General features: G+C 36.6%; 1 protein-coding gene and 1 long non-coding RNA gene across 2 annotated transcripts; both read right to left on the bottom strand.

Moving 5' to 3' along the window:
• Positions 1-3,477: 3,477 nt before the first annotated feature.
• Positions 3,478-10,624, bottom strand: LOC117078974. Its single transcript, XR_004435226.1, has 4 exons — positions 10,259-10,624; positions 9,022-9,296; positions 8,469-8,550; positions 3,478-4,254 (listed from the first exon to the last, which is right to left on the bottom strand). It is a non-coding gene; the product is annotated as an uncharacterized LOC117078974 (long non-coding RNA).
• Positions 10,625-37,959: 27,335 nt separating this feature from the next.
• Positions 37,960-40,128, bottom strand: LOC117079278 (tubulin beta-8 chain-like). The gene is made up of 5 exons (XM_033203010.1): positions 40,072-40,128; positions 39,671-39,779; positions 39,486-39,594; positions 38,915-39,008; positions 37,960-38,308 (listed from the first exon to the last, which is right to left on the bottom strand). Exons 1-5 carry the CDS (start codon positions 40,126-40,128, stop codon positions 38,009-38,011), a joined length of 669 nt encoding a protein of 222 aa, XP_033058901.1. The 3' UTR covers positions 37,960-38,008.
• Positions 40,129-72,089: the final 31,961 nt, after the last annotated feature.

Below are 72,089 nucleotides of genomic sequence, written 5' to 3'. Positions count from 1 at the left end.
GTTTCACTTCATGTCCTCCAGCCTTTAGGACACATTAAGGAAAGACATGATTCCAGGATTCCCATTAGAAAGGCTGCCCTGAGGCACCTGATGGGGCAGCCAAATTGCAGTTGTTGATGCTGCCCCCAAGCTGCTGGATGAAGCAGAAGATTCCGGAGGTCTCTCTCTTCTGCGCCCACCCAGGAGAGAAGGTAGGGGGAGAAAGGTGAGAGAAGACAGGAAGAAGGAGGGGGGAGGGAGGGAGAGAGGAGGGGGGAGGGAGGGAGAGAGGAGGGGGAGGGAGGGAGAGAGGAGGGAGAGGGAGGGAGAGAGGAGGGGAGGAGAGGGGAGAGAGAGAGGAAGGGGGGAGGGAGGAGGGGCATGTTCCATCCACCAAGGCAGCTGCACTGCAGAGAGAATGGGGGTGTGTTGCCTCTCGGACAGCAAGTTCAAGGTGTTTATAATTGTTAGTGTAACAGTGACCAGTTGAGGACAGGGTGTAACTGGAGTTGACAACATTTTATTTTCATAGTTGATATTGGGGACCTGGACCTAAAGCACCGTGCCTTGCCCTTTCACCAGATGGGCCAATGCCTCTCTATACTTGAGTCTATTTGACTAAATACCCGATACTGACTAGGGATTATGACATGTAGGATACCCCTTACCACAGTAACGTCAAACTCACGTTCTCAATGCAATTTGCTCAGGGACTGGCTTCTGACTCTGGATGGGAATGTTAAGCTCAGTCCAGTTCAATTCAATAAGCATTTATCATGAAATTCCTAGACCAAGAGCTGTGTTAGACACTGGCTATGGGGTGATGGGGATACAAAGATGTGGAATTAGAACTTGACAAACTCAAATGCTCTCATTTAATTCCCTAATGCAATTACCTAGCTTCAACCTGATGGCTGTAATGTCTAAATTCACTTTTTCTTCATTCCAGTTCTGCATAACAAAGCATCAATAATCACAGAGGAATGATTCCGTGTTGGACTATTCAGTGGACAGAGAAGAGCATTCTGACCGGCGTGAGACACTGTCTCCATTCCCAGGGAGCCCGTGAGGTGGCTGCACGGAGCACACGCGTGAAGATTCAGGAGCAGGAGTGTCAGGTGACAGGAGGGACATGGAGGCAGCACCAGGCAGATGCCTGCTGAGGGGCCGCTGCAGCCGGGCTGGCCGGGAAGGTCACAGGAGTGGGCGCACTTGGTTTTCATGAGGACGCCTGCAGGGAAGAGGATGACACCGAAATGCTCTGGCACTGAGGGGAGGAGTTGGCCACCACCACCCCTTGCATCCCTGCCCCTATGAACGCTGCCACAATCCGCCCAATGGGGAGAAGTGAGGTGGGTGAAACAGGTGGACAGACTTGACTTCCATGGAATTCACAGATTCCAGTCATTAAAATTCCCTTCTGAGTTTTCATCGGGAAAACTTTGCAAATGTATTTAGGGACAAGAGGCAGAAGATGAAGCCAACGCAGTTGGCTCAAACCGCCGCCTTCTTCTTCTCTCTGCACCAGCACCCGCCCTGAGCCCCTGAGTGCGAGGACCTGGAGTGCCCAGCTCAAGGGCGTGGCCCTGACCAGAGGAGGCCAAAGTAGGATGTTGTTACTGAGGAAAAAGGAAAAAGCTGGCATCTTCTTGGCAACCCCATGCCATCCAGACACTGGTTCTCACCACCCCAGAGATGTCCACCCAGGGCAGACAGTGTCCAACCAAGCACCACTGACCCAGAAGTGTAGCAATTAGTACACTTTCACCACAGTCACCCACTCCTTCACCTTTACACCCAAGAAAAACATGTTTGCCAGGCAAATTAGATGTCCAGGAGGTGTCAGGAAACCCCAAGGCTGCTTTAAGCCTCAGACTTTTGAGACCATTGAGGGCCGTGCACACAAGAGCAAGGCTGCACCCGAAAGCTCTGCTCCTGCCGGACGTCATGGACAGACCGCACGGCTCAGCCACATGGACACTTCCAGGACTTCACGAGAGGGACCCCCATGGTACACGCAATGACGTACACTTCGTTCAGCCTCGAACAGACCACGCCCTCGTTCCAGGGTCGGTGATCCACCTCCTGCCATCAGCTCCCCCCACCTCACCGAGGGTCTGCATCTGCATCTGTAATAACTTTGCTGTTTTACCCGGGTACTAAAATGCAGCATCGGAATGTTTAAAGGTCTTTAAATATCAACCCTCCGGGTGCAGTTCTTGGCACTTTAATGTGGTCACTCGATGCAGGCCTCACTCACAACTCTGAGGTAGCTCATACCTTTCCTACCTAACCAAGGAAGAAACAGAGGCATGAAAGGTGCAGCTCTTAAGGAGCAGATTAGGATTCAAACCAGTGATCTTCGTCACATGCTGAGCTACCTCTCAGGCTGAGATAACGTTCAAAATTAACCAGGTAGAATAGCGTTCCATAAATCAGCCAGAAATGGTCCTTGTGGATGGGCCTGTGGTTATTCCCTGAAGAACAAGACCATTCGCCCAAAAATCCACCTGTGTCACACTCAAATGTTTACATATCCAATTATTTTTAAAATAACCCAATCAAGCATGTTCACAGCCATTTAGAGCCATATAGATTGTCTGCTTTGCTGACAATCAACCCAAGACCTCTGTCGACAAAGGGTACAGTGCCAGGCCCAGAGAAGGTGGGACAGAGACACAAACAGGAACCACTCCATCCCTGGGAGCCTCGCTCTGATGGGCCGGCGAAGACATGGCGCAGACGGCGGGGCACAGGCAGACGGCAGGCCAGGAGAAGGGGCTGCGCTGCCAGGAGGTAGTGCTTTGATCTCTAATGGATGGAACACTGCTAACCAGTGAAGGTGGAGAGAGGGCACCCGTCTGAGAGGATGAAGAGGCAGCAAAGCACAGCTGGCCTCGGGGAACCGGAAGCCACAGGGACATCAGGCTGGGTGCTGCTGTCTGCTGGCCACCGGCAGGGGGACTGTACTGGGCCTGGAGGGACATCCCTGACACTCCCCACTGGATGCCAGGGGCACCCCCAGCCCCAGGTGAGAACCACGGATCCCATGGCGAATGAGGACAGCCTGTGGGAAGTGGGGCTGGGACAGCTCTGCACAGCTTAATAGGAAAGTTGGGTTCTATTTTGTGGGGTTTTGGTCACGCCAATGGCTGGTCAGGGCTGTCCGTCAGGAAGTGATTTGAGGACAGACTAGAGAAGGGGCTGCCAAGGCCAGCGGGGCATTCGCTGCCTGGGTCCAAGGAAAAGGAAATAAAGGCTGGCGATATGACAGTTGGGGGGAGCACAGAGGGAAGGAACTGGTGGAGACACAGGACTGGCTCTGCACAGGGCCACAAGCAGCTGCCGGGGGTCATCCTGTTAATTCTCACACTGGGGCCTGTCTGGGGCTGGGGGGCTGGGGGAGGAATAGCATTAGGAGAAACACCTAATGTAGATGACGGGTTGATGGGTGCAGCAAACCACCATGGCATGTCTATATCTAGGTAACAAACCTGCACACCCTGCCCCTGTATCCCAGAACTTAAAGTATAATAAAAATTTAAATAAATGCATAAAGTCTAGTATAACTAATATATTATAATGAAATGTCAACTATAATCCCAGCTCGAAGAGAATACCATAAAATTATGAAGTGCTTTCCACAAATCTCTAAATTTATGTCCTAAGATTACATTTGTATTTCTTCTTGAATAATTTCCTTATTTTAGCTATGATTTACTGATAGTAAGATGGTAGTTATGAGGAGAAAATTCTCCTAACACTCCACTGAGAAAATTCTGCCTCATTTCACCACACACCTGAGTCTTAAGCAGTCACTTCTAATGCAGCTGAATAACAGATCCTCATCCAGCTGAGTCTATGAATTGAATCCACGTATGTGAGATAAGGCCCCCAAGGAGTGGTAATAAGCTGGGAATGCCATCAGCTCATCTTCCTTCAGGCCTATATTTGTCATTGTCACTTGTAGAAACAGGACAGCCCTGGCATTGGGATTGTTAGAAACAGACAGTTATCAAAGGGAAAACTGAACTTCCCTAATTTTTGGAAAACAGCAGATTGGAAACAAATGGGCTCCAACCTTTTCCATGTGTGAGGTCATTGTCCCAGGTAGCCTTGCTCAGGACAACTTTCTTGTCAGCAAAACAGAAGTTAAACGATATTTCTACCTTCCAAGAGAAGAGAACATAATGTCAGATTTTCTCATGGTTTCCCACAAGATCGAGAAAGTTTCATGGCCTTCATTTATTTCTTCTTCAGTGGTCTCAGGGTCACCTAGAAATATAAGCTACTTTGTTGGAATTTGGAAGATACCTCATGCTCCAAAATTACTTAAAAGATGTGCTTTTTCTCCCTGGGAAAAGAGCCCCAAGTCAAGGCATCTGGCGTGGGAAGCAGAATGCAGGCTGCTTTTCACCTCTCACATAGTAGGCCTGGTATATTTATCAAGGGCAGAAAAAAACACCTCCATTGCAGGCAGTACTGATGACTGAGATGCACACTGTCCTTCTTTATATACCTTATTTTGACATAAATTTCCAGGAACCTGTGTTTGCCATCCCATCCTTTTTCTCCTCTACTGTCACTAGTCATGGGATATTTTATTTCACAAACTAGAACACCTACTTCTTGGCAACAGACACACTGTTTGCTTTGTGACACCCACCAACCAAACCTGAATTATAACTTAAACGTTAACCTTAATCCTGATTATAACTGCCACGTTTATGATACTTTTAATTTAAAAAAAACTTGATGTTATAATGGTAGCTTTTCTTCCCACAAACCTATGTATCTTAGCACACAGCACCAGCTCAGCCTGTTTGGGTTTGGTGTGGTGTGTTCGCATGCATTGTCTTTGATTCTATAACAGACAAGTCTTCCAGTTGGTCTCCTTTAGGACATCCTCACCCTCAGACTTCTACTCTCTGCAAATACAATTCTGCCTGAACTTTCTGACTAGATCCATTCTATCATTAGCTGCCATAAGTACAACCTCAATACTCAATCTTTGTTGTTTCTCAGCTCTTTTTTTGTTCATTTAATTGCCTTATTTGAAGTTTCTCTCTTCATTCTTTTTAAACTTTCCTTGGTCAGTGCTCACAGAAAGAAAGAAAAAAAAAACTGTCAACTAAGAATCCTACACTTAGCAAAGCTATGTATCAAAAATTGAGGATTGCTTGAGTTCAGAAGTTCAAGACAGACCTGGGCTACATACTGAGACCTCATCTCTGCTAAAAATAAAAAATATATATTAGCCAGGTGTGGTGGTGTGCACCTATAGTCTCTCAGCTACTTGGGAGGCTGAGGTGAGAGAATTGCTTGAGCTCAGGAGATCTAGGCTACAATGAATTATGACTGCGCTCCTGAACTCCAGCCTGAGTGAGAGTGAGGTCCTGTCTGAAAGAAACCACCACCAGCACCACCACCACCAATACAGAACCTTAGGAAATATAACAAAAATGTAGTTTTGGTCAATTGCTCCTATTTTAAATTTCTAATTTTTCTTTACATTCTAATGTAAAAAGAAATGACAGCACTGGTGAGACCTAGGCTGGAGGGGCCTGCCCTAGGCTCACATGTTACCTCTGGACGATCCCTATAAAATCTCCAGAGACATCTGGGGTGAGGAATAAGCCAACGTCAGCATCTCAGAAAAGGGTTGCACTTTAGACCTTCCTGAAGCAAGAGCCTGAGAGAGTTGGGATCTAGCAGGAGCACACTGTGCCCTCTTAAGCATTTCCCACCAAGTGACCTAGATACAGGGCTGTCTCTAGGACGTGGGTGCTTGGGTACCAGAGTTCTAAGTTCTGTTGGGCTCTGTCACCAAGGAAGTAAGATCAATTTTTCAAAGTTTCATCCTCTCGGCCCCTTGCTTTCTTCCATAAAACCCACCCAAAGGCCCTGCTGGGCTACTGACTGCTTATTATCCCTGCATGTCAATTCTACCTGTCTCTCTCTCGATTTCTCTCATCTCTTTTACTTCCTCTGTCCAGTGTTTTCTCCCTCATTTTCTACCTATGTCTTCCTTTTTCTCTGTCAATACGTATTTCTCTCCCTGTCTTTCTACTGCATTCCTCAACTTCAGAAAGCAAGCTTCAGTGTTATGAGCTGCTCTATGTGGTGGCCTACACAACAGAGAATGAGGGAGTGCCCAGGCCCCGGGAGACACTCAGGTTCTCATCTGCACTGAATCCGGCCAGTACCACATGATTGTGCTTGGAAGCCAATCCTCCCACAGCCCAGCTTCAGCTGAGAACACAGTCTCGGCCTCATGGAGCCCCAGGTGCAGGCAGCCAGTGAAGCTGTGTCCAGATTCAGATCCACATAAACCATGGGATAGTAGGGATTTGTTGTTAAAGGTGCTGAGTTTGGGGACAATGTTGTCAGAGAGAAGCAGATCACTATCTTCTTCTTCCAGGCCCCAGAGTCCTCCTTCCCTCTGCTTTTCCCCAGGCTCCCTCTAGATCCACCAGTCTCTTTCTCACATCCTCTGCCAAAGTCACTTCTGCCTGCATGTCTCCACCAGGAGTGGCATCTCCCCAACACATTGTTCCCAGACTTGTGCAGGGCTGGCCCTCTGTTGTCATCCTGGTCATGGCATGTCACCTTAGTGAGGCATTTGGGTCCCTCGAATGCTATGGTCCCCCACCCTCCCTCCCAACATCCTACTTTATTTTAATTATAGCATTTACTCTTCTTTTACATGCACTTGCTTTAGTGTTTTTTTAGTCCATATATCCTCAGACTGTGGGTTCCTTGAGTGGGAGAAAGGGCCACTCCATCACTTCTCAGCACCACATGCTGGGCCCACCAGGGCCCTTGGCACAGGTTTAGTTCTGTGGCAGCATTGCTGAGTGAATAGATGAGAAAATGTCTAACATCCTGTCTGCTTCTGATCACCTCATAATGACATATTTATTTCCTTTAAGAAACACAATTATAGTTGATAATAAAACATAAATGGCAAAATAATTATAATTTCTGAAGTTTCCTGTTGAGTATTTGTGATAGCTTTTATAATGATCCCTATTAAGATTTTAAGTTTTATAACTTTTACATTTGATTTTAAATGAAAATTTGTTTTATTTAACTCTGAGTTGTGACAATACATTTTATAGTCTATCTCCAAATTGTTCTATAGTTTAATAGTTTTATTATTTTTATGAATGATTTTGACCCTGATATTTTGGAAAGAGGAATTCTACAAGTTTTCTATGAGGTCAGGCCAATCACATTTGTCAGCCAGGATTTAGCATCTGATGTTCCAATTAACAGGTGTACAAGTTGATATGTCAAGTAACCCTGGGCCACATGTGCCTTAAATAATTCTAAATTATTTGATGAATATTTGACTCTCTTTAGTTTTCAGAAATTGCTAATTATAACTTGTTAGTTCATGTACAACTCTGAATTCATGCACTAGATTTAAATTCTGCAATTGCTTACACATCTGACTCATGGTAAAGGTGGATCTTTGGATGAAACAATTTGGGAATTTATGACAGTTGGGAAAATAATTTCAGAACAAGAAGCAAGAAGGAGAAGTCAATGGTGGGGCAAAAGAAGAGAGGTCAGAATCATAAGGCGCAGGAGGGAGAGCTGCATGCCAGGAGGCAACGGAAGGACAAGGAGGGGAAGGATTTACTAAAACATATGTCTAGTTTTTGTTGCTTTTTATTGTAATTTTTTTCATCTTTAGCCATCTTTAGCCACAGAATATTTTAGTGGAGCAATGTTTTATTTAGAATTACATGTAGAGTCTTCTTCCTACCAACTAAAAATACTGCCCATTGGACCTGAGGAATCCTTGTTTATCTAAAGTGCCTCTCAAAGGAACCATGTTTCTCTAGTCAACATTAATGAATGTGGCCATTAAAGGTTCAAATAATCCTTGATGAAGTAATGCCATTCAGAGAAATAACTGTAAGAATTGTAACTAAATTATATATACCAATAGTTTTATCCTAAAATGAAGAGTATTTAGAGTACAGTTTGTGTGTAATCCTGTGTACCTAATATCTCAGCCCTAATGCAATGGTTGGCCACATCTTAAAGCAGAAAAAAGCCTATGACCCTACTGGATATAAAACCAGAGAAAACATGCTCTATGGATTAAAGATGTTTTCTAAAGATAAAAAAAAGTGGAAGGAGAATGTAACCAGCTTCACAGTTACTGTCAGCAACACTTATCCAAATTGATGCTGATCGACGGAAAACCACTAACTGTCCTCTCTGTGAGGCTGGCTCAAACAATAGGCACAAAGGTCCTATGCCTATGGTCTACCCTCATACTGTTCTTATAAAAAAATCTTTAGGCATTATAACACATAACAGTAACACAAGGATAGCACAATGGGATGAAGATGGCCTGATTCTACCAGGAATGTCAACAAAATTTTGGTACAAAATCTGGGTACCAAACTCAGAATAAATAGCTACAGAACTCGATAGAAAGAGAACAGAGTTCAGCTCTTGTGTTGACTGACCACATCATCATGCACTTGACAAGTCAGGAAAAGCAAGGCAAAGGCGACCTTCATGGGCGGTGCACATGGTCAAGGCTGCCACCTATGGCAGGGAATAGTGCGGAATATATTTCAGTGGAATCTTCATGTCACCATGAAAATGAGCAGACCCCAAGGTAAATGCCCTATTCAAGTGTACCATTTTAAAATCTTTTATACCATATTTTTACTGTACCTTTTCTGTTTATATACACAAATGCTGACCATTGTGCTACAATTGCCTACAGCATTCAGCATGGTAACACGCTGTACAGGTTTGTAGTTTAGGAGCAATAGGTTATACCATATAGTCTAGGTCTGAGATAGGCTATACCACCTAGGTTTGTGTAAGTACATCCTATGAAGTTCATACAACAATCATATTACACAATGGTGCATTTCTCAAGATAAATCCCCACCATCAAAAATGCATGATTATATAAAAAATAAAATGGATATTGAGTGAAATTGCTATCTATTGTTTCATAACATGTAACCCCAAAACTTTGTGGCATAAAATCACAATATTTATTACCTAATTGAGTTTCTGTAAATGAGAAATTCAAAAACAATTTATCATGGTGGTTGTGCCTCGGGACATCTCATGTGGTTACAGTCAGATTTCAACCGGGGCTGTCATCCAAGGCTTGACCGAAACTAGAAGATCCACTTTCAAGTTTGCTGACATTCATGGCCTGCAAGTTGGTGGGGTTTGTAATTGAAGCCTTAGGTTCTCTCCACATGGATATTTTTGTAGGACTGCTTGATTGTTCTCACCAAATAGCTGCTGGTTTCTTCCAGAGTGAGTGGCTTAGGAAAAAACAAAGCATAAGTGGCAAAATCTTTTATGACCTAGACTCAGAAGTCACACATGGTCACTTCCGTCACCTTCCATTCACCAGAAAGGACTTTTCAGCTTGACATACCTTCAAAAAATGAAAGTAAAACACAAAAATAAAATATATAAACTTTATTTCTCAACATAAGCTTCATCAAGTACAAGACACTTTTATAAGCAATAATACCAGCCTTTAGTCTATCCCTACAAAAAGTAATGTCCTAAGAATTTAGCCATGTCAAGACAGCCCTTTTTACATTATTAACTGAAGAAAAATGGGTCTCCTTTAAAGTTTTTTTTAAAATCAAAAAAGAAAAAGAAGTTAGCGGGAGCCAAATCAGGGATAAAAGGTGGATGCCTAATAATTTTCCGTGGAAACTCTGGCAAAATTGTCTTTTTTTTTTCTTTTTTTGGGAGATGGAGTCTCACTCTGTCGCCCAGGCTGAAGTGTAGTGGCCGGATCTCGGCTCACTGCAAGCTCCGCCTCCCGGGTTCACGCCATTCTACTGCCTCAGCCTCCCAAGTAGCTGGGACTACAGGCGCCCGCCACCTCGCCCGGCTAGTTTTTTGTATTTTTTAGTACAGACGGGGTTTCACCATGTTAGCCAGGATGGTCTCGATCTCCTGACCTCGTGATCCGCCCGTCTCGGCCTCCCAAAGTGCTGGGATTACAGGCTTGAGCCACCGCGCCCAGCCAAAATTGTCTTTTTTTAACGCGGGGAATGAGGAGGAACATCGTTGTACTGGAAAAGAATTCTCTGGTGAAATTTTCTGGAAATTTTTCTTCTAAAGCTTTGGCTAACTGTCCCCAAATACTCTCATAATAGCGTGTGTTATTGGGTTTTTTGTTTTTGGCCCTCTAGAAAGTCAATAAGCAAAATGCCTTGAGCATCCTAAGACACTATTGCTATGAGCCTTGTTCCAGACCAGTCACCTTTTGCTGAGACTGGACCACTTTCACCTCTTGGTGGCCATTGCTTTAATTGTGTTTTGTCTTGAAAATTTCATTGGAACAGCTGTGTTTGACTTCCTCACACAATTATTTGAAGAAATGCTCAGGATCTTGATTACACTTACATACAATTTCAGCTGAAAGCTCTGCCCTTGTCTGCTGCTGATCTAGGAACAAGAGTTTTTGAATCTACTGAATGGAAAATTTTTTCAAAATTGTGTAAATTTAACCAATTGAGATGGCTATGGTGTTGACTGTTGTTTATACTGTTGTCATTCCTAAAGCAGGGCATGAAAAAGATTAATGTCTTTTCTGGTGAATTAATGTGAATAGTCTGCCACTGCAGGCTTTATCTTCAACATCTTATCGTCGTTTCTTAAAATGTTATTCATCTGCAAACTTGTGAATGTTGGGGGGCATTGTCCTCATAAATTGTTATAAAGAATCAGTGATTTCACTATTCTTTCACCCAAAATTGCCATAAATTTGATGTTTATTCTTGCTTTAATTTTAGCAGGATTCATGTTGCTCTAATAGGATCTCTGTTCAAATTGCTGTCTTAGTTTCCTTATTATAATTCCTCAAAATAGATCCTGTTCAGACATGTTATAACAAGTTAGTACAAGTTTATTTAGGTGCAAAATATTTAGTTTTTTCCATGTGCATTTTCCATGACTTTTTGAAGATCCTTCATACTTTTTAAAGAGTTTCAAATACTTTTTGAACGTATTTTTAAACTATTACAAGAAAATTATCTATAGAACCGAATTTCAGATTTACCAAGTTTTTGATAGGTATAAGAACCAATGGAAATACCAGATGGGCAGCTTAGCTATTGAAATAGAATTGGAGTTAAATTATTATAGAGGTATTCAGTAAAGACCTGCAGGCACTGAAAAGCATTAAAAAATTTAGAAATAAAATAACAGGATTATATGTGCCATTTAAAAGGAGAGATATCAGAAAAAAATAAGAACACGGAGAAGGACTAATAATAGCAAATGTTATGTAAAATGTAAGGATAGTGAAGCCACTGCTGTTCTCCACAGGAGCACTGACATTTCTTTGTCAATAGTATCCCTGAAACTCCTGCTTCTATTTCCAAAATCCTGTCTTTGTGAAGCAGGGTTTTTTTTTTTTTTGCAGTGACAGCAATCAAAACAAGATTACGAAGTAGACTGGACACAAGCACCACATTTTGAGTGACACTGTCTCCCATCATCCCCTGATGGAACTGTCTAGTTGCAGGAAAACAAGCTCAGGGCTCTGACTGATTCTATATTATGGTGAGTTATGTAATTATTTCATTATATATTACAATACAATATAATAAAGTCTGAAATAAATGTAAAGTACTTTAATCATCCTGAAATCATCCTCCTGCCCAGCCCATGGATAAGTTGTCTTCCATGAAATTAGTCCCTGGTGTTAAAAAGACTGGGGACTGCTGCAATATAGAAAGAAAAATATAAAGAGAAAAAAATACAAAATTGATAACATCTTTAATAATATATGCACTGATGCTGTGCAGAATATACTAATTACATTCATTCATTTAAGTATCAACCAATACCTGCAAACCACATACAAATGCCTGGAACTGCTTTAGGAGAACAGTGAATGAAAGAGCAAGACAGAAAGATAGCAAAATAAAAATATACATGTATGATTATCAAAGTGAGACCCCATCTCTATAAAAAAATTTACGCATGCACATCAAGTCATAATGAGTACTAAGAACAACAATGAAGAATGAGAGAAGAAAGAGACAGATAAGTTAATTCATGTAGAATGATCAAGGAAGTTTTTCTGCAATTACAGTGGTTACCATTGCGGGTTTTAGAATCGGACAGATGCCAGTATTAATCCTGGCTCTGCATTTCATAACTGAGTGTCCCATGGACAATTTATTCCATTTTTAAATCTCAGTTTTCTAATTTCTAATTTCTAAACGTTATTATTAGGAATAAAAGCTCATAAAAAAACAAACATAAAGAATCAAGCACAGAAAAATGATGAGACTGTGTAATGAAATGGCTATAAAAATGGAGACACTAAAACTGCCAAACTTATTAGACAATTCTGAAGATTAGAAGATAAATATAAATAAAGAATTTAGCATGTCATGTGGCATATAGTTAGCCCATGGTAACTACAATTATTATCTGCATCTTACTAAAGGAAAATATGTATCATACTTGAGCATTTAAAAAGCTGTGAGACATAGTTTTTCAAATTACGCAAACACATAATTAAAGATTCAATTTTATATTAAATAATTCTACCTTTAACATTTTTAAAAGAGATTCCTTGAAAGCATGTGTCAAAAATCTCACATAATGCTTTCTGCTTCTTAACCAAAGTTTAGAGGAACTTAACAATCAAACTCCTAAAATGTAGTTATATTAAATAAACTATTTAAAGCAAGAATAAGCATAGCAGCTTTAACTTCTTAAAAATTTCTTAAGCATCTCAACTAAAAAAATCTTTTGTCTTTCAAATACACAGGAATCTGTTTAGAAAAATTTTAACTAGAAAAAGTTGGAATTCTAAAGTAAATCGTGCATAAGGCCAAAAAATTTTTCACAGCTTTCAATTTGATGTCAACTGGGGGGAAAAAATATTCTCTGAAGTTTGCTTTTATACCATTAAACACTTACTTTTTATTACCATCAATACAGAGCAACTCATTCAGGTTGAATCTTGAAGGTAAACTTTAACTTAATATTAAGTTTTGGCTAATTTTTAAGCATTTCTCAATCACCTACCATTATTTCATCTCAAAAACCAAAATCTCAATTTCATTTAGACATTTGGAATATTAAAACAGAAGGTTAAGTGCTTCAAAATAATTTTCATGTAGAGACTTACATATGCGGATCAGGAATCTCCAAGTATTACAAAATTTATGAGAACATAACAAATGTTGATACACACATTTAATTCTGAAATAAGTCTTACAACAAATAAAATCGTAACAAATCAAGAAAATTCTGTAGGTTACACATTTTATGTCTAAAAATACAGGTATTGAACACTCAAGGATGGATAAAAGAAATCACAAGAGAAAACAGAATATTTAGAGACAAATTAAAAATATGAAATACCAAAAGTTCAGAGAGATGTCAAAAACAGTACCATAAGAAATATTTATAGCTACAAATGGTTATAAAAAATAAGACATCAAATCAACAACTTAACTTTATACCTAATGAACTAAAAACAGAGGGTAAAAGACGGAACAAAGAAAAGCTAGCAAAATAAAAAATGATAAAGATAGCAGTGGAAATAAGTGAAACAGAGAATAGAAAAACAATATCAAAAATCAACAAAACCGAGTTTGTTCTCTGAAAAAGTTCAACAAAACTGAAAAACCTTTAACTAGACTGACTAAGAAAAAAAAAGAGAGCATTCAAATTACAAACTCAAAATAAAATGGGTTCATTACCACCAAATTTTTGGAGTAAATAAAGGATGTAAGAGAGTACCATAAGGAATTGTACATTAAAAAATTGAATAACCTAAATAAAATGAACAAATTCCTAGAAACAAAAATCCTACCAAGACTGAATCAGAAAAGTTGAATAAACCTATTCGGCAAGGAGATTCACCAAGAAGATGGCATCAGTAATCAAAAACTCAGCAACAAAGAAAAGCCTAGACCAGATGGCTTCACTGTTGAATTCTACCCAATGTTTAAAGCAAAATTAATGCCAGTTTTTCTCAAACTTTTTCAAAATGTTGAAGAGGAGGTAACATTTTCTAACTTATTCTATGAGGCTAGTATTACCCTGACACCAAACTAGACAAAGGCACCATAAGAAAACTACAAACATCCCTTACAAATGCTGATGCAAAAATCCTCAACAAAATACCAGCAATTCAAATTTAGCAGTACATTAAAAGGATTATACATTATGAATGAGTGTAATTGACTCCTGAAATAAAAGTATGTTCCAACATGTGAAAATCAGTGTAATATCACATTAACATAAAGAAGGTAAAAACCCTCATGTGATCATCTTAAAGAAGAAAAGGCATTTGTCAAAATTTAACCCACATTCATAATAAAATATACTTAGTAAACTATAAAAAGGAATAAAACACCTTAACATAATGTTATATTAAAAAAAAAACACCCAGCTAACACAGCTAACATTATAATGAAAGACTGAAAGCTTTTACCCTAAGAGCAAACACAAGGATGCCTGCTTTTACTACTTTTACTTAATATAGTACTGAAGGTTCTGGTTAGCTAAAACAATAAGGCAAGTAAAATAATAAAAGATATTCTGATTTTAAAAAAGTAAAATTTTCTGTTTGCAGATGACATAATCTAACATATTAAAAATCTTTTAGTTTCTGTGAGATAAACTATCAGATGCAATAAATAACATTCAGCAAAACTACAGGATACAAAATCAATACACAAAAATCAGTTGTGTGTCTACAATAACATACTATCTGAAGAAGACATCAAGACAACAGTATCATTTATGATGGCGTCAAAAAAAAAATACTTAGAAACCAGCTTAACCAAGGAAATGAAAAACCTGCATAGCAAAAACTATAAACATTGCAGAAAAGTATTAAAGATGACACAAATAAATGAAAAGACATCAAGTGTTTATGGATTGGAAGACAAAACCTTGTCAAGATGCCATTGTTATCTATAGTCACCTACAGATTCAATAAAATCACTATAAAAATTCCAATATTTGAAAAAATAGAAAATCCTATTCTAAAATTCAGATGAAATCTCAAAAAACCCCAAGTAGCCAAATTAATCTTAAAAACTAACAAAGTTAGAGAACTAACACCTCCTGGTTTCAAACTTACTGTAATGCTTCAGTACCCAAAACGATGTTGTACCAGCACAGAGACAGACATAAAGACCAATGCAATAGAAAAAAGAACCAAAAAATATGGTCATGATTTTTAACAAGGGAGTCAAAGCTATTCAATGGGGAAAGGATAGTATATTTTTAAATGGTGTTAAAAATGAATATTTACATGGAAACCAATAAAGCTGGATCCTTATTTTACACCATATAAAAAACTTAATTTAAAATGGACCAAACATCTAATTGTAAGAGCTAAAACTATAAAACCCTTAGAAGAAAACACAGGAAAAAAGTTTCATAACATAGAATCTGGCAATAATTTCTTGGATATGACAGTGAAAGCACAGACCACAACAACAAAAATACATAAAAAGAACTTCAAAGTGAAAAGCTTTTACGTATCTGAAGACACAATAGATTGAAAATAAATTCACAGAGGGAAAGAAAATATTCACACATTATATATTTGATAAGTAATTAATATCCAGGCTATATAAAGACCTCAGAAACAACAACAACAAAACAATCAAATTTAAACACGAGCAAAGGTTTTAAAATACACTTTTTTTTAAAGAAGAAATACAAATGACTAGTAAGCACAGTATAAGGTGCTCAGCATCACTAATCATGAGAAAAATGTAAATCCAAACCACAATGCAATACCAACTGACACATAGAAGTGTAGCTGCCATCAAAAAAACCACCACCAGCAAACCGGAACAACAAAGCCCCAGAAAACAGCAAATGCTGGATGTGGAGAAGTCAGGACTCCTGCACACTGCTGGGGGAAAGTAAGATGGCACAGCCACTGTGGAAAACAGTAATCACCATATGACCCAGTAATTCCACATCTGGGTATATACACCAAGAAACCAAAAGTGGGAATTTGCACACCCATGTTTATAGCAGCATTCACAAGAGCCAAAGGGTAGAAAAAGCCCAAATGTCCATCTACAGATGAATGGATGAGCAAATATGATCAATACACACAATGATATATTATTCAGCCTTAAAAAGGAAAGGCATTCTAATACATGCTACAACATAAACCTTGAAAAGATTAACACCGAAAAATGCAAATACTCTATGCTTTCCACTTTTATAGCGTACCTAGAGCAGTTAAATTCATAGACACAGAGAGTAGGATGTGGTTTCCAGGGGATGGGGGGAAGGGAAAGGGGAGCTATTGTTCCGTGGATACAGAGTTTCACTTTGGGGTGATGACAGGTTTGGAATGGATAGTGGTGATAGTTGCACAACAACGTATTTGTACTTAATGTACTTAAATTTTCTGTTATATATATTTTACCACAGTAAAAAAATTAGCATATATTTAAAAATATACATGTTTCTTTGAACTGTTTCTTTACATCACTTGTCCATTTTTCAATTTGGTTGTTGGTCTTTTAATAATTTAGGAGATATATATATAATATATACATACATATATACATATTTATATATGTATAAATATAGACAGGTATAGATATAAATATATAAAGACATATGTAAATATAGACAAGTATAGATATAAATATATAAGGACATATGTATAAATATAGACGAGTATAGATATAAATATATAAGGACGTATGTATAAATACAGACAAGTATAGATATAAATATATAAGGACGTATGTATAAATATAGACAAGTATAGATATAAATATATAAGGACGTAGGTATAAATATAGACAAGTATAGATATAAAATATAAGGACGTAGGTATACAGACAAGTATAGATAAAAACATAAAAGGACGTAGGTATAAATACAGACAAGTACAGATATAAACATATAAGGACGTAGGTATAAATACAGACAAGTATAGATATAAACATATAAGGACGTAGGTGTAACTACAGACAAGTATAGATATAAACATATAAGGACGTAGGTATAACTACAGACAAGTATAGATATAAACATATAAGGACGTCGGTATAACTACACACAAGTATAGATACAAACATATAAGGACGTAGGTATAACTACAGACAAGTATAGATATAAACATATAAGGACGTAGGTAAATACAGACAAGTATAGCTATAAACATATAAGGAGTAGGTATAACTACAGACAAGTATAGTTATAAACATATAAGGACGTAGGTACAAATACAGACAAGTATAGATATAAACATATAAGGACGTAGGCATAACTACAGACAAGTATAGATATAAACATATAAGGACGTAGGTATAACTACAGACAAGTATAGATATAAACATATAAGGACGTAGGTATAACTACAGACAAGTACAGATATAAACATATAAAGACGTAGGTATAACTACAGACATATTCATATAAAGACGTAGGTATAACTACAGACATATTCATATAAGACGTAGGTATAACTACAGACATATTCATATAAACACGTAGGTATAACTACAGACATATTGATATAAACACGTAGGTATAACTACAGACATATTCACATAAAGACGTAGGTATAACTACAGACATATTCACATAAACACATAGGTATAACTACAGACATATTCACATAAACACGTAGGTATAACTACAGACATATTCACATAAACACGTAGGTATAACTACAGACATATTCATGTAAAGACGTAGGTATAACTACAGACATATTCATGTAAAGACGTAGGTATAACTACAGACATATTCATGTAAACACGTAGGTATAACTACAGACATATTCACGTAAACACATAGGTATAACGACAGACATATTCACATAAACACGTAGGTATAACTACAGACATATTCACATAAACACGTAGGTATAACTACAGACATATTCACGTAAAGACGTAGGTATAACTACAGACATATTCATGTAAAGACGTAGGTATAACTACAGACATATTCATGTAAACACGTAGGTATAACTACAGACATATTCATGCAAACACGTAGGTATAACTAGAGACATATTCATGCAAACACGTAGGTATAACTACAGACATATATATGTAAAGACGTAGGTATAACTACAGACATATTCATGTAAAGACGTAGGTATAACTACAGACATATTCATGTAAAGACGTAGGTATAACTACAGACATATCATGTAAAGACGTAGGTATAACTACAGACACATTCATGTAAAGACGTAGGTATAACTACAGACACATTCATGTAAAGACGTAGGTATAACTACAGACACATTCATGTAAAGACGTAGGTATAACTACAGACACATTCATGTAAAGACGTAGATATAACTACAGACACATTCGTGTAAAGACGTAGGTATAACTACAGACACATTCGTGTAAAGACGTAGGTATAACTACAGACACATTCGTGTAAAGACGTAGGTATAACTATAGACACATTTGTATAAAGACGTAGGTATAACTATAGACACATTCGTATAACGACGTAGGTGTAACTATAGACACATTCGTATAAAGACGTAGGTAACTATAGACACATTCGTATAAAGACGTAGGTGTAACTATAGACACATTCGTATAAAGACGTAGGTGTAAGTATAGACACACTGATATAAAGACGTAGGTGTAAGTATAGACACACTCATATAAAGACATAGGTATAACTATAGACACATTCATATAAAGACGTAGGTATAACTATAGACACAGTCATATAAAGACGTAGGTGTAACTATAGACACATTCATATAAAGACGTAGGTGTAACTATAGACACATTCATATAAAGACGTAGGTGTAAGTATAGATACATTCATATAAAGACGTAGGTGTAAGTATAGACACATTCGTATAAAGACGTAGGTGTAAGCATAGACACATTTTAATAAAGACATAGGTGTAAGCAAAGACATAATAATATACAGACGTAGGTATAACCATACACATATTCATATAAGACGTAGGTATAAGCATACACATATTCATATAAAGACGGAGGTGTAAGCATAGACATATTCATATAAACACGGAGGTGTAAGCATAGACATATTCATATAAAGACGTAGGTATAAATATAAACATATTTATATAAAGACGTAGGTAAAAATATAGACATATTATATAAAGACGTAGGTAAAAATATAGACATATTTATATAAAGACGAAGGTATATAGTTAATTATAGATATATTTAGATAAAGAAATATGTATAAATATACATATATGTATATAAAGACATGTATAAATATAGATATATTTATATAAAGACATGTATAAATATAAATATAGATATATTATATAAAGACATATGTATAAATATAAATATAGATATTTATATAAAGACATATATATATAGATATAGATATATTTATAAAAAGACATATGTATAAATATAAATATATTTATATAAAAACATATGTATAAATATAGATAAATATAGATATATTTATAAAAAGACATATGTATAAATATAGACAAATATACTTATTTTATATAAAGACATGTATGAATATATTTATATAAAGACATGTAGAAATATATGCATATTTATATAAAGACATGTATAAATATAGATACAGATATATTTATATAAAGACATATGTATAAATATAGATATATTTATATACAGACAAACGTATAAATATAGATAAATATAGCTATATTTCTATAAAAACATATGTATAAATATAGACATATTTATATACAGACATATGTATAAATATAGATAAATATAGATATATTTATATAAGACATATGTATAAATATAGATAAATTTATATAAAGACACATGTATATAAATATACATATATTTATATAAAGACATATGTATACATATGTATAAATATAGATATATTTATATAAAGACATATGTATAAATATACATGAATATACTTATGTAAAGAAATATGTATAAAGATAGATACAGATATATTTATATAGACATATGTATAAAGATATATTTATATAAAGACATATGTATATAGATAATTATACATATATTATATAAAGACATATGTATAAAATAGATATATTCTATAAAGACAAGTGTATAAAGATAGATATATTTACATAAAAACATATGTATAAAGATAGATACATTTATATAAAGAAATATGTATAAAGATATATTTATATAAAGACATATGTATAAAGATAGATAAATATAGATATATTTATTTAAAGACATATGTATAAAGATACATAAATATAGATATATTTATTTAAACACATATGAATAAAGATAGATAAATATACATATATTTACATAAAGACATATGATAAAGATAAACAAATATATTTATATAAAGACATATATATAGATATAGATATATTTATATACAGACATATGTATAAAGATAGATAAATATAGATATATTTATCTAAAGACATATGTATAAATACAGATACATATAGATATATTTATATAAAGACATATGTATAAAGATAGATATATTTATATGAAGACATATGTATATAGATATATTTCTATAAAGACATATGTATAAACATGGATATATTTAGAGAAATTTGTATAAACTAGACATATTTAAAGACATATGTATAAAGACAGATATATTTATATAAAGACATATGTATAATGGTAGATAAATATAGATACAATTATATAAAGACGCATGTATAAAGATAGATATAAATATATTATATAAAGACATGTATAAAGATAGATATAGATATATATATAAAGACATACGTATAAAGATAGATAAATATAGATATATTTATATAAAGACATGTATAAAGATAGATAAATATAGATATATTTATATAAGACATATGTATAAAGACAAATAAATATAGATATATCTATATAAGGACATATGTATAAAGATAGACATATTTATATAAAGACATGTATTGAGATACATATATTATATAAAGACATGTATAAAGATAGATATATTTGTATAAAGACATATGTATAAAGATAGATATATTTACATAAAGACATACGCATAAAGATAAATATATTTATATAAAGACATACGGATAAAGATAGATATATTTGTATAAAGACATACAAAGATAGATATATTTATATAAAGACATATGGATAAAGACAGATATATTTATATAAAGACATACATATAAAGATAGATATATTTATATAAGGACATAGGTATAAAGATAGATATATTTACATGAAGACATATGTATAAAGACAGATATATTTATAAAAGACATGTATAAGGGTAGATATATTTATATAAAGACATGTATAAGGGTAGATATATTATATAAACACACATATAAAGAGATATTTATATAAACACATATGTATAAAGATAGACATATTTATATAAAGACATATGTATAAAGATATCTTTATATAAAGACATACGTATAAAGACAGATATATTATATAAAGACATACGTATATAGATATATTTATATAAAGACATATGGATAAAGATATACGTACATAAAGATACATGGATAGAGATAGATATATTTACATAAAGACATACGGATAAAGACAGATATATTATATAAACACATATGTATAAAGATAGACATATTTATATAAAGACATATGTATAAAGATATCTTTATATAAAGACATACGTATAAAGACAGATATATTTATAAAGACATATGTATAAAGATAGATATTTATATAAAGACATATGGATAAAGATATACGTACATAAAGATACATGGATAGAGATAGATATATTTACATAAAGACATACGGATAAAGACAGATATATTTATATAAACACATACGGATAAAGAGAGATATATTATATAAAGACATGGATAAAGATACATATATTTATATAAAAACATACAGATACAGATAGACATATTTATATAAAGACATATATGTAAAGATATATTTATATAAACATATATAAAGACAGATATATTTATATAAAACATATATGTAAATATAGATATATTTATGTGAAGAAATATGTATAAAGATAGATATATTTATATAAAGACATATGTATAGACAGATATATTTATATAAACACATATGTATAAAGATAGATATATTTATATAAAAACATATTTATAAAGATAAATATAGATATATTTAAATAAAGACATATATATAAATATAGATATATTATATGAACACGTCTAAATATAGATTAATATAGATATATTATATGAAGACACATGTATAAATATAAATATATTTATATAAAGACATATGTATAAATATTGATATATATTTATATGAAGACATATATATAAATATAGATATACTTATATAAAGACATATGTATAAATATACATAGATACAGATATATTTATATAAAGACATATGTATAAATATAGATATTTTATATAAAGACATATGGATAAAGATATACGTACATAAAGATACATGGATAGAGATAGATATATTTACATAAAGACATACGGATAAAGACAGATATATTTATATAAACACATACGGATAAAGAGAGATATATTTATATAAAGACATGGATAAAGATACATATATTATATAAAAACATACAGATACAGATAGACATATTTATATAAAGACATATATGTAAAGATATATTTTATAAACATATATAAAGACAGATATATTTATATAAAACATATATGTAAATATAGATATATTTATGTGAAGAAATATGTATAAAGATAGATATATTTATATAAGACATATGTATAGACAGATATATTTATATAAACACATATGTATAAAGATAGATATATTTATAAAAAACATATTTATAAAGATAAATATAGATATATTTAAATAAAGACATATATATAAATATAGATATATTTATATGAACACGTCTAAATATAGATTAATATAGATATATTTATATGAAGACACATGTATAAATATAATATATTTATATAAAGACATATGTATAAATATTGATATATATTTATATGAAGACATATATATAAATATAGATATACTTATATAAAGACATATGTATAAATATACATAGATACAGATATATTTATATAAAGACATATGTATAAATATAGATATATTTATATAAAGACATATGTATATAGATAAATATAGATATATTTATATAAAGACATGTATAAATATAGATAAATATAGATATTTATATAAAGACACATGTATAAATACTTATGTATAAATATAGATATATTCATATAAAGACATATGTATAATATAGATAAATATACATATATTTATGTAAAGACATATGGATAAAGACAGATAAATATATATATATTATATAAAGACATATGTATAAAGATAGATAAATATATATATTTATATAAAGACATATGTCAATATATAGTTAAAGACATATGTAACAATATAGATGAATATAGATGTATTTATAAAAAACATATGTATCAATATAGATAAATATAGATATATTATATAAAGACATATGTATCCATATACATTATGTAGATATATTTATTTAAAGACATATGTATAAATACTAATGTATAAATACAGATATATTAATATAACAACATATATAGATAGATAAATATGCATATATTTATGTAAAGACATATGTATAAGATAGATATAGATATATTTATATAAAGACATGAATAAACATAGATAAATATAGATATATTTATATAAAAACATATGTATAAATATAGATAAACAGATATACTTACATAAAGTCGTATGTAAAATATAGATAAATATAGATATATGTATATAAAGACATATGTATAAATATAGGTATATTTATATAAAGACATATGTATAAAGATAGATATAGATATATCTATATAAAGACATACGTATAAATATGTATATATTTATATACAGACATATGTATAAGTATAGATAAATATAAATATATTTATATAAGACATGTGTAAAAATATATATAAATATATATTTATATAAAGACATATGTATATAGATATTTTTATACACATATATATAAAATAGATATATTTATACAAAGACATACATATATAGATATATTAATATAAAGACATATGTATAAACATAGATATATTTATATAAAGACATATGTATGAATATAGGTATATGTAATTAAAGACATATGTATAAATATAGATATATTTATATAAAGACATATGTATAAAGATAGGTATATTTATATAAAGACATGTATAAGGATAGATATATTTATATAAAGACATGTATAAAGAGATACATTTATATAAAGACATATGTATAAATATGGATATATTTATATAAAGACATATGTATAAATATAGATATATTTATATATAGACATATGTATATATATACATATATCGATATACAGACATATGTATATAGATATAGATATATTTCTACAAAGACATATGTATAAATATAGATATATTTCTATAAAGACATATGTATAGATATATTTATATAAAGACATGTGTAAAAATATATATAAATATAGATATATTTATGTAAATACATATGTACAAAGATAAATATAGCTATATTTATATAAATACATATGTATAAAGATAGATAAATATAGATATATTTATATAATGATGTATATAAAATACAGATATAGATATATTTATATAAAGACATATATGTATATAGATATATTATATAAAGACATATCTATAAATATCGATATACATAAAGACCTATCTATAAATATAAATATAGATATATTTATATAAAGACACATGTATAAATGTGGATAAATATACATATAATTATATAATGACGTATGTATAAATATAGATATATTTATATAAGGACATATGTATAAAGATAGATATATTCATATAAAGACATATGTATAAAGATAAATTTAGATATATTTATATAAAGACATAAGTATAAATACAGATAAATATAGATAAGTTTATATAAAGACATATGTATAACGAAAGATATATTTATATAAGACATATGTATAAAGATAGATATATTTATGTAAAGACATATATAAATATAGATATATTTATATAAAGACATGTATAAATATAGATATATTTATATACAGACATATGTATCAGTATAAAGATGGATATATTTCTATCAAGGTATATATGTAAATATAGATATATTATATAAAGACATATGTATATAGATAAATATAGATATATTTATATGAAGGCATATGTATAAATCTTTATGTATAAATATAGATATATTAATATAAGACATATGTGTAAATATAGAAAAATATACATATACTTATGTAAAGACATGTATATAGATAAATATAGATATATTTACATAAAGACATGTATAAACATAGATAAATATAGATATATTTACATAAAGACATATGTATAAATATAGATAAACAGATACATTTATATAAAGATGTATGAAAAATATAAATATAGATATTTATATAAAGACATATGTATAAATATAGATATATTTATATAAAGACATATGCATAGATATAGATATGTTTATATAAAAACATATGTAAAAATAGATTCATATAAATATATTTATATAAAGACATATGTAAAAATGTAGATAAATATAGATATATTTATATAAAGACATATGTATATAGATATCTTTATATAGACATATGCATAATATATAGAAATATAGATATATTTAAATAAAGATGTGTGTGAAATATAGATAAATACAGATATATTTATATAAAGACATATGTATAAATATAGATATATTGATATAAAGACATAGGTATAAATATAGAGATGTATATAAAGACATATGTATCAATATAAATATAGATATATTTATATAAAGTCATATGTAGAAATATAGATAAATATAGATATATCTACATAAAGAGGTATGTAAAAATGTAGACATATTTATATAAAGACACATGTATATATATAAATATACATATATTTATATAAAGACATATGTATAGATATAGATATATTGATATAAAGTCATATGTATACATATAAACATAAATATATTATGTGGAGACATATCTATAAAGATAGATGTATTTATATTAAGACATGTAGAAGGATAGATATATTGATATAAAGACATGTATAAAGATAGATATATTAATAAAAAGACATATGTATTAAGAGATATATTGATATAAAGACGTATGTATAAATATAGATATATTTAAAGACATATGTATAAAGATAGATATATTCTCTAAAGATATATGTATAAAGATAGATTATATAAAGAAATATGTATACAGATAGATATATTATATAAAGACACAAATATAAAACAGATATATTTATATAAAGACATATGTATAAACATAGACGAATATACATATATTTATATAGAGACATGTAGAAAGAGAGATAAATATAGATAGGTTTATATAAAGACATATGTATAAAGACAGATATATTTATATAAAGATATATGAATAAAGATAGATATATTATATTAAGATATATGTATAGATATATTTATATAGACAAATGTGGAAATATAAATATATTTACATAAAGACATTTGTATCAATATGGATAACTGTAGATATATTTATATAAAGACCTATGTATAAATATACATATATTTACATAAAGACATATGTATAAATATAGAGATATATTTAAATAAAGCCATATGTATAAATATAGATATAAAGACATATGTACAAATATAGAAAAATATAGATATATTTATATACAGACATAAGTATATAAATATCGATATATTTATATAAAGACATATGTATAAATATAGATGAATAGAAATATATTTATAGAAATACATATGTAAAATATAGATAAATATAGATATATTATATAAAGACATATGAATATAGATATATTTATATAAAGACATGTATAAATACATATATAGATATATTTATATAAACACATATGTAAAGTATAGGTCAATATAGATATATTTAAATTAAGACATAGGTATAATATAGATATAGATATATTTATATAAAGACATATGTATAAATATAGATATATTTATATAAAGACATATGTATATAGATATATTATATAAAGACATGTGTAAATATACTTAAATACAGATATATTTATATAAAGATATATGTATAGTTATAGATATATTATATAAAGACATATATAGAGATATCAATGCAGTCATATTTATATAAAGGCATATGTATAAATATAGACTATATATACAGACATATCTATAAATATATATAAACATAGACATATTTATATAAAAACATATGTATAAAGATAGATAAATATAGATATATTTATATAAAGACATATGTATAAAGATAGAAAAATGTAGATATATTTGTATACAGACATATGTATAAAGATAGATATATATAAAGACATATTTATAAAGATAAATATAGATCTATTTATATAAAGACATATGTATAAATATAGATATATATACAAAGACATAGGTATAAATATAGATATATTTATATAGAGACATATGTTTAAATATAGATATATTTATATAAAGACATGTACAAATATAGTTAATTATAGATATATTTATATAAAGACATATGTATAGATATAGATATATTGATATCAGACATCTGTATAAATATAGATATATTTACAGAAAGAGATATGTATAAATACAGATATATTTGTATAAAGACGTGCATGATAGATACAGAAATATTTATATAAAGACATATGTATAAATATAGATACATTTATATAAAGACATGTATAATATAGATAAATATAGATATATTTATATAAATACATATGTATCAATATAGATATATTTATATACAGACATATGTATAAATATAGATATTTTATATACAGACAAATGTGGAAATATAGGTAATTTTAGATATATTTATATAAAGACATATGTATCAATATAGATATTTTATATACAGACATATGTATAACTATAGATAAATATAGATATATTTGTATAAAGATATGTGTATAAATATAGATATATTTCTATAAAGACATGTATACAGATAAATATAGATATATTTATATAAAGACATATGTATATAGATAAATATAGATATATTTATATAAAGACACATGTATAAATATAAATACAAATATATTCATAAAAAGACATATATAAATATAGATAATATAGATGTATTTATATAAAGGCATATGTATAAATATAGATATATTTATCTAAAGACATATGTATATAGATAAATATAGATATATTTATAAAAAGACATATGTATATATACATATGTATAAATATAGATATATTTATAAAAACATATGTATATAGATATATTTACATGAAGACATATGTATAAAGACAGATATATTATATAAAGACATGTATAAATACATATATAGATATATTTATATTAAGACATATGTATAAAGACAGATATATTTATATAAGATATATGTATAGATATTTATATAAAGACATGGGTATAAAATACATATATTTATATAAAGACACATATATAAATATAGATATATTTAAGGACATATGTATAACTATATACAGATATTTCTACAAAGACATATGTATAAACATAGATGTATTTATATAAAGACATATGTATAAATATAGGTAAATATAGACATATTTATATAAAGACATATGTATATATACATATGTATAAATATAGATACATTTATATAAAGACAGGTGTATACAGATAAACATACATATATTTCTGTAAAGACATATGTATAAAGATATATAAATATCGATATATTTATAAAAACATATGTACAAATATATATTCATATAAAAACATGTGTATAACTATATATAGACATATGTATATAGATATATTATATAAAATCATAAGTATAAATATAGATATATTTATATGAAGACATATGTATAAATATAGATATATGTATATAAAGACATATGTATATAGATAGATATAGCTATAATTAAAGACATGTATAAATATAGATATATTTATATAAAGACATATGTATAATATAGGTAAATATAGACATATTTATATAAAGACATATGTATAAATATAGATATTTATATAAAGACATATGTATAAGTATAGATAAATATAGATATATTTATATGAAAGCATATGTATAAAGATAGATATATTATATAAAGACATGTATAAGGATAGATATATTTATATAAAGACAGGTATAAAGACAGATATATTTATATAAAGACATTGGTATAAAATACATATATTTATATGAAGACATATGTATAAATATAGATATATTTATATACAGACATAACTATAGATAAATATAGATATATTTCTATAAAGACATATGTATAAACATAGATATATTTATATAAAGAGATATGTATAAATATAGATATAAATATATTTATATAAAGACATATGTATAAATACATATGTATAAATATAGATACATTTATATAAAGATATGTGTATGTAGATAAGTATACACATATTTATGTAAAGGCTTATGTATAAAGATAGATAAATATAGATATATTTATATAAAGACATGTATATAGATATATTATATAAAGACATATGTATAAATGTAGATATATATAAAGACATGTATAAATATAGATAAATATAAATATATTTATATAAACACATAAGTATAAATACAGATAAACAGATATATTTATATGAAGACATTAGTAAAAATGTAGATATATTATATAAAGACATATGTATAAATATGTATAGATATAGATATATTATATAAAGACATATGTATAAATATAGAGAATATATATTTTATAAAGACATATGTATAAATATACATAAATATAGATATATTATAAAAATACGTATAAATATAGATATATTTCTATACAGACATATGTATAAATATAGAAAAATATCGATATATTTCTATAAAGACATATGTATAATATAAATATATTTATATAGAAACATATGTATAATATAAATATATTTATATAAACATATGTATAAATATAGAGAATATATATTTTTATAAAGACATGTATAGAGATAAATATATATTTATATAAAGACATATGTATAATATAGATAAATATAGATATATTTCTATAAGACATATGTATAAATATAAATATATTTATATAGACATATGTATAAATATAGATACATATAGATATATTTATATAAGACATATGTGTAAATATAGATATATTTATATTAAAACGTAAATATAAATATAGATATAGATATATTTATATGAAGACACATGTTTAAAGATAGATATATTTATATAAAGACATGTATAAAGATATTTATATTTATATAAAGACATGTATAAAGATAGATATATTATATAAAGACATATGTATAAAATACATATATTTATATAAAGACATATGTATAAGTATCGATATATTTATATACAGACATATGTATAACTATAAATATAGATATATTTCTATAAAGACATATGTATAAACATATGTATATTTAAATAAAGACCTACGTATATAGAGAAATATAGATATATTTATATAGACATATGCATAAACATATATGTATAAATATATGTGTAAATACGTGTGTATATAGATAAATATACATATATGTAAAGATGTATATATAAAGATAAATATAAATATGTTTATATAAAGACATATGTATAAAGATAGATAAATATTTATATAAAGACATACGTATAAAGATAGATAAATGTAGATATATTTAAAGACATATGTATATAGATAAATTTCTATAAAAACATATGTATAAAATAGATAAATATAGATATATTTATATAAAGACATATGTATAAAGATAAATATATTTTCATAAAGATATATGTATAAAGATAGATATACTTATATAAAGAAATATGTATATAGATATATTTATATAAAGACATATGTATAAAAATAGATGAATATACATATATTTATATAAAGACATAGGTATAGAGATAAATATAGATACATTTATATAAAGTCATATATATAAAGATAGATATAGATATATTTATATAAAGACATGTATAAATATACTTAAATACAGATATATTTATATAAAGACATATGTGTAGATATAGATATATTTATATAAAGACATATGTATAAATATCAATACAGTCATATTTATATAGAGACATATATATAGATATATTTATATAAAGACATATGTATAAAATAGATAAATATAGATATATTTATGTAAAGACATATGTATAAATATAGATATAGATATATTTATATAATAACATATTTATAAAGATAGATAAATGTAGATATATTTGTATAAAGACATGTGTAAAGATAGATATATTTAAAGACATATGTATAAAGATAGATAAATGTAGATATATTTACATAAAGACATGTATAAATATAGATAGAGATATATTTATATAATGACATATGTAAAATATAGATAAATATAGATATATTCATATAAAGACATATGTATAAATATAGAGATATTTATATAAAGACATATGTATAAATATTGAGATATTCATATAAAGACATATGTATAAATATATAGTTATATAAAGAAATATGTATAAATATAGATATATTTATATGACATATGTATAATATAGATATATTTATATAAAGACATATGTTTAAAAATAGATATATTTATATAAAGACATATGTATAAAATAGATATATTTATATAAATACATATGTATAAATATAGATATATTTATATAAAGACATGTATATAGATATTTATATAAAGACTGTATAAATATAGATATATAAGAACGTATGTATCAATATAGATATATTTATATAAAGACATATGTATAAAGATAAATATAGATATATTTATATAAAGACATCTGTATAAATATGGATATATTATATAAAGACATATGTATCAATATATATTTATATAAAGACATATATGTCAATATAGATATATTATATAAAGACATATGTATCAATATAGATAAAATAGATGTATTTATATAAAACATGTGTATCGATATAAATAAATATAGATATATTTATATAAACACATAAGTTTCAATATAGATAAATGTAGATATATATAAAGACATATGTATCAATATGGATAAATGTAGATATAATTATATAAAGACATATGTATCAATATAGATAAATGTAGATATATTATATAAAGACATATGTATCAATATAGATAATGTAGATATATTATATAAAGGCATGTGTATCATATAGATAAATATAGAAATATTTATATAAGACATATGTATCAATATAGATAAATGTAGATATATTTATATAAAGACATATGTATCAATATAGATAAGTGTAGATATATTTATATAGATACACATGTATCAATATTGACAAATGTCGATATTTATATAAAGACATGTATCAATGTAGATAAATGTAGATATATTTATATAAAGACATATGTATCAATATACATATATTTATATAAAGACATATTTATAAATATAGATATATTTATATAAAGACATATGTATAAATATAGATATATTTATATAAAGACATATATATAGATATATTTATATAATGACATATGTATATAGATATACTTATATAAAGACATATGTATAAATATAGATATATTTATATAAAGACATGTATAAATATTGACATATTTATATAAAGACTATATATAAATATAGATAGATACAGATATATTTATATAAAGATATATGTATATATATTAAAGACATGTATAAATATCGATAAATATATATATTTATATAGACATCTGTATAAATATAGATATATTTATATAGAGACATATGTATCAATATAGATATATTTATATTAAGTCATATATGTCAATATAGATATATTTATATAAAGACATATGTATCAATACAGATAAATATAGATGTATTTATATAAAACATATGTATCAATATAGATATACATATATTTATATAAAGACATATGTTTCAATATCGATAAATGTAGATATATTTATATAAAGACATATGTATCAATATCGATAAATGTAGATATATTTATATAAAGACATGTATCAATGTAGATATATGTGATATATTTATATAAAGACATATGTGTCAATATAGATAAATGTAGATATATTATATAAGGCTTATGTATCAATATAGATAATGTAGATATATTTATATAAAGACATATGTGTCAATATAGATAATGTAGATATATTATATAAAGACATATGTATCTATATTGGTAAATGTATATATATTTATATAAAGACATGTATCAATATAGATAAATGTAGATATATTTATATAAAGACATATGTATAAATATAGATATATTTATATAGACATGTATATAAATATATTTATATAGAGACATATGTATAAATATAAATATAGATGTGTTTATATAGAGACATATGTATATAGATAAATATAGATATATTTTTATGAAGACATATGTATAAATATAGATAATATAGATATATTTATATAACGTCATATGTATAAATATAGATAATATATAACCCAAAATAGCTTTTGGTATGTCATGTATGTTCCAGATCTATTTCCCAGTCTGCTGACTTTTGACTTTGAGACATTTTCCTCGCCTATAAAGTTTTAATTTTTATCGAGTCAAATTCATCAGTCTTCTAGTCAAAGACTTATTCATGGGTATGGTGTTTCAGTTTAGGATGATAAAGAAGTTGGAATCACATGGAGGAAGGCGTGCATGCAGGCTGAGCTGGAGGTCAGTGTGAGACCTCCCACCCCCTGTTCTGGAATCAGATGGAGAAAGGCATGCATGCAGGCTGAGCTGGAGGTCAGTGTGAGACCTCCCACCCCCTGTTCTGGAATCAGATGGAGGAAGGCATGCATGCAGGCTGAGCTGGAGAGATGAGCTGGGTGGCAGAACAGTCCTCCCATGACCCTAGACCTTAAGTGCTCCCACATGCTCTCAGGCATGTATCAAACCAAGAAAGCAGGCTAGGAGGGTAACACAGCAAGTGTATACAGGGAGCTATGAAATACTTGAGCTGAGCAAATGACACACAAGCAGACAGAAGCAGTATGACCTTTACACAGTGACCTGGCTGAAATCATTTCAGGCTCTCATTAACCAGGAGAGCTCCGCTTTCTCTCTGAGGTAGGTAAACTTGAGGGGTAAAGTGGGAGTTGGGGAAAACAGAAAGGAAAGCCTGGTAGTATTTCTTCTAACTCTGTTATAAATGAAAAGTAAAACATAAATGCCCTGTCTCAGGGCCCAAATGCTATGTGAAAAAATGTTTGTCATCTCAGTCACGTGACATGGACTTTAGCAGAGCAGTACACACATGGTCATTATTCCTTTCCTTCTGCATGTTGTGTGCTTTCTCAGTTTTATAATGTACCTGATCCACTTGTCTCATCATACTAGCTGCAAACAAGGCCACTGAATATCACACCAGGTGGCCAGCATGTCTGTGAAGGGCAGAAACTGGGGCAGCCAAACAGCTGGCAGAGGCCAGTTAGTAAGTCCCCGATGTCCACTCCATAGAGGATTCCACACTTAAAAGACAAGATAAGTGAGTGTCAGGCTGCCTCACTAGTTTTCCCCCCAAATAAAAAAATAAAAGTAACCCCTCCAGGGAACGTGTGTGTGTACACACAAAAGTACGTGCACACAGCTACATGCAAAGGGGAAAGGCTGGGAAGGAACCAAATCCACCTCTGAATACCAGTTACTTGTGGGTAAAGGGCAGGTGAAGCCACCTGTCAGCATTACTCACCTTTTCAACTGATGAGCTTGCATCAATTTTGGCAATTTCTCATAAAAAGGCAATTTTCACTCCTTGGGTGATCACCCAGGTCCTGCAAAACTGAGCCACCAAGAACCACCTGCACCACTTCCCATGAGGCCAAATAATGGCTTCCCTCAAAGCTCAGCCCTCCCACCCACCTCCTAGTCCTGTCCCATGCAGGGGGCTACCGGCCTCCTGGGGTACAGGAGTCCAGGCCAAACCCAAGCCACAGACGGCTGGTGAAACCAGCATGTATCCAAGGGCCTTCCCCCAACCTGGGCCATGTGCCCACTGCATAGATATGCCTGTGCTCACTCCCCTAGGACAGAGACTCCCTTTTCTTCAGTTGGAATGAGGGATGGGGAGATTTGACGGTGTCCTGTACACGTTGGTTTCTTCATCTGGAACGAGGGATGGGGAGATTTGATGGTGTCCTGTACACGTTGGTTTCTTCAGCTGGAACGAGGGATGGGGAGATTTGACGGTGTCCTGTACATGTTGGTTTCTTCGGCTGGAAGGAGGGATGGGGAGATTTGATGGTGTCCTGTACAGGTTGGTTTCTTTGATTGGAACGAGGGGTGGGGAGATTCGATGGTGTCCTGTACAGGTTGGATGCTAATCTGATGAGGTGTTCTTGGAGAAGCTTGCCTGAGTTCGGCGCTTTCTCAGCATGTGGTGTGTGCTGCCCCTTCCAGCTTCAGGAGTCCCAGAAGGAAAGTGCTTCTGCAACCTCCATTTACTGGTGAACAGAGGGCAGGTGGTTTGCAGCTGGCTGAGCAGCTGCTAAGTGGCCAACAGGCTGGATCTGCGTCTCACTTGCAGAGGCCCTGCCTGGCTGCTGGGGCTGCCCTGAGACTCCCTCCTCCTCCTCTTCCCTCCACAGCTTTCCTGGCTTCTAGCCACAGCTGTGCTCCAGGTGGGGAACACCTGTGGGTGCACCAGGTGCAACTACTCAGAGCCCAGCGTGCTGAAGGGCCCCTGCTCTATGCTGTTTCCATATCCAAGCCCAAGCTCATCTATAGATTCAGCAAATCCAAGCCTCCCTGAATTCCCTGCAAGACCAAACTGAGCCCTACAACCCCCACTACACTGGTTACCTGCCAGTCCCAGCCCCTGCTGCCTCCTGAGCCACTGTCTATACAGTTCTGAAGTCCTTCAAGAATGTTGAGATCCTAAGCTGATTCTCACCCAAAGAGGTAAACAACCAGGGCCTCCGGGGGTAGAGAACATACCCAGACAGGTTTTGCTACCTGTAGGCTTGATGTCCTTCACCTACAACATGCCACTCTTGCCAGGCTGGAAGAGGGGCTCCAGAAACTTGGGAAACCTGGGCCTGTAGCTGGCATATGGAAAAGATGCCTGGAAAAGCACTCCTCCTGTCCATGAAGCCCCCAGATGGAACCAGGTAATTGGGAAATACATGGGCATCAAGCCTGACCCCCACTCAGACCCAGGTGGGAACTGCAGCAGTGACTTACCCCCTCTGCCACTCTGGCTGTACCACTACAGGAGGGAGGAACATCTAGCCCCAAGCATGAGTGGAGACACTAGGTGTGGGCAGGTTCCAGTGGTTGCTGCAGCTGAACCTTCCCAACCAGGTCCACACAAGGCCATCTCAGATGGGTGCGCCCCTGGGTTGGGCAAGGACACCCCTCAGAGTGAAAGCCACTGAGCAGGGCTGTCAGAGGCCTCTTTTCCTGCTCCGAGAACAGGTTGAGGGAGTATGGGGGACTTCTGCCCCCTCCCAGCTGCTTCCAGGAGCCACTTCTTTCAAGATGAGGCACTCTCCTGCCTGCCTGTTCCCATTTGGCTGCAATAGACCATTGCCAACATTCAGAGAAAAACGGGCCTCACCTGTTTCCCCGACACGTCGAAGGCAGGTGGGTATGCCCAGGGGACCTGGGGTAGAACCTATACATCGGCCCACCCCCAGGCTATGCTGGCTTCATCTTATCTGTGTGATGGGGGTGGGGGTGGGAATTAGCAAGAGACCATCACACAGGCCATGGACAAGTTCTACAAGAGCCAGGTAGAAGAGCACTGTCTGTGCATGCTGCCCGGCACCCAGCTCACACTCACATCTCTTATTTGACAGCTTCCCCAAAGCAGACTTTGAAGTCCAGGCTTCTCTGGGAGGAGACTCTGCCAAGCTAAAGGGCCTATCCCCAAAGGTGCCACCCTCACCAGTCTCATCCTGACAATCTTGGGTTATTTTTGCCCTGAAGTTTTGGAGTGGGGGACAGGGAGACAGCAGACAGTACGCATTAGCCACCTTTCCAGAGAGCATCAGCCCTCCAGATTGGGGCAGGTCAGACCTCCACTCAGGTGTTTTTCTCACTGGCTGCCAGTTGGGGGAAGCAGCATTGTGAGCAGCTGCCCGTCTCCCCAGGTCCTGGTTCAGAAACCCCATCTGTGCCTCTGGAGATACTGCCCCCGAGCACACAGGCCCAGCAACCACCATCTACAGCCCCCAGGACCTAATCCCCTTCTACATAGGGGTCAGTGCATGTGAGTATGCACTGGGCTTGATTTCTGCCCACTAGTCCCTGCCAGATATCCCATGCCCACCTCAAGAGAATGAGGCCACACAAACACACCCAGGCCGTCATGCTGATGGAGTGGCCGGGGTCCTACTTGCCCACTCTTCATTGCTGGTTCAGAGCCAACTGTCTGACCACATTCCTACCGAGATGCGACTTTGGGGACATTGTCCACCAGGGTCACTGACGACTTTTAAAGTTCCAGAAACAGAGGGCCAGCTGGTCCCCTAGAAGTCTGGAATATGGGATAAGCCAAGGCTTGCCTTCAGAACAGATTTTCCACCACATAGCCGCCAAGGCCCAGAGCATCCTCAAGTTCATATGAAGCCTGCCTGCCATGTCCACAGCCCATGCCGACCCCTCCTGGAGCCACTGGAATGCCTGTTCCTGGGCACTCAACAAACCCAGGCAGCTTCAGCTTTGCAGGACAACCATGCCCATCTGGCAGCCGCAGCTGGAGGGGGGCCCATAGAAGTTGGAGGTGAGGCCGGGCGCGGTGGCTCAAGCCTGTAATCCCAGCACTTTGGGAGGCTGAGATGGGCGGATCACGAGGTCAGGAGATCGAGACCATCCTGGCGAACACGGTGAAACCCCGTCTCTACTAAAAATACAAAAACTAGCCGGGCGAGGCGGCGGGCGCCTGTAGTCCCAGCTACTCGGGAGGCTGAGGCAGGAGAATGGTGGGAACCCGGGAGGTGGAGCTTGCAGTGAGCTGAGATCCGGCCACTGCACTCCAGTCCGGGCGACAGAGCGAGACTCCGCCTCAAAAAAAAAAAAAAAAAAGTTGGAGGTGAAGCCAGATGCTATGAGAATACTTTATTAGGCAAAATCGTATACTATAAAAATGCTTTAAAATGCAGCAGGAGGAGAGGTGAAGACACGAACAAGTGTGTAGTGACACATGGCAGTCAGAACACAGTAAAGAATCCACACTGCTTCCCCCCTTTACCTAGAAAAGGAAAGTTCTAGGCCTCCTCCTCCTTGGCTGTGGCATCCTGCTACTGCTGATACTCAGAAACCAGGTCGTTCATGTTGCTCTCCGCCTCGGTAAATTCCATCTCATCCATCCCCTCGCCGGTGTACCAGTGGAGGAAGGCCTTGCGCTGGAACATTGCTGTAAACTGCTCTGAGACACACTTGAAGAGTTCCTCGATGGCCGTGTTGTTCCCAATGAAGGTGGCTGACATTTTTAGCCTCCGGGGTGGGATGTCACAGACAGCTGTTTTGACCGTGTCGGGGAGCCAGTTAGCGAAGTAGCTGCTGTTCTTATTTTGAATGTTGAACATTTGTTCATCCACCTCCCTCATGGGCATGCGACCCCTGAAAATGGCAGCCGCCATTAGGTAGCGGCCATGATGGGGGTCACACGTGGCCATCATATTCCTAGCATCAAACATCTGCTGGGTAAGCTCAGCGACCATCAGGGCCCGGTACTGCTGGCTGCCCCGGCTGGTCAGTGGGGCAAAGCCAGGCATGAAGAAATGCAGCCAGGGAAATGGGACCATGTTCACAGCCAGCTTCCACAGGTCAGCATTCAGCTGGCCTGGGAGGCACAGGCACGTGGTGACCCCGCTCATGGTGGCAGACACCAGGTGGTTCAGGTCACCATAGGTGGCCGTGGGCAGTTTCAGGGTCCTGGAACAGATGTCTTATAACACTTTGTTGTCTATACAGAAGGTCTCATCCGCATTTTCTATGAGCTGGTGGACCAAGAGGGTGGCATTATAGGGCTCCACCACCGTGTCTGACACCTTGGGCAAGGGCAGGATGCTGAATGTGTTTATGATCCTATCTGGGTACTCCTCCCGGATCTTACTGAGCAGAAGGGTACCCATCCCAGACCCCGTCCCCCCACCCAGAGAGTGGGTCAGCTGGAAACCCTGCAGGCAGTCACAGCTCTCAGCCTCCTTTCTGACAACGTCCATCACCGACTCCATCAGCTCCGCGCCTTCTGTGTAGTGCCCCCTGGCCCAGTTGTTTCCAGCCCCACTCTGACCTCTAAGACAGTACAGCCAGTCACTCGATGGCCAGGTAGACGGTCATCAGTGGTCACCATAATGCAAAAAGGGCCAAGTGTCACATGTGAGGTGACAGCACCATTTGCCCTACAGGTGGAGCAAATGAAACCCCTCCCCCAGAGTTACAGGACAGCAGCCTCCCCTGTTAGAAATTAAGTCAGGAGTCAAACCTGAGACAGGCTAACAGACCTCCCTGCAGGTGGCTCCTGCCCATTTTCAGGGAAGGCAGTAGCCACGGCCCCAGCTCAGCTCCCTGCATTGAGTTTACATCAGTAGCTCTTCACCTTGAGGAGACACCTAGGCCTTCCTCCCAAAGCCCGTTTAGGAGGCAGTTGGAGCGACTGGACTGGGAGGATAGGAGGGTGTTCAGGGGCCCTGGATCCACGGTTCCCACGGCCATGACCTTGGGGCACTGGTAGATTTTGAGTGGCTAAGGAACGTCACCCACTGGTCACACAAGATGAAGTTGTCCGGCCTGAAGATCTGCCCGAAGGGCCCCCAGCACATAGAGTCCATGGTGCCCGGCTCCAGATCCACCAGCACAGCGCGGGGCACGTACCTGCCACCTGAGAGGGGCGGGGGGCATGAGCGAGGGGAGGGCCGCATTCCCAGGAGGGCGGTGGGGGAGGTCGGGGGTCTCACTGCAGGCCTCGTTGTAGTACACCTCGATGGGCTCCAGCTGCAGGCGGCTGTCCCCGTGGTAGGTGCCCGTGGAGTCGATGGCGTGTTCATCAGAGATCACCTCCCAGAACTGCGAGACAGGAGGGGCCAGACAGGCCAGGGCCAGTCACGGGGGCGTCCCAGCTCCTCTCCCACCCCCACCTTCATCCGCACCCCCATCCTTAGGCCGCCCTGTCCCTGGGGTCCACCCCGGCCGCCTCGCCAGCCGCTGAATCCCGCCGTGTCCCGGGCAGGGAGCCCAGGGGCCGCAATGCAGGAGACCCGCTCCCGCTCCCACCCCCGCCCCCACCCCCACCACTGCCAACATCCTCCTTGGTCACCGGGCAGGCCCGAGCTGGGCCCTCAGAGCTCCGGCTGCCAACCTTGGCGCCGATCTGGTTCCCGCACTGCCCGGCCTGCGTGATCACGATCTCCCTCATGGCTAAGGTGGGATCAGGGCGGCAGGAGAAATGCGAGGAGGAGGAGCAGACGCCAGTGACCCAGCCTGCCCTCTGCCAACGCTGAAATAGCCCCGCGCCCACCTCCCCCACCCTCGCATTGGGCTCCCAGAATAAGCAACAGCTTTACTTCCACACAGGTGTACCCACCTGTGCATCCCTTGGTGTAGAACGTCTGTTGGGGAGCTCAGGTGTCCCTGCTGTGGTCCTTTCCACGTTGGGGAAAGCTGGTCAGCTGGAGAACTTCCTCCCAAGTCTTTACTAAGACTAAATCCCTAGCAGAACTGAAACTGAATTTTCGTCCCATGTGGGAGGGGAGGACTCTAGTTTCCATACTCACAGAATACCTTTGCACCTGTCCTAGATTGAGGACATATTTCTGTAATTGATGAGTCCTTTCCTCTGTTAGGAGATCTGTGGTTAGGAAAGGCCTTCCGTATGTTAACTCAACAGGACTTCATTGTAAGTTTTACTTTGGAGCAGTTCAAACCTACAGTAAACTATGGGTGTTAGAGATAGTCAGGTCTCTGATTTAGCTAGAGTCTTCTTTAGAGTGGGATTAGCCCTTTCAGCTTTCCAGAGGACGGCAGTCTCCACGCAGAGTGAAGGTAACATTGGATTCTTCAAGCTGAGGATAGGTGTTGGGATATTCCCGCTGTGAAAGATGGGCCATTGTCACTGTGCAGGCTTTTAGATGACCCAAACTGAAGAGCTATTTCTTCTGGTAAACATTTTTCAGATGGGGTAGGGAATGCCTCAATCTAACCAGTGAAGGTATCAGTGAGCATTAGCAATTATATGAATCTCCTGCAGAAAGGCATCTGAGTAAATTAGAGTTGCCAGTTCTCACCTGGATAGGTTCCTCAATTTTGGACAGGTTTAACTGGAGGAGAAAATTGCTGGCCATTTGGGTCATGTCAGGCACAAAGCTCTCAGTGCTGAGTCACCTGTTTTAGTGTCTTGAAAAGATTTACCCCTATAAACCAATAAGACATTAACAGAAACAAAGAATCCCTTCTAGGATGAAAAGAATCATGAAAGTGCTGAATTATATTCCTATGATTGGTACTTGGCATTAGTAATTTGTTACCATCATTCAGCCAGCCAGAGGGGCCCTGGACTGAAATGCAATCCCTAGCCCATTTTTGTTCTTCAGAGTATTCTGGCCCAGTTCTATGCATGCTGACCAGCACGCCCATAAGCTTCATTGGCCCTTTCAGTGCAGGGGCCTTGGCTGTGGCATCTACAAGGGCATTTCCTTTTACATGGTCAGTCTCTCTTTTGATGTCCTCTGCTATTAATTATAGTCACTTTTTGGCGCACAGCAGCATTCTAACAAGCTCAAAATCTGAATGATGTTGTATAGAAAAGCCCTTGGTGGTCAGGAGTCCCTACCCATTCCAAATTGCAGCATAAGCATGAAGCACTAAAAAATCATACTTGGAATCAGTGTAAATGTTAACTTTTAAATCCTTTCCCAACTGCAGGGGCCTCGTAAGTTCAATTAACAGCTTTCTGAGCTGAGATAGAGGCCAGCAAGGCTTGTGCCTTGACTCTCTTGTGGTGACTAATAATGGTATATCTAGCCCTCCTGTTTTCCTGATGCATAAAACAACTTGCATCTGTTAACTACTCTTCCTTCGGATGGTCAAGGGATTGATCTTTCTTAAGTCTGGCCTCCTAAATAAATTTGTTTCATAACCTGTGACATGCTTTGGCTGTGTCCCCAGTCAAATCTTATCTTGAATTGTAGCTCCCATAATTCCCACATATTGTGGGAGGGACCCAGTGGGAGGTAATCGAATCGGGGGATGGGTCTTTCCCATGCTGTTCTTGTGACAATGAATAAGCCTCATGAGATCTGATGGTTTATTTATTTTTGAGACATAGTCTTGCTCCATTGTTCAGGCTGGAGTGCAGTAGCATGATCTTGGCTCACTGCAACCTCTGACTCCTGCGTTCAAGCGATTCTCCTGTCTCAGCCTCCTGAGTGGCTGGGATTACAGGCACCCAACACCATGCCTCTCTAATGTTTGTACTTTTAGTATAGACGGGGTTTCACCATGTTGGCCAGGCTGGCCTCGATTTCCTCACCTCAGGTCATCCACTACCTTGGACTCCCAAAGTGCTGGGATTACAGCTGATGGTTTTATAAAGGGGAGTTACCCTACACAAGCTCTTTTGCCTGCTGCCATGTAAGAGATGTGACTTTGTTCCTCATTTGCCTTCTGTCATGAGTGTGAGGCCTCCCCGACCATGTGCAACTGTGAGTCAATTAAACATCTTTTCTTTATAAATTACCCTGCCTCAGATATGTCTTTATTAGCAGTGTGAGAACAGACGAATACAACCTATATGCCAGAAAGGCTAGGAGCACCTGTGGGCTCTGGCAGGCAAGTAGCTGGGTTTATGGTTTGGCAGGCTCTAAGGGTTATGTCTGGAGTGTCTAGCAATAAGGCCTGATACTTTCACAAATATTGTCCTATAATCCACTGGTGCCCTTTAGCTTCTAGGACCACCTTCCCTTGGTGTGGGGTCAAAAACCTGTAGGTGCTGTTCTAATGTTAGTTTATTAGCTTTGCCTACTAGAAAAGTGGTCGCAACAATAGCTCTGAGACGTCAAGACCACCCTGAGGCCACCTGGTCTATCAGCTTATAAATTAGGCTACTGGCCTTGGAATGTCCCCCAGTTTTTGGACGAGATTACCCAAGGCCTATGACTTGCTTTTTGGCCACATAGATAAAAAATGGTTCATCCAACCTGGGGACTCCCATGGCTGCAGCAGAGCACAATTTCTCCTTGAGAGTATTGAAGGTTTGCTTGCAGTTCTAATTACATTCTAGGAGCTCTAAATCTTTCCCTTTAGTGTATCATATAAAGGCTTGGCTACATGTCCAAATCTGGGCACCCATAAGCAGCAATACCCAGCCATCTCCTAAAAAAGCCCACAGTCATTTGTTGGACTGGGACCCTTGGATGACTAAAATAACTGTTTTATCTTCTAGGGATGTTGATCTGTTCTAGAGGTTAAGGTAGATTCCAAATATTTAAGTCTTTGAGTCAAAATCTGAGCCCTGTATGGTGATACCCTGTATCTGCAAGTTCCCAGGAAATTTACCAACTTAACAGTATTATTATTTGAGTCTTCTTTAGTTGGGGTAGCAATGAGCAAGTAGCCTACATACTAATAATTGTGTCCCTTTCCAATTGTAGATTTCTTAAGTCCTTAGCTAGAGTATTTTTAAATAAGTGGGGGCTATCCCAGAACCCTTCAGAGATGACTGTCCAGGTTAGTTTTGAGGCTGAATGCATATCTGGATCAGTCCATTCAAAGGCAAACATATTATGCATCTGGATGCATTAAGATGCAGAAAAATGCGTCTTTCAGATTTAAGAATGTAAACCAGCTTGCATCCCCTGGGACTTGGTAAGTATTGGGGACAATGAGGTGTATGGAGACAACTGCATTTATTAATGCTCTAAGGTTTCTGACAAATCTGTACTTACCATTAGGCTTTTCATCTGCTGATGTGCGAGTATTGTAAGGAGACTCTCACGGCCTTAGTAACTCATGCCATTAGGCTTTTCATCTGGTGACGTGTGAGTACTGTAAGGAGACTCTCACGGCCTTCTTATCTCATACAGCAAGAATTTGGCAATAAGGGGTTGAATTTCCCCTCATGCTTCTTGCCTTAAAATGTATTGTCTCTTCTGAGGGTGAGGAGCACTAGGCTGAAGTTGGATTTAAATAGGGGAGGTGTTTACTGCATTTCCCAGAGCCTGTGTGGCCCAAACCTCAAGATTTCTTGAGACAACACCTCAGGTGGTTAATGTGACAGCTCATTCTTAAATTCTTTTTCCCCCTGAGGGGTCAGGAACAAAAGTAACACTTTCTATGCTTTATGATCTGTGAAGATGACCATGACTTCATCTCCTGAGTCAGTAAACCTTCCCCAGTAAGAGGTCAGGCATTCAGACAGTACTAAAAAGGCAAGTGAGAAACCCAGAGGCCCTGGAGGACAACTTAGAAGATATGAAAAGCAGTGTTTGGGGCTTGTCTATCATGAGAAGACAGGAGCCCATTGTATTGAATCAGGACAGAGTCATCTGTTCCCATATCTAATAAGAAGTTAATGCTCTTACCTGCCACTTCAAGAGTCACCTGAGGCTCCTCCATCTCTCAAAAGCTAATAGTCCAATGGGAGTGGAGGTAGGAAGTATCAGGCCCTACCACTTTTGAGTTTCTGGGCTCTGATAATGGCTTCCTTGGAAGCACAGTGCATTTCCTTCGGCAGTGGCAGACCTTCTTACAGAAGACACATTGGTTTATATCCAAGGCACAGTGGCCCAAAGGCACGGACTGGGACTTTTACCTTCTTACTTCCTCTGCGAGGGCCAGGGGTTACGGGGCTGCCTCTGAAGTGGTGGAGAGCACAAGGCTGCAGAGAGAAGCTGGGCCTCTTGGGAGATTTGCTTTATGTTTTTTCTGCCCTGTTCCTGTCTAAATCCAAGTCTAAAAGCTGATCCATGGGAGTCTGGAAGCCTAAGGCTGCTTTTGGCGGCTTCCTGCCGATATCAGAAGCAGACTGGGCTATAAAATAAACTCCTAGCAATGCCTGTCCCTTCTTGGAGTCAGGGTCAGTGTTAGTATATTTCCTCAAAGTCTAAATTATCCACCCTTGTAATAAGGCTAGGTTTTCATCTTTTCCCTGAGTAATTTTCCAGACTTTATAAAAATTTAAAAACTTTATCACACTTTTTTTATTCCTTCAAGGAGTCAAGTGATCATAATTTTTTCTCTCTATATCCCACTTCCTAATTCATTACTCTTTTCTAGATTCTAGTTCTCTTTTGGGTCCTAGTCAGGCACTGCTGTGCCTCCTACTTGATAGGTGTCATGTCCCTGGTTGCAGGTTGCCACCCTATTAGCATGTGTTCTAACCACTCCCATAATACACTGCTTTTCTACCACGCAGCAGGTGAATGTACATATATGCAAATCTTACCTGGTCAGATCATGCATCAAGGTTAGCCTCTTAAATTTGTCTATGAATTTTCCTGGAACCTCTGAAAACTGTTTTAGTTTTTTCTTGCATATGGCTAATTCAGACATAGAAAAGGGTCCATATACCTATATAGTGTCCCTATTATCATCTGTTACTTTCCTGGGAGGGCAAACATTCAACTTTGCCAGCTGATAAGAGGCCCCACTGAATGTTTTTCTGGTGAAGCTCGGGTGTTTTGAGAGTGGGGTATGTATGTAAGACAGGACTCGAAGGGCAGGGAGAAGGTGATGACTGGACACTAGAAAACCCTGGAAAACTAGAAGAAATTAATAACATGTTGCACACCTCACCAGAACTGGAAGGAGTCTGTGTTCTTATGGCGTGCTTGGACTGGCAGGGGAGAGTTCAGTCCCAGCTAAGACAAGTCTAATATTAAGAGGCACTTGCATTAAAAGGGTAATAAATTATGTGGCATCCCCATTTTGTGTTTTCCTCCATCAAACATATAGAAGTCCATTTTAATTTTTTATCCTGACCAAGCATCAGAGAAGCCTGTATGTAAAGTATTTCCTCCCATTTAGTTTCTCTTCTATCAAACAAATTAAGCTGCAAAAAAATGAGTCAGACCCAACAGGGGAAATGGGGAGGCTGTAACTTGTATATTGCAATGTATTTGTCCATTTTCACACTGCTATGACAAAACTCCTCAGGAAAAAAAGTGACATGTTGGGTTTAGAAAGTAGGGTCCAGCTGCCCTTTACCAGATCATCAAAGATGACCTTATGGTTAAGAAATGAGAGAAAACTGTTAAGAAAAAGTCTCATGTTCTCCATCTTGAGGTGAACTGTTTGCAGGGCATTGTCATCAAAGAGGCTGTCACTAAACAGGCATATCTGATTCTATCATGTAGGATTGTTAAATACCACATTTCAACTTCTAGTTATAATGATGGAAAGGTTAATGCTGATCTTTTCTGATAACTAAGGTAAAAAATACTAGGTTCTAAGACATCTCTTGTTTTCAGTGTCACTTGGACAAGTGGCAAATTAAATAAGCAATCAGCTAAAAGTCAGAGGATCATTGAGGAAACTAAAAGCTAAACTGTTTGGGGCCTCTTTCCTGGGGCAGCCTCCAGGCTACTACAAAACAGAATCAGTGAGCAGAAAGGTGACAACAAGATGCAGAGCACTCAGGTGAGGGACAAAGAGCACGAAGTGGACAGTCCCAAAAGAGAAAGTGGCAAACATCTTCTTTAGCCAAACCATTCTTTTCAATATACCCCAGGGCCTCTAACCTTGTGAACTTGGCCTCTAATCTGAGTATGACACCCCAAAGTCTCTAACTTTGGGCTGAGTCACTCTAATATTATACCCTAGGGCCTCTCACTTAAGTAATAGTGGATAAGCGTTCTTGCCCACCTGAATGGCTTCACGCTTCTAAAAGATGACCCACTTGCCAGCTGATTGATTCTGTGTGGCTTGTTTTCCTTGGAGTGGGTGTCTTGTCTTGGTGTCCCTTCATGGTGTTGCTGAAAGATATTCCTGGAAAAAAGGGTCCTGATACAGACCACAAAGTGGGATTCTTAGATTTTGTGCAGGAAAAAAATTGAGGTGAGTCAGAGAGCACAGCGAAGGAAGCAAGTTTATTAGAAATTACTCCATTACAGAGTTGGACATCCTCAGAAAACAAGAGCAGGAATGCATTGTCTTTTGTTAGTGTCTCCACTTATAAGTAACTACAAAGAGAAAGAGTTACAATTAAACTTGGAAGGTGCAGATGTACTCACTGAAGTCGGGGCTATTGGTTTTAACAATGACCATTAACCCGTTGACCTAAGCTAGCTCCTTAATATTATCTTTAAGAAAAAATACTGCACTCCTAGGACATTTATACATTTTTCAGGCTTGGTGGAAGATGTCTTGTATGGCCATAAATATTCTGCAATTGTAATTTGTGGCCAGCTAAAAAATGTGGCTATTTTCAGACCATAAGTATTAACTTTCTAGATGCCTTGTGAGTACCTAGCTACTCATATTAAGACAGAGTATTCTAGTCATGTTTATTAAACTAGAAGCTTCGTAGCCATGAGTTCCTCTAACATGGCAAGTCTACTCCTCAAGGATAAAATATATTTCTCAGGAATTTTGTGCATTTTGTTTGATGGCATTTGGTATGTTTACCAAAATGGCAGAAAAGAGTGAAATTAGTCCTCCAAGATTTCTCAGGATTGGATATAAACAAAATGGTTATAGTTAATATGCAAGTTGATACAGTGGATATGCAGAAGAAATTTTGTTTGAAACACAATGAGATATTTATTTATTTATTTATTATTTTGAGACAGAGTCTTGCTCTGTTGCTCAGGCTGGAGTGCAGTACACCATCTTGGCTCACCGAAACCTCTGCCTTCCAGGTTCAATGGATTCTTCTGCCTCAGCCTCCCAAGTGGCTGGAGTTACAGGCATGAATCACCACACCCAGCTAATTTTTGTGTCTTCAGTAGAGATGGGGTTTCACTCTGTTGGCCAGGCTAGTCTCAAACCCCTGACAACAAGCAATCTGCCCACCTTGGCCTCCCAAATTGCTGGGATTACAGGCATGAGTCACTGCTCCCAGCCACAATGAGGTTTTTAAATAATTCTAACTGATTTCCTGCTGTTGAACAGGGAGCTGAGCAAATTTAAATCATGGGCCTAAAGTAGGAGAAGACTGAAGACAGACTCTGGAACACACATGATTAAATTAATTACAATGGAAACCAAATCAAATTTAATAAGGCTGTACCTCTTAGTTTCAAGATGTTTCCCTTCGTTTTGAAATGTAGTGTTATTCTGTGGAAAAGAAAACTAGTGTTTATCTCCAGAGTAAAGAACAGGGTTCCCTTCAGGGATTGATTGACTGAGAGCTATGGCTCAGGATTAAAAATCCTTCCTTTTTCCACTTACAAACTAAAAATTAATTTCTAAGCCCCTATTGACTAAATGGACCCCTCTTCTTGGATAAGGACATTCCAAAGTTAACCTGAAAAGCCAGTTCAAGCCATGGGTCACACAGGCCTCATTATACTCTCCTCCCTTTGGTTTTAATTTTAATTTTAATTGTTAATTTATTTTTGTGGGTACACAGTTGGTGTATATATTTATGGGGGTACATGACATACTTTGATACAGGCATTCAATGAGTAATACATAATAAAAAATGGGATATCCATCCCCATAAGCATTTATAGCTTATGTTATAAACAATCCAATTATACTATTTTAGTTTTTATAAAATGTATAATTAAATTATTTTTGACTACAATCACCCTGTTGTGCTATCAGATACTGTCTTATTCATTCTTTCTAACAATTTTTTGTACCCATTTCGCATCCCCACTAATCCCCTGTTCCCCCACTGCCCTTCCCAGACTGTGGTAAACATCCTTATACTCTCTATGACATCAATTTTTCCAATTTTAGCACCCACAAATAAGTGAGAACATGTGACATTTGTCTTTCTGTGCTCGACTTATTTCACTTAAAGACTTTCAGTTCCATTTATGTTACTGCAAATGACAGACTCTCATTCTTTCTTGTAGCTGAATCGTACTCCATTGTGTACATGTACCACATTTTCTCTATCCAGTCATCTGTTGATGGACATTTAGGTCTCTTCCAAATCTTGGCTATTAGCAACATTTGTTTTTGACTGACTTCTGGATAAAAGCCACCTTAACTGGGGTGAAATGGTATCTCATTTTGGGTTTCATTTGCATTTCTATGATGATCAGTAATGTGGAGCACCTTTTCATTTGTCTGCTTACCATTTGAATATCTTCTTTTCATAAATGTCCATTTAAATTTTTGACTACTCTTTACTTGGATTACTACTTCTTTTCCTATAGGATTTTTTGAACTCAATATATTGTAGTGTATTAGTCTGTTTCCGTACTGCTATAAAAAAAAAACTGAGACTGGGTTATTTATCTATCTATTTATTAATTTATTGAGATGAAGTCTGGCTCTGTCGCCCAGGCTGGAGTACCCTGGCACAATCTTGGTTCACTGCAACCTGCACCTCCCGGGTTCAAGCAATTCTCTTCCTCAGCCTCTTGAGTAGCTGGGATTACAGGCACCCACCACCATGCCCAGCTAGGTTTTGTATTTTTAGTAGAGATGGAGTTTCACCATCTTGGCCAGGCTGGTCTTGAACTCCTGACCTTGTGATCCACCCACCTCGGTCTCCCAAAGCACTGGGATTACAGGCATGAGCCACTGCTCCTGGTGAGACTGGGTAATTTATAAAGAAAATAGGTTTAATTGAGTCACAGTTCCACATGGCTGGGGAGGCCTCAAGAAACTTACAATCACGGCAGATGGGGAAGCAGGCACCTCTTCCATGACAGCAGGCGAGACAGCATGTATGTGAAGCAAAGGGAGAAGAGCCCCTTATAAAACCATCAGATCTCATGAGAACTCACTCATTATCAGAAGAACAGCATGGAGGAACCACACCCATGATCCAATCACCTTCTACCAGGTCTCTCCCTCAACATCTGGGGATTACAATTCAATATGAGATTTGGGTAGACATACAAAGCCTAACCACATCATGTAGCTATTAATTGATTTTCCGATGGGTAATTTACAAATATTTTCTCCCATTCTGTGGGTTTTCTCTTCACTTTGTTTATTGTTTCCTTCACTTTAAAAAATCTTTCTGACTTGCTGTAATTCCATTTGTCCATGTTAGCTTTGGTTGTCTGTGCTTATGGGGCATTATTTATGAAATTTTTGCCTAAACCAATGCCCTAAAGAGTTTCCCCAATGTTTTCTTGTAAAAGTTTGACAGTTTGAGATGTTAGGTTTAAGTCTTTAATTCATTTTAATTTGATTTTTGTATGTGGCAAGAAATAGGGTTCTAGTTTCATTCTTCTGCCTATGGCTTGCCAGTTTTCCCAGCCCTATTTGTTACAGAAACTGTCTTATTTTTTGTTGTATGTTCTTGACACTTTTGTTGAAAATAAGTTTAGTTTAGCTGTATGAGTTTGTTTCTCAGTTCTGTATTTCATTCCATTTGTCTTTATGTCTGTTTTTATTCTAGTGTCATGCTGTTTTAATTGCTATAGCTTGACAGTATAATTTAAGACCAGGTAATGGGATTCCTCCAGTTTTGGTTTATATACTCAGTGTAACTTTGACTATTATGGTGTTTTGTGGTTCTGTGTATATTTCAGATATTTTTTCTATTTCTGTGAGCAATGTCATTGTTTTGATAGAGATGGCATGAAATGTATATTGGATCACATGGACATTTTTTAAAATACTGATTCTTCCAATCTGTGAACATAGAAATATCTTTCCATTTTTTTGTGTGTTCTCTTTCATTTCTTTTATCAGTGTCTTACATTTTTAATTGTTGAGAACTTTCATTTCTTTGGTAAATTCCCACACATTTTGTTTCACTTGTGGCTACTGCAAATAGGATTTTTTTTAAATTCTTTTTCACTTTCTTGACTGTTGGCATATAGAAATCCTACTGATATGTATATGCTGATTTTGTATTCTGCAAATTTACTCAAGTTATTACTTCTAATAATTTTTTGGTGGATATATTAGACCATTCTCACATTGCTATAAAAATAATTGGTGACCGGTTAATTTATAAAAGAAATAGGCTTAATTGACTCGTGGTTCTACAGGTTGTACAGAAAACACAGCACTGGCTTCTGCTTCCAGTGAAGCCTCTGGCAACTGACAATCATGGTGAAAAATAAATCCGGTGCTTGCACATTACATGGTAAATGTGAGGGCGGGGGGAAGTGTTACACACTTGTAGATAACAAGCTCTCATGAAAACTTACTATTGTGAGAATGGCACCAAAGGAAATGATGCCAAACTGTTCATGGAAATCCTGCCTTCATGATTCAATCACCTCCCAACTAGTCCCACTTCCAACATTGAGGATTACATTCCAACATAAGATTTTGGGGGGAACACACATCCAAACCATATCATTTTGCCCCTGGCCATTCCAAATCTCATATCCTTCTCATATTTCAAAGTACAATCATGACTTCCCAATAGTCAAAGTCTTAACTCATTTCAGCCTTAACTCAAAAGTCAAAAGCCTCATCTAAGACAAAGCCAGTTTATTCCTCCTATAAGCCTGTAAAATAAAAAACAAATTATGTAATTCCAGGATACAAATGAGGCATTGGCATTGGGTAAATACTCCTATTCTAAAAGGAAGAAATCAGCAAAAAGAAAGAGGCCACAGGACCCATGCAAGTCTGAAACCCAGAAAGGGAGTTATTGAATTGTAAGGCTCCAAAATAATTACTTTTGACTCTATGTCCCATTTCCAGGGCACACTAATGCCTTGGGACGTTTAGACCTTGTGGCTTTGCATGGTTCAGCCCCCACAGCTGCTTTCATGGGCTGGTATTGTGTGCCTCTGGCTGGTATTGTGTGCTTCCGGCTTTTCCAGGTGCAAGGTGCAAGCTGTAGCTATATCTACCATTCTGGGGTCTGGAGGACAGTGATCTTCTCCTCACAGATCTACTAGGCCATGCCCCAGTGGGGAGCCCGCATCAGGACTGTAACCCTACATTTCTTCTCTGCATTGTTTTAGTAGAGGTTCTCCATGAGGGCTCCACCCCTGCAGCATGCTTCTGCCTGCGCACCCTGGCTTTTTTATACATTCTTTGTAGTAAAGGTAGAGGCTCCCAAGTGTCAACTCTTGCATTTTGTATACCCACAGGTCTAACACCATATGAAAGCTACTAAGGCGAGGTGGTGCCCAAGATGGCCGAATAGGAACAGCTCCAGCCTCCAGCTCCCAGCGTGAGTGACACAGAAGATGGGTGATTTCTGCATTTTCAACTGAGGTACTGGGTTCATCTCACTGGGGCATGTTGGACAGTTGATGCAGGTCCATGGGTGCAGCCCAACCAGCAAGAGCTGAAGCAGGGTGAGGCATCGCCTCACCTGGGAAGCACAAGGGGGAAAGGAATTCCTTTTCCTAGCCAAGGGAATTGGAGACACACTACACCTGGAAAATCAGGTAACTCCCACCCTAATACTGCCCTTCACTAAGGGTCTTAGCAAATGGCACACCAGGTGATTATATCCCACACCTGGCCCAGAGGGTCCCATGCCCACAGAGCCTCCCTCATTGCTAGCACAGCAATCAGAGATCTAACTGGAAGGTGGCAATGAGGCTGGGGGAGGGGTGCTTGCCATTGCTGAGGCTTAAGTAGATAAACAAAGCCACCAGGAAGCTCGAATTGGGTTAAGAGCCCACTGCAGCTCAAGGAGGCCTGCCTGCCTCTGTAGACTCCACCTCTGGGGACAGGGCATAGCTAAACAAAAAGCAGCAGAAACCCCTGCAGATGTAAAAGTCCCTGTCTGACAGCTTTGAAGAGAGCAGTGGTTGTCCCAGCACAGAGGCTGAGATTTGAGAATGGACAGACGGCCTGTTCAAGTGGGTCCCTGACCCCTGAGTAGCCTAACTGGGAGACATCCCCCACTAGGTGCAGACTGACACAGCAGACTGACCTCACATGGCTGGGTACACCCTGAGACGAAGCTTTCAAAGCAAGAATCAGACAACAACACTTGCTGTTCAGCAATATTCTATCTTCTGCAGCCTCCGCTGCTGATACCCAGGCAAACAGGGTCTGGAGTGGACCTCAAGCAAACTCCAACAGACCTGCAGCTGAGGGTCCTGATTGTTAGAAGGAAAACTAACAAACAGAAAGGACACCCACACCAAAACCCCATCAGTATGTCACCATCATCAAAGACCAAAGGCAGATAAAACCACAAAGATGGGGAAAACGCAGTGCAGAAAAGCTGGAAATTCAAAAATTCAGAGCACATCTCCCCCTCCAAAGGAATGCAGCTCATTGCCAGCAATGGAACAAAGCTGGACGGAGAATGACTTTGACGAGTTGAGAGAAGGCTTCAGTCGATCAAACTTCTCAGAGCTAAAGGAGGAACTACGCAACCAGCGCAAAGAAACTAAAAGCCTTGAAAAAAGAATGGATGAATGGATAACTGGAATAATCAATGCAGAGAAGACCTTAAAAGAAATGATGAGAGATGAAAACCATGACACAAGAACTACGTGAAAAATGCACAAGCTTCAGTAACCGACTCGATCAACTGGAAGAAAGACTATCAGTGACTCAAGATCAAATGAATGAAATGAAGCAAGAAGAGAAATGTAGAGAAAAAAGAGTAAAAAGAAATGAACAAAGCCTCCAAGAAATATGGGATTATGTGAAAAGACCAAATCTGCATCTGATTGGTGTGCCTGAAAGTGACTGGGAAAATGGAACCAAGTTGGAAAACACTCTGCAGGATATCATCCAGGAGAACTTCCCCAACCTAGTAAGGCAGGCCAACATTCAAATTAAGGAAATACAGAGAACGCCACAAAGATACTATTCTTCCCTTGTAAGTAAAAATAAGTTACAACTACTTTTTTTGCTCCAACATGTGAGCATAGGTTGTTAGAAGCAGCCAGGCCACATCTTGAATGCTTTGCCTCTCAGACATTTTTCCAACAGAAATCCTAAATCATCACTTTCAAATTCAAACTTTCATGTATCTCTAGGGCATGAACAAAATTCAGCCAACCACTTTGCTAAGACAACATGCATGACCTTTGCTTCGGTCCTAATAAGTTTCTGATTTTCATCTGAGAGCTCCTCAACTCAGCCTTCACTGTCCAGATCACTATCAGTATTTTGGTCACAGCCATTCAATCAGTCTCTAAGAAAATCTCAACTTTCCTGTCCGGAGCCATGAGGCCCGGAATTAGCTGACCTCTGTTGCTTGATCTCTGCAAAGCGGAGACAAGACGGCACATTTCCAGGTTCTTTATTACAAACCCTTCCGCGCGCGCCTAAACTGTTCCCGCGCGTGCCCAAAGCTTTTCCCACGTGCGCCTAAGTTTTTCCGGCGCGCGCCTAAACTGTTCCCGCACGCACCAACCTTTCCTGCGTGCACGCAAACATTTTCCCGCCCAGGAAGATATGCAGCCTAGGGCGCAGGCGCGATCCCGCGCCCGGGGGAAAAGTACAAACCCACAGCGCATGCGCGATTGTAATTTGAGAAGACCCGCCCCCCCCGCCCCCGTCACCGCCCTGGCCCAACCTCTTCCCCTGCCAGCCTATATAAGGCATGACCCTACATTCAATAAACGAGACTTGATCAGGCTATTTGTCTTGTCTCCATTTCTCGTGTTTTCTTGTCTCCTCCATTCCCACTCCCCCTTCCAGGGTCTGTTCGACTGTCCTGCAGGTCGGGACACTTTCCCTCATTTTTCTGTCTTCTTCTGAGTCCTATAAACTCTTCCAACCTCTGCCTGTTTACCCAATTACAAAGCTGATTCCACATTTTCAGATATTCTTATAACAATTTTCCACTCCTTTGTGCCAATTTTCTGTATTAAGCTATGTTTGCATCACTATAAATACCTGAGAGTGGGTAATTTATTTTTTAAAAAGGAGGTTTAAATGACTCATGATTCTACAGGCTGTAGAGAAGACATAGCACTGGCATGCACTTCTGGGGAGACCTCTGGAAGTTTACAGTCATGGCAGAAGTTGAGGCAGAATCTTGCACATTACAGGGCAAAAAACAGGAGTGAAAAACAGAGGGGCAAGTTGTTACACACTTTTAAATGACCAGATATTATGGAAACTCACTCACTGTCATGAGGATAGTACCAAATGGGATGGTGCTAAGCCATTTATGAGTAATCCACCCCGATGGTTAAATCACCTTTCACCAGGCCTACCTCCAACATTGAGAATTACATTTAAATATGAGAGTTGGGAGGGGACACATACTGAAACCCTGTTAGAGGAGTCTTTATGGTTTTCCAAATATAAGATTACATCATTGGCAAAGATGATAATTTGACTTATTTTCCAGTTGGGAGGCTTTTTATTGCTTTCTCTTGTCTGATTGCTCCAAATAAGACTTTCAGAGTTATGTTGCATAACAGTGGTAAACGTGGATATTCTTGTCATCTTCCAGATTTTAGAGGAAAGACTTTTAGTTTTTCCCCACTTAGTATGAAACTAGCTGTGGGTCTGTCACATATGACTTATTATGTTGAAATATGTTCATCCCATACCCAGTTTTCAAAGGGTTTTTTATTATTAAAGAATATTAAATTTTATCAAATAATTTTTTAGCATAATGGAAATGATTATATGGATTTTTTCCTTCATTCTGATTGTTTTGTTTTGTTTTGTTTTTTGACACGAAGTCTTCCTCTGTCACCCAGGCTGGAGTGCAATGGCATGATCTCGGCTCACTGCAACCTGCGCCTCTCGGGTTCAAGTGATTCTCCTGCCTCAGCCTCCCAAGTAGCTGGGATTATAGGTGCCCAGCACCATGCCTGGCTAATTTTTGTGTTTTTAGTAGAGATGGGGTTTTGCCATGTTGGCCACGCTGGTTTTGAACTCCTGACCTCAGGTGGTCCACCCACCTCAGCTTCCCAAAGTGCCAGGATTACAGGCACAAGTCACTGCACCTGGCCCCTTCATTCTGTTTATATGATATATCACATTGATTGATTTGCATGTTGAACCATCTTTGCATCCCTGGGATAAATTCCACTTGGTCATTATGAATTACCTATCTGTGTATTGTTTTATTCAGTTTGCTAGTTTTTTTGCAAATTTTTGCATCAATATTCTCAAATATGGGCCTGTAGTTTGCTTTTTAAATGTATCTTTGTCTTGTTTTGATATCAATGTAATCCTAGCCTCAAAGAATGAGTTTGGAAATGTTCTTTCTCTATTTTTCTGTCTGGTCCTATAGACTTTTTTATTATGACTTTAATTTTGTTACTTGTTATTGGTCTGTTCAGGTTTTGAATTTTTTCCTAGTTCACTCTTGGTAAGTTGTGTGTGTCTAAGAATTAATTTCCTCTAGGTTTTCTAATTTGTTGGCATACAATTACCTATAGTAGTCACTAATGATCCTTTGATTTTTCTGAAGCGTTACTTGTAATGTCTCGTTTATTGCCTGATTTTATTAATTTGTATCTTCTCTGTTGTTTAGTTAGCCTGCCTAAATGTTTGTCAACTGTTTTACTTTTCAAAAAATCAACTTTTTTTTTTTTTTTTTTTTTTTTTTGAGACGGAGTCTCGCTCTGTCGCCCAGGCTGGAGTGCAGTGGCCGGATCTCAGCTCACTGCAAGCTCCGCCTCCCGGGTTCCCGCCATTCTCCTGCCTCAGCCTCCCAAGTAGCTGGGACTACAGGCGCCCGCCAACGCGCCCGGCTAGTTTTTTGTATTTTTTTAGTAGAGACGGGGTTTCACCGTATTAGCCAGGATGGTCTCGATCTCCTGACCTCGTGATCCGCCCGTCTCGGCCTCCCAAAGTGCTGGGATTACAGGCTTGAGCCACCGCGCCCGGCCCAAAAAATCAACTTTTTGTTTCATTGATCTTTTGCATTGTTTTCTTCATTTTAACTTTATTTATTTCCACTCTATTTTCTATTATTTCTTTTCTTTTAATTTTGAGTTGGATTTGGCCTTTTTATTCTAGTTAATTAAGATGTATTGTTAGGTTATTTATTGGCAGCTTTTCTGCTTTTTTTTGTAGGCACTTACAGTTACAAATTTTCCTTTTGTAAGAGTACCTGTTTTACTATATTCCATAGGTTTTGCTATGCTATGCTTCCATTATCATTTGTTTCAAGAAATTTATCCATTTTCTTCTTAATATTTTTACTGACCTACTGATCATTCAAGAGCATATTGTTTAATGTCCATGTGTTTGTATAATTTCTGAAATTCATTTTTTAATTGATTTCTAGTTTGTTCCATTGTGATCAGAGAAAATGCTTAATACTACTTCAATTTTTTGAATGTTTTTAAACTTGTTACTTAACATATGGTCTATCCTTGAAAATAACCCGTGTGCGGAGAAGAAGAATGTGTATTCTGCAGCTCTTGGGTGAAATTTTCTGTAAATATCAATTAGGTTCATTTGTTATATAGTGCAGATTAAATCTGATGTTTCTTTGTTGATTTTCTGTCTGGAAGGTCTCTCCAATGACTAAAGTAGGGTGTTGAAGTGTCCAGCCATTATTGTATTGATGTCTCTTTCTTTAGCTCTTATTAATATTTGCTTCATTTATCTAGGTGCTTTAATGTTGCATGGATATGTATTTCCAATTATATCCTCTTGCTGAATTGATATCTTTATTAGTATATAATGACCTTCTTAATATCTTCCTACAGTCTTTTGTTGAAATATATTTTTGTCTGGTATAAGTAAGGCTATTTCTGCTCTTTTTTGGTTTCTATTGGCATGGGATAATCTTGGGGCCCGAGCCAGGGGTAGTGGAAAATGAACAGACACAGACACAAAAGACAAAGACAAACAGAGAACATGGCAGCTGCGCCTAAAGCCTCCACCTCACTTTATTTATACCCCATAAATCCCACGTCAGCAAAAATGACATAATACAAAACAAACTTTCTGCACCCAGATATAACCTACTGCTTAGTTCTTTGTTTCTAAGTTCTTTCTTATTTTGTCTGCCTTCTTGGCGCCTACTAGAGTTCATTAAAAGTTCAACTAGAGATAGTATCCTTGACTACTGGAGTTCATTGAAAGTGCAACTAGCTAGAGATACTGTCCTTGAGCCCTATCTATTCTCAGCATATTATTTTCAACGGCCCCTGCATTCCCCCCTTTTTTGTTTTGCCTCAATCTTAGAAAGGCAGCCCATACTTGTTCCTGGTTTTTCTTTTGTTTTTGGATGCGACGGAGGGAGCATTGGATTATTAGGAGAAATAGACTCAATCCCAGCACCCAAAGCAATATACTTCCAGAGATTGTAGAAATCCATGTTTTCATCTGAGTCCATGGATTAAGAGCAGCAAGGCGTTGACCCATCTCCTGCATAGTAGCTGCTCCGCACAATACATGTAATTGTTGTTGAAATGCTTCAGAAATGTTTTGAGTGAGTTCTTGGATGTCCAAACTAATATTTTTATGGCCTATTAATAATCTTTGGATTTCGGTCCAATTCTGAGAAACATTAAAAGGCACAGGTGTTACGCAAAATTGCATAGAATTCCAATCACATTGCAATGTTATTCGAGTACTGAGGACAGTGAGCTGATCTCCAAGCCACGTTAAGGCTTGTTCCACGTTGTCCAATCTTTTAGCAAGTTGGGAGTCAATGTTCCGTTGCTGCAGCCACAACCGGTGAGATTGTTCGTGCCATTGCTGTACAAATTCAGCATTTTGTATGCTTTGATGTAGCGCGAGCCCTGCCACAGCCACGGTGGAGGCAATGGCAACAAGGCTCATTACCAAGGCAATTATAAGTCCAAGGGCATGACGGGTCCATTGAAGGGAAGTCCAAATATAAGTCTCAAGAGGTGATGCCCCCCACGGTCGCGTAAGGTTGACAGGTGGCCAAATTTCCTTACGAGCCCTGAGGATATAAATATCCCCCGTAAAACTGCGCCACCAAGAATGATTGAGGCAAGACAAAAATGTACACATATCTTTACAATTAACAATCCCCGTATCATTATCTCATGTTAAATGTCCTGCTAACAATAGATAAGGCTTTCGGACACAAGCAATAATATATCGGGAGACATTCCAATGTAATTGAATATGAAAGGGGTTATTCGGGTTAGAAAGATTAAGGGACATATTCCCCACAAAAGTACTAATGGCATCACCTGCAGCTAATAACTTCCAAAGATGACTTTGTACTTGTAAAGAGTATCTAAGATGAGGCATAGGTGGCGACAAGCCTCCTTCACGCCATACTAAAGTTTCATTACCGTCAGCAACAATACTTTTATTTACCCAGTGCCATCTTAAAGGTATGTGACTAAATTTTGTTTGAAAATCACCGTGCACACTCCAGTCAATTACTTGCAGCCCATTATATTCTAATAAAATCCGGGGCTTAGTTCCCCGACAATGTTGCCACTCCAATACCTCAATATTAGGGGAAACCTCTGGAATAAGACAAAAAGGTAAGGAACTAGGAATAGTCTCATTAATATGTACAGTATGATTATAATGAAAACTTCTTGTTACAATAATAACAGTATTGGCAGCCACATGGCTATGATTATAGCGAACAGCCCAAGCTTCATGCGATTGCCGGAGACAATGAGGACTATTTCCCATGCAAATCGGAAGTCCTTCCACTCCAAATTGGTATGTGCTGTTTATTATTCCCATTTCCCGTTCTATGTTGTCCTTGTCCATATAGGGGGACGGCATCCAAGTAGTGTCATTGGTGAAAACCTTAACTTCTGCCTCCCCCAGGCAACTTCCTGATACAAGGGTGGAAAGGGAATATAAGTCCAATATTCATACAAAGCCTCACTAAGGGAAATAAGTCCTCCGCTGAGACACATCCAACAAAGGAAGAGATGCATGCTGAGTCCAGTTTCTTTTCAACAGGGTTTCAATCGCCTTATAGGAAACCATTCAGGTCCACTCCCTGTAAGGATAAGAGCATAACCCCGTCCCTGTTTTAGAACTTGCCCCTGTGCATACTTACCTTCTTCATTAGGATACCAAACCTTTAAATTATCGACGGGGACTATCGTCGAAGGAGGTGAGGAAAGATGAGTTATGGCAGCGGAGTCCTGCAATTGTCTCCATTGATTCAAAAAATTTAAGGTAAACAAAACCTTTAAAATCTGATTTCTGGGGGACTCATTTCCCCCTTTTTGTTTTAACAGTTGAGTTTTCAAGGTTAAATTTGCGCGCTCAATGATGGCTTGGCCTTGACTGTTGCCCGGGATACCAGTGAGATGTTGAATATTGTACTGCTGTAAGAAAACTTGTAATTTACGAGAAACATAGGCAGGAGCATTATCAGTTTTAAGTATTAGAGGAATGCCCATGACGGCAAAACAAGCTAAAAGATGAGTAGTAACAGAATCAGCTTTTTCAGATGGTAAAGGAGTTGCCCATTGAAAATGAGAGAAAGTATCAATAGTATGATGAACATACTTTAATCGTCCAAAAGAAGGGACATGTGTGACGTCCATTTGCCAAATCTGATTAACTTGAGTACCTCGTGGATTAACTCCGGGATGAAAAGATGGAATGCTCAAAGGAGCACAAGAAGGACAAGCTTGAATAAGAGAACGAGCTTGTTTACAAGTTAAATGAAATCGTCGTTGAAGGCCAGAACTATTAATGTGATGTAGAGCATGTTCTTGTTCTGCAGCCTGTAGGTGGCCGATTAAAAGTGAATCAATCTGAGCATTACCATGAACTAACGGTCCAGGAAGTTGAGAATGAGAACGAAGATGGGTGATGAATAAAGGAGCTCGACGTTGGCTCAAAGTAGAAGACAACAAAGAAAAGAGTTTTTGAAGAGAAGAAGTAGCACAAAGAGGTAGAGTGGCTTGAGAAATATAAGAAGTATATACACGGCATATTGAGAACCACTAACAATGTTACAACTGGTGGAAGGGAAATCAAGTAAGACCATGAGAATAGCAAACAGTTCTCCCTGGTGCACAACGGATAAGGATAAACTGTAACTCGAGATTGATGAACACTCCAATATTCAGCTTTACCATTGCTACTAGCATCAGTAAAAAAGGTAGGGCCTTAAACAGGAAATAAAGATATTAGTGAGAAAGGCAACACAGAATGCTGTCTGAAGAATGAAAAAATTGGAGACTTAGGATATTGGGTAGAAAATTGTCCGACAAATGAGGCACAAGCAACTTGCCAAGAATCAGAAGTAGCAAGAAGATAAGTAATTTGACTATGAGTAAATTGAGAAATAATGAAGGAAGGATTTCCTCCCCAGAGTTGTCAACAGCGATGTCGTCCTTTGATGATTAATTTAGCTAAATGATCAATATAAGTAGTTAAGCGTTTAGATGTTTTGTTGGACAAAAAGATCCATTCTAACGGCCGATTTGTTTGATGAATCATTCCTGTGGGATAATGTAAAGTATGAAATAAACAAAAGGAAAGGGGAACGTCGGGAAGGATATAATGTAAATGGGCTTTTTGAAGCTGCTCTTCCACCAGCTGGAGTTCCTGTAAAGCCAAAGGAGTTAAATGACGTGAGCTGTTCAAGTGACTGTCTCCTTCTAGAATAGAAAAAAGATATTGTAACTGATACGTTGGTATTCCCAAAACAGGACGCATCCAATTAATATCCCCTAAAAGCTTTTGAAAGTCATTTAATGTTTTTAAATGATCGCGTCGAATTTGAATCTTTTGGGTCGAATATTTTGTGGTCCCAAGGCATAACCTAAATATTGAATAGGAAAATCCATTTGAATTTTTTCTGGGGCAATATTAAGTGAGTATAGAGTTGCGTTTGTAAGGATGTAAAAGCATCTTGCTGCTCTTTTTTAGTGGGTGCAGCAAGAAGAATGGCATCCATATAATGATATAAAAGAACAGAAGGATGACATTTTCAAACAGGATCCAGAGCTCGATGAACAAACTCTTGACACAGGTGGGGCTGTTTAACATTCCTTGAGGCAAAACCTTCCATTGATATCGAGAAAGTGGCTGAGAATTATTAAAAACAGGGACAGAAAAGGCAAAACGTTCACAATCGTTTTGATCCAAAGGAATAGAAAAAAACAATCTTTTAAATCAATAACCATAAGCAACCAATCTTGAGGAATCATAAAAGGGTTAGGAAGGCCAGGTTGTAAGGATCCCATGGGTTGAATACATGCATTAATAGCACGAAGATCTGTCAATAGTCTCCATTTACCGTTTCTTTTGTTTGTTTGTTTGTGTGTTTTTTTTTTTTTTTGAACACAAAGACAGGGGAATTCCATGGAGAAGTACTAGGTTCTATCTGACCTAGGGATAATTGTTCCTGAACCAAGTTTTCCAAGGCCTCCAGCTTCTCACATGTTAAAGGCCACTGTTCAACCCATACAGGAATATTAGTTTTCCATGTCAAGGGAAGGGCTTGAGGCTGCTGAACAGTGGCTACATGTTTAAAGATTTTTCAAGGGGATTGTAGCCCATGCAGAACATCATATTCTTGGCAGAATTAGAGACATGAGGAATAGAAACAAAAGCTCCAAATTGTTGCAATAAATCTCACCCCCATAAATTTAGGGCAATAGGAACAATATAAAACTGAACTTGGGCCACTTGGCCATCCGGCCCTCGGCAATTTAAGGATTGAGAACTTTGATACACCTCAGAGGCGGAACCTAATCCTGTAAGAGAAACAGCAACAGGCTGTTTAGGCCACTGCAAAGGCCATTGATCAGAGGCAATAATGGAAACGTCAGCTCCAGTGTCGACCAAGCCCTGAAAAATTTGTCCCTCTACTTCGAGGGGAAACAAGGATTTTTGTTGAGTTACTAAAGTTTCCCAAAAAATATGTTTACCCGTGCTTCCAAAACCTCCGTTCTTTCTTGCCTCTGTGAAGGAAATTGAAAATAAGGCAATACAAGGAGTTGTGCAATTTGCTGCCCCTTTTTCAGAGATATAGGTTTATGAGCTTGGGCCATAATTTGAATTTCCCCTTTATAATCAGAATCTATAACACCCAAATGAACTTGTAAACCTTGTAAAATGCTACTACTTCATCCTATAAGCAATCCAACAGTATGTGGAGGTAATGGCCCAAAAACACCTGTGGCCAATTTAACAACTCCCATTTCTGGGGTAAGTTCAACAGCCTGTAAAATCACCACATCAGCAGCGGTGCTACCGGAAGTAGCAGAGAAAAGCTGAGCTAATGAAAATTGGGGGTTAACATTGGCTGATTGGTCTGCTGATGCTGAACCCCTGAGCTGACTGGAAATTGCAAATGAAGAGGGCTTGTATTGTTGTTGTTGCCCCAAGCTGAAGGGCCCCTTTGCAAGTTTCCTGATCCGGAGGTGAGAGAATTACCGTTTTTGTCCATTTTAGAGTGACATTCATTAGTCCAGTGTTGCCCTTTGCCGCAACGACGACAGGGCTCAGTAGGAAGCTTTTTAAATTCTACTTTGGAGGAGTCACTCCTATTAGATAACTTACGGCACTCTTTTTTTTTTTTTTTTAAATGACCGGTCTTTCCAAATTGGAAGCAAACTCCCTTTTTTCCCATGAATGCCTTAGATAAAGCTCTAGCAAACAACTGAGCGTTGTAGGCAGCCCCTCCCACTCCTGCACAGGCTCTAATAATATCTTCTATTTGTAAGTTTTCAGCAGCTTTTAGAGGACGCAACAACCTCTGACATTCCTGATTAGCATTTTCAAAAGCTAGTGTGGTTACCAGGATTTTGCCTGCTGCCCCGTTACCCGCAGTCTTTATTACAGCATCTTGGAGCCGAGCAACAAAATCAAGATGAAGTTTATTGGCACTCTGCAAAACCTTAACAAAAGACAAGGCAGCTTTCCCCGATGATTCTACTTTACACCAATCCTTTAAAAACAGTCCTTTAACTTGTGCTAATGCCATATCATCAAGTCCAGATTGAGCCCCTACGGTAGTAAACTGACCAGTATCTGTTAATTGCGCCTCTGTTGGCCCTGGAGGATTTTTAGCAGCAATACGGCGGGCCTGTTCTTTGGCATCTTCCAGCCACCAACTGCATAGCTGAAGCCACTGAGAGCGGTCCAAAACAGCCTTCCCCAAAGTCTCCCAAGCAAGAGGCAAAAACAAATTCTCAGAGGAGAAAGAATCTAGAAGCCCCATGACAAAAGGAGATTGAGGGCCATAATTAGCAACAGTTGCCTTCATTTCTTTAAGAAATTTAAATTGAAGAACATTATACTGCACATTTATACCCCTTGAGGAAATTGGTCATTAGGACCAAAAGGTTGCCTAATAATGGGGAACAATTGTAGAGGACCCTCATCCTCTTGAGAATCCAATACCTTAATTACAGCTTTGGCAGTAGAAGCAGGAACAGCAAAAACTGTGCCTGAACGAGGCAGCATTTCCACTGACGGGGGCGGTGGGGGAAAACTGTCCTCCTCCTCCGCCTTAGGTACTGATGGGGGTGGATGAACCATGGGAAAAGTAAAAACAGGAGTGGGTGGAGGAGAAGGTTGGGGGGAAGATAACTGCAATTGCAAAATTTGTTGTAACAACTGAACAACCGGCTGCAGCTCCTTTCGAATCTCTGATTCCTTTCCATGAGACACCTTATCACGAAAAGGACCTTCTCCTTCAGTTACAGAATTATCCAAAAGAGGGGAAGCAGCTATCGGAGACTTCAAAGGCTCTACATCCCCGCCTTCTCTCTTTTCCGAATCTGTCTCTAAGAGCTCCAAAGCCTGAGTAATAGAGGCACAAAGGGTCCACAAAGACGCTGACATTACATCGCCGCGCTGATGCGCTTGACAAAGGGTTTTAACAACCTGTTGCCATTCTCGCTTATTTAATTGTACTTCAGTTTGATATTGAAACCAAGAGCGATGTTGTTCCACATGAGCAAACAATTTCCGCAAAGTTCTCTCTTTTACATCAACCCCAATAGAAAGTAGAAGCCCTTGTAATAATCTTACATATTCCGAGGCCAAGGAACTGGAATTCCCCATAATGAAAGCTTAAGAAGGTTCCCCTTAATAATTAATTCCCGGGTTTTACCCGCTCCTAGGGGGTTCCCCTTCTTGTTCCCCACTACTCACCCTGTGCACCCTGTGCACCCTGCTCGCTGCGCTGCTTCTTGGGGCCCGTGCTGGGGTAGTGGAAAATGAACAGACACAGACACAAAAGACAAAGACAAACAGAGAACATGGCGACCGCGCCTAAAGCCTCCGCCTCACTTTATTTATACCCCATAAATCCCACGTCAGCAAAAATGACATAATACAAAACAAACTTTCTGCACCCAGATATAACCTACTGCTTAGTTCTTTGTTTCTAAGTTCTTTCTTATTTTGTCTGCCTTCTTGGCGCCTACTAGAGTTCATTAAAAGTTCAACTAGAGATAGTATCCTTGACTACTGGAGTTCATTGAAAGTGCAACTAGCTAGAGATACTGTCCTTGAGCCCTATCTATTCTCAGCATATTATTTTCAACGGCCCCTGCAGGATAACTTTTTCCATCCTTTTATTTTCAGTCTAAATGTATCTTTATAGGTAAAGTATTTTTTTTTGTAAGTCACAAATCATTGTCTTGCTTCTCTATCCATTCATCCACTATTTGTCTTTTGATTGGAGTATTTACTTCATGTACATTCAATGTTATTATTGATAAGCACTTACTCCTACCATTGTTATTATTTTCTGATTGATTTTTGTCCTCTCATCGTTCTTTTCTTTCTTCCTGTCTTCCTTTTAGTGAAGGTGATTTCTGTAGCAATATTATCTAATTTCTTGATTTTTACTTTTTGTACGTCTGTGGTGTGCTTTTTGATCTGAAATTACCATGAGACTTGAATATAATATCTTATAACACATCATTTTAGACTATGGACAATTTAACATTGATAGTATAAACAAAGAAACAAGCAAAGCAGATAATAAAAACTCTACAGTTTAACTCCATTACCATTCTTTTAAAGTTTTTGTTGTTTCTCTTCCTTCCTTATTTTACTGTCTATGTCTTGGAAATATGTTGTAGTTATTTTTTATTGGTTTATTGTTTACTCTTTCTATTTGAGATTTTTGCACACCATAATTACCAGGTTATAATATTCTGTGTTTTTCCATGTGCTATTACTAGTGAGTTTTGTACCTTCAGATGATTTCTTATTGCTTACTCACTTTTTTCCTTTCAGGTTAAGAACTCCCTTTAGCATTTCTTGTAGGATAGGTCTGGTGTTAATGAAATACTTCAGTTTTTGTTTGTTGGGAAAAGTTCTTATTTCTCCGTCAAGTTTAAAGGTCTTTTTGCCAGATACATTATTCCTTTTTTTTCCTTTAACTTTTTAAATATGTCATGCCATTCTCTCAGCCTGTAAATTTTCCCCTGAAAAGTCTGTTGTCAGATGTATTGGAGTTCCACTGAATATTATTTGTGTCTCTTCTCTCACTGCTTTTAGAATCATTTCTTTATCCTTAACCTTTGGGAGTTCAGTTAAGTGCCTTGAGGGGGTTTTCTTTGGATTAAATCTGCTTGATGTTATGTAACTTTCTTGCACTTGAATGTTGATATCGAATGTTGGGGAATTGTTTAATATTATTTAATATATTTTAAACAAATGTTTAACTCTTATCTCTTTTTCTACCACCTCTTTAAGGCCAATAACTCTTAGATTTCGATTTTGAAGTTATTTTTTAGATTCTATAGGCATGCTTTATTTTTTATTCTTTTTTATCTCCTCTGATTTTGTCTTTTCAAATAGTCTGACTTCGAGTTCACTAAATCTATCTTCTCCTTGATCAATTCTTTTAAATGATTCTGATGAATTCTTCAGTATGACAATTGCATTTTAACTTCAGAATTTCAGCTCTATTCTTTTTATTTCAATCTCATTGTTAAATTTATCTGATAGAATCTTGAATGCCTTCTCTGTGTTATATTACATTTCTTTGAATTACCTCAACCAGCTATTTTGGATTTCCTGTATGAAAGGTCACATATCTCTGATTTTCCAGGATTTGTCCCTGGTGCCTTTTTTAGCTTGTTTGGTGAGGTCATGTTTTCCTGCATGGTCTTTTTTTTTTGAGACGGAGTCTCGCTCTGTCTCCCAGGCTGGAGTGCAGTGGCGTGATCTCGGCTCACTGCAAGCTCTGCCTCCCGGGTTTACGCCATTCTCCTGCCTCAGCCTCCCTAGTAGCTGGGACTACAGGCGCCCGCCATCTCGCCCGGCTAATTTTTTGTATTTTTTAGTAGAGACGGGGTTTCACCGTGTTAGCCAGGATGGTCCTGCATGGTCTTGATACTTGTAGATGTTCACCTATATCTGGGCATTGAAGAGTTCAGTCTTTATTGTAGTCTTCACAGTCTGGGCTTGTTTGTGCCCATTATTTTTGGGAATGCTTTCCAGGTATTCAGAGACTTAAGTCCCAAACCCACAGTAGTTTATGCAAACACGTACTGCGTTGGTGGCCTTGGATTAACATTAAGAAAAAATCTCTTGATTTCTCAAGTAGAGACTCTTGTTCTTTTCCCTTACTTTCTCTCAAACCAGCAGAATCTCTCTTTCTGTGCTGAGGCATGTGGAGCTGGAGTTGGGGTAACATAAGCACCCCTGTGGCCACCACCACTGAGACTGTGCTGGTTCACACCTGAAGTAGGCACAGAACTTGGTCTCACCCAAGGCCCACTGTAACCACTACTTGGCTGCCATATAAGTTTACTCAAAGCCCTAGGACTCTTTGATTAATAGATGGCAAAGCCAGCCAGGTTTGTGTCTCTGCCTATAGGACGGCAAGTTCCCCTAGCCATAAGTGGGTCCGTAGATGCTACCTGGGAGCCAGAGATTAAAGTATAGAATCTTCACAATTTATCTGCTCTTCTGTTTACTGTAGCTAACCTGGCACTTAGGGCATAAGACAAAGTATTTTCTACTCTTCCTTCCCCTGTCTGCAGGCAGAGGAGCCTCTCCTACGACTGCCAACACCACTGGTCCATGGCGGGGGTTCTGCCAAATCATATCAATTTCTCACTTAAAGCCCAAGGACTCTTTGGTTAGCTTGGGATAAATTCTGCAATGCCTGAGACTTGAGCTTTGGCCCAGGGCAAGTGCAGAAATGCTGATCAAGCCCCTAGGCCTGGACTCAGGGACTCTAAGAATCTGCTTTGTGCTCTACGTCACTGTGGCTGAGCTGGTATATCAGGTGCAACACAGAGTTCCCTTTACTTTCCCCACTGCTTTACTCAAACAGAAGAAGTCTTTCACCGTAGCTACTACAGCTGGAAATGTGCTGGGTCACACCTGAAGTTAGCACTTCTCAGAGCCCAGTGCCCATGGTGTATTGCCTGGGTATCACTGTTTTTATTCTGGGTGCAGGGGTTCTTTAGTCAGCAGGTGAGGAATTCTGTCAGGTCTTGACTGACATGGCAGCACTGAGTTTAATGTTAAGTCCCCCAGGCACTGTGCTCTCCCTCTCCCAAATTCAGATTTCTCTGTGTTGTGCGGCTGCTGCTGTGTGGGGGGTGGGGGAGTGGTGTTGTGAGCACTCCCTTAGATGCTCTGGCTGGTGTCTCAGTAGGCCACATTCTTCCCACCCTCCACATTCCACTGGCTCCAAGCCCAGCTTGGAGTATGACTTGCCTAACAACTGAAGTCTTTGTGGCCTATATTGCCCCTTCAGTTCTCTTAAGGTCCAATAGCACTTCAACTCATGATGGCAAGGCTTGTAAAGACTCAAGCGCCCAACACTGAGATGGGAGATTTTCCTCTTGCTAGGGCCAATCCAATTTCCCCCTCTATTAGCAGATGTCAGCTGAGTGCAATCTGGTTCTGCTTTTTACTGTGACAAGGTAGTATTGAGTTTATTCCAAAGTCTCACAAACTGTGCTCTCCCTCTCCCGAACATACAGTCTCTGCACTATGTGGCCACTACTGGTTGTTGAAAAAGAGGTGGCATCTATGCTTCTAGACTGTCATTTTTTTGTCTTCTCCGATGTTTCTTTCAGTGACCTGAAGTTAATACCAGGTACTGTGATTGCTAACCTAATTTTTGGTCCTTTTGGCAGTGCTTCTTGAATGTAGTGAGTTGTGAAAATTTGGTGTTTTTGTGTGGGGGATGAGCGTTGTAGGCTTCTATTCTGCCTTCTTACTCTGTTCTGCTTTAAATTTTTTAGATTCGGGGAGTACGTTTTCAGGTTTGTTGCATGGATATATTGTGATGCTGAGCTATGTGGGATATTGTTGATCCCATCACCAAGGAAGTGAGCATAGCACCCATAGTTTCTAACCCCCTGCCCTCCTTCTCCCCTCCTTCATCCAGTAGTTGTGTCTATTGTTGACATCTTTATATTCATGAGGACCCCAAGTTTAGATCCTCCTTATAGGCAAGAACATGTGGTATTTGGTTTTCTGTTCCTGTATTAATTTCCTTAGGATAATGGCCTCCAGACATATGCATGTTGCTGCACAGGACATGATTGTATTATTTTTAATGTGTGCATAGTATTTTATGGTATATATATGGCACATATTTCTATCCAATTTACTGATTCACACATAAGTTAATTTCATGCCTTCCCTAATGTGAATAGCAATATGATAAATATACAAGTGCATGTGGGGTTTCCTTTTGTATAATTTTTAATTTTCTTTTGGATATATACTCAGTAATGGAACTGCTGGTTGAATGGTACTTCTGTTTTAAAGTCTTTGAAAAATCTCCAAACTGCTTTTCACAGTGGCTGAACTAATTTACATTCTCACCAACAGTGTGTAAGCATTTTATTTTCTCTGAAGTCTAATCAGAATTTGTTACTTTTTTACTTTTTAGTAGTAGCCATACTGAATAATATGAGATGGTATCTTACATCAATTTGCATTCTCTGATGATTAGGGATGTTGAACATTAAGAAAACCATGTCATTAAAACTTTGACAAGAGACATAAGCAGATACTTCTCAAAAGAAGACATACAAGTGGGATTCTTATTCTACCACAATAAGCTGCCTTTCCTTTGAAAAATACAAAGACCATTTGAAAATTCACTTTAGTTTAAAACGATTGATGGCGATTTCCCCTTCTCCATCTCCTTTTCTCATTTTGATTTTTTTTCTGATCATTATGAATCCACTCAGCAGAGTAACCTCCACTCTTAATCTGTGTGAATTGTGCTGATGAGCTAGTCAGCTCTCTTAAAATCACCAACAAAAAAGTTTTAAATTGCCTAGTTGGTAATACATTTTTAGCATGCCACAGGATACTCTTAGAACAATGACTTCTGGTCCAGGCATTATGGATTATGATTAGTTTTCTGGATTTCTATAAGCTTTGAAATTCAGAGGTATAAATCTAAAATGAACTGGACTTCATACTATTTACACATTTGTTGGGTTTGTTAATTATTCCATAGGAAAACAAATGAAACACTTTTGTAGAATTCAATTCTGTTTTACCATATTTAGGGTTAAAGAAGGGAATTATATTGATGTAATTGACAGACTGAATTAACCTGGGTCATCACATGTGATATTTCTAGTTTTTTAATGGTACTGACATTCTTTTCAATATGTCCATGTGTAGCTTGGGTTTCTGGGGGAGACATGAGTAGTTAGTACTATCCATCTAAAACATAATGTCCATTAGTTGGAATAATGGTGTGATAAGATAGTCTTCAAAATGATGCCCTCAATTTCTTTCCTCCCTCCGTGCACATGCTGCTCTTTATATTGACAGGTAAAGTCTAGTCTCCCATTTCTTGAATCTGTGCTGGTCACAATGACTTGCTTTACCAATAGGATGCAGCAGAAGTCATATTCTAGGACCTCCAAGGCCAGCTCATAAGAAGCTGTGTAGTATTTGCCTGTGTGTCTTGGGACCAACTCCCACGTCATGAGGACTCCAGGTAACATGGAGAGTCAGACAGCTATCACACACAGCAGCCAATGTGCACTGCCAGCCAGCTGAGTAACCACCACACACAGCAGCCAGTGTGCACTGCCAGCCAGGTGAGTAACCTATCCAGGCTCTTTAGCCTAGCTGAGCTTTCAGGGGACTCCAGGAGCAGCCAACCAACTGCAACTGCAAGAAAGACTCCAAAAGAGAACTTTGGTATCACCTGTCAACCCACAAAACCATGAGAAATAATGTTATTTAAAATTACTAAACAAATAATAACAATAAACAGTATTAAACAATGAATAATTCCTTAAGTTTTGGAATAGCTTACTATTCAGCAAGATAGCTAGAACAAGTACTAAATGTTGCACAATACTGAAGAAGTATAAGTTTATATTTCTTCTATACTGAAGTATACTTCTATACTGAAGAAGTATAAAGTATAAGTAATATACTTTATATTTTAAAGCCATTGACATTTCCGGACAGAGTGTAAAAGTGAGCAGTGATTAAATGATTCCCAAGAGAACTTGTCTGTTGTAGCTCAACATCCTCATTTACCAATGGGAGCTGTATTTTGTTTTTGGAAAATATACATTTTAACGTTTATTTTTAAAAATGTACTAACAATGATTTAGAAAGGCATATGCTACTTTGAAAAAAAGTTGAGAACCAGAAAAGTGTAAACCTTAAGCCTCTAATCACATTTATGTTATTTAACCCATAAATCCAAAGTCTGATGGCAAATATGTTTATGTGACACTGATATCTGAATAAACAAACAGTTTTATTTTTAAAGGATAGGCCTTATAATTGGTATGATGTTGAGATGGCTGCAGGGAATGGGCTCATCACTATAATAATATTTCCTCTTTAATACTTTGACAACCAGAGAGTCTAAAACGGGATTACACAGCAAGAATAGAATCAGAGTGTCTAAAACCGGGTTACACAGCAGGAATAAAATCAGAATGACACTTATGTTGCAGCGACAGGATTGGAATTCTTGCTGTTGGGGTTGGTGGTAGCAAACTCAATATGGGTGGCTTCTGCTTCATGCTTAGATGGTGTGTTGGAACATTTCCTGTTTAGAACTTTCTAATGCTTCCTGACTAGAGCTGTTTACAATAGAAACAAACCCCTATGACTTTGAATTCAGCCAATTTATTGTTATAATTTGTTCATATGTTTCTACTTTTTAGAGTGTGGCTTTCATGTAGACAGGAATTGTATCTTATATCTCTTTTTCTTCAGCAGCTGTGTGCCTGGCACTTAGTTGAATTGTCAGGTTTGTTGAATAAGTGAAGTAAAATTATACCAGAAGTAAAGTATTAAATGTATCCGTTTTACTCAGAAAACATATAGCTAAGTAAGATGTATGAATCAATTCACTCACTTATTTAACAAACATTTATTAAGTGACTACAGTATGCTATGAGCTAGGAATATGGCAGTAAACAAATCTCACCTTGTCTTGAACTTCAATGGATCCAGGAGTCTCTAGAAGCTTAATTCTTG

Source organism: Trachypithecus francoisi, unplaced genomic scaffold, assembly GCF_009764315.1.
Source record: "Trachypithecus francoisi isolate TF-2019V2 unplaced genomic scaffold, Tfra_2.0 Lachesis_group7, whole genome shotgun sequence".
Lineage (NCBI taxonomy): Eukaryota > Metazoa > Chordata > Mammalia > Primates > Cercopithecidae > Trachypithecus > Trachypithecus francoisi.
The sequence above is the reverse complement of the archived record's forward strand: the minus strand, read 5'-3'. Positions and strand labels throughout refer to the sequence as shown.

What these genes read in the sequence shown, in the direction of transcription:
- LOC117079278 (XM_033203010.1), bottom strand. Translation starts at nt 40,128, where the DNA reads ATGAGGGAGATCGTGATCACGCAGGCCGGGCAGTGCGGGAACCAGATC. An exon ending in GGAACCAGATCGGCGCCAAG is followed by an intron (nt 39,780 to 40,071) that starts GTTGGCAGCCGG and finishes CCTGTCTCGCAG; the next exon opens with TTCTGGGAGGTGATCTCTGA. An exon ending in AGGCCGGACAACTTCATCTT is followed by an intron (nt 39,009 to 39,485) that starts GTGTGACCAGTG and finishes GTACTGTCTTAG; the next exon opens with AGGTCAGAGTGGGGCTGGAA.